The following is a 72,089-nucleotide window of genomic DNA, read 5'->3' on the forward strand; positions in this document are numbered from 1 at the left end:
AGCCCTGTGGCGTGAAATCTATCGTTAGCTAAATAATCATTTGGTTATGTTACTTTAGGCTTTGCCTTAACAGAAGCTATTGCCTTGTTTGCTTTGACGATGGCTTTTTCAATCTTATTTGTATCTTAAAAAAAGAAAACAAGATAAACATGAATAACCTCACTAAAAAAAGAAATCTTTTGAATTTGAATAACCTCACCAGAAATCTCTCCTTTCTTTTGAATAACCTCACCATATATCTCTCCTTTATTTCTAAGAACCTCAACATATATCTCTCCTTTCTTTTTAATAACCTCACCATATATCTCTCCTTTCTTTCGTTGAGAAAGGTATTCTTGTTTGTTGCTCTTTTTTTAATTTTATTAAATCTAATTGGGCTTGGGTTTGCTGAAACAGCATACTGTATGAATATGGGCGCTAGTAGTTCTTCAATAGTAACTCAAGCGTCTTCACATTCACAGTTTATGCAACTAAAGGAGGAGGATTGCCGTTCAATCTTATTTGAAACTTGGCAAGATTGTGATAAAATACTAAAAACCTGCCAACAAGGCAGATTGCCCAGCGCTGAGAACGGTTATGAATTCGTTTCACAACTGCAGCCTGCGCAAATAAACAATCTAGTAAACTCTATCTCTGCCAAGTTAAACCCCTCCATAGTCAGCGAAGCCACAATGCAGGAATGGGCTCAGATTTCGGTACAGTTTAAGGAGGCAAACTCCCGTCTGTTCACGTCGTTCCATAAGGACCTTATTCCTGGCTTGATGCTCATCTCTGGGGTATCTCTCCCTTTAAGCATGTCCCCGGAAGAGGGCATAGAACTCCTCTTGAAGGTCCCTTCTCCCAGGAAGTGATAGCGCATTATGCCGCGCAAATAGTCTCCCAGGCGCAACCTTTGATTGACATGTATAAAGCCCTGTTTGAGCTCTTGCCTTCGACTCCAGAAGTAGTTTTGTTGAGCAAGACATGCCGCCGCTGAATCCAGAAACAGAAATAACTGTTTCGCAGGAGGAGGCGGATAAAATCCAAGCCGTTCATAATAAAGCCAGGGACGCTGTCCAGATTTTCGTTAAGTTCCATAGGCTTAGAAGCCGGATTCGTAAAGGGACTGCCTTTAAACTTAAACGTAGACGTCGTGGTTAAAAAACCGTCTCACGGGCAGAGCGGACACCCTGGGAGGGTAAAAACCACAGCTGACGACTGAATCCGAATATTACGGATTACATATATCAAGTAATTACTTTCTTTTAGGGAAGGGATGGTTAAATTATTCGGTAACCAACCGAGAGATCATCAACGACAAAGATTGACTTTTTTGTCTTTTAATTGAGTTAATTTTCTTTAATTACGTAAACTCATTTTGAAATAACGCAAAAAACATTTCCAGGGTTGGGCTTTCCTTGACCCAACCCCCCGCACCGATAGCTCAATTGGATAGAGTCCCTGGCTTCGAACCAGGTAGTTAGGGGTTCGAGTCCTCTTCAGTGCAACATCGTTTCATTTCGGGCTTCGATAAAGCTATATACCACTAACTCTCACTCTTATTGAGAAGAAAGCTTTCACAACTTGCAAGGTAAAGCATGTATCTTCCACCCGGTATTATGTTCAGTCCTCTTTCTTTCAGTTCTTGTTTTATTTAAAGTAAGCGGTTCCCTACGCTTTTTCCTATAGCCCACCTTTTCGATGTTTTAAATCCTATGCCAAGACTAGGGAGCGAGGGCACAAAGTGTCAAGCAGGGTGGGTTAACCTTTCTCGCCGATCCAATTTATACTGGGATCAGAGGAATGAGTTGAGAACGCCACTACGTTCCTGTACCCTTTGCTCTTAAAAAGTATCGCTGGTTTTCCCTGCATAATGGGCGCATGGTCGAATACGTCCAGTCTAGCGTTGGTAATTCCGTAGAAATAAATGGATGCACGAAGTTCATTCTAACGCCGTAGACACCGAGAGTTTAATTGGTTGAGCCCTGAAGTGCCGAAGGGCAATCCCAACGCAAACCGTAGACATTGATAGTTCCTCATACACGCCTTGTTCTAAATTACCATGTTATCGCCATGACGGGTTTCGTAACCTCGTCGTGTACTCGAAGCGACAGTGAATTGATCTCTAATCACAATCACCCAGTCCTCTTAATGGTGTCGCTAGGGCAAAAAACAAGCCAACCACTAACTTTTTTAGGTTAGGGGGGTTTCATTACTGTTTATTACTCATCTGGTGCTTACAGTAGTGTGTTTCTGCTTCTTAGTAGATCTTTTTAAAGAACGCCTTTTTTATTCTATTATTATGCTTATAAACATAGAGATGTGCCTAACAAAGGCATAAAATCATTAGAAACTCTAAAAAAGGCAAAGGAATCTAAAAATGTTTAGGCAAAAGCTACTTTGGAAGCAGAGGCAAGGGAATCACCCTTTATAAACTTTCAAGGAGGCAAAGGAAGCAAGAGAATCCATTTTCGAAGAGAGATACGTCTCCGCCCCTTACATACGAGAAGGTGGTTGGCAAGTCCATGAGTTTTTCAGAAGCTTTCCTAAGTGCTTCGTGTGGTGTCGGACTACCATTAGTCCATATTTCAATGAATGAGATTTCCTGCGTCGCTCTACCACTTCCAAATAGATGGATGCTATAATTTACGTTTCGGACAGGCATAAATACAGCATCGATGGGAAATTGTCCCTTTCCGGATTTCGCTAGATTTTCTATACGATATCCGCAATCTTTTTCAATCTCTAATTCAATAGTTAGAGATATTGGTTGGGTAATGGTAGCTATATATTGCGAATTGTCAATTGCTTCGACGCCAGGTGGTAATGATGGATCGCCCGCAGTTACTTCTTTAGGACCTGTTACAGATGAAAACGCCTCTTGAATATCTTCTTTTGAATCGCCCCTAAGCACAATCTCTTTCGGATTAACTAAAGCATCATGTATTGTCTCTTGAAGACCCGTTATTGTGGAATACTCGTGCACGACTCCGCAAAATCTTGCACGTGTTATGCTTGTCCCTTCAATCTCTTGTGACAAAGCTCTACGCATGGCAATTCCTACAATACTGGCTTGACCCCTTTTAAAGGGAGATACAAGGAAACGACCATAATGAAGCCGCTTACTTTCTATTTTGGATTCAAGGCATTTCCACTGAATTGCCTGCTTAGAGGTCGACATCTCGTTTTTGCGTGCGCATACGTAATTTTTTTTTCTCTCCTTTTGATGTGACTAATCACTAGTTAGACGCGTCTCTTTCTGGGGGGTCTACAACCATTATACGGCATAGGAGTCACGTCACGTATGAAACTGAGGATTATGCCGCTTCTGCGAATAGCTCGCAAAGCGGTGTCTCTCCGGTCCGGGCCCGCTCATCATAACTTCTGCTTGTTTCATACCCCGATCCACTGATGCTTTAATTGCATTCTCAGCCGCAGCTTGCGCAGCAAATGGCGTGCTTTTGCGTGTTCCCTTAAATCCACAGGCACCGGCGGAAGACCAAATAATTACCTGCCCGGACGTCTGTGACGGTAATGATAGTGTTATTGAAACTCGCCTGTATATGAATGACTCCCTTTTGAACTCCGCGTTTTCCCCCACGTGAACGAATTTTTCTCGATTTATTTGACTTGACATAATTAATTAATTATTTTTATTGGGAAGCTCTGTTTAATTAATATTCTTTTTCAGATAGAAATATTTATTATCCTTGTTTCTGTTTATGTTTTGAGTTGCAACAAATTACCATGATTCGTCTACGTCGTAGAATCAATCGACATTTTTTACATATTTTCCGAATGGAAGCACGGATTTTCGTATCTATAACCTTGAATTAATTGGGTAAATCTACCTGTAGGTTTGCTACATGTTTCTTCGATCTAATCAAGATAGGAAATTTGGCAAGAGAAGTGGTTTGGTTAACTGCCGAAAATCTAAACTGATACCGAAATCTACTGACTATTGTTTGTATGCCTACTTCTAAGGCGGTAGATGATGCGTCCCTTGGTAAGATCATAGGGACTCAGTTCAGCTCTTACCCTATCTCCTGGTAGTATTCTTATATAACTGCGTCGCATCCTCCCCGATATATGAGTCAAAACTTGACATCCATTATCCGAACACGCTCAAAACGTGGCATTGGGTAAAGATTCTGTAACTGTACCTTCCATGTCAATGAGATTCTGTTTCTTCATCATTTGGAATAAGTAAACCTCCTATTTACATTACAGGTTTCTCCAAAAAAATTCTTTTCATTGAAGACGTAACTGGTGAAAATAAGTAACTTTTGTCCCTGTTTCTCCCTTTCAATTACCAAATATGGCGTAGAATTTCCCCCCCCAGTTTTTCTTCGCCTAGCTTCCCGATCTGTAATGAGTCCATAAGACGTTGATAAATTGCAATTCCCATGCCCCCTAAGATCTTAGGGATTCTTATATGATCGCAATAGATTCTGAGACCGGGTTTGCTAATGTACCTAATAGTTATAGTTTAGTTGCCACGTAAGGTAAGGCTTTTTTTCTTTGCCAAAATATCTTGACATCCATAAAAATTTTCCCCCCCTCTGTGTGTTCCGTGACGCTTTTTAAAAACCTTCTTCCAGTAAGATTTGCACGATACCTCTAGTCATTTTAGTAGCTGGTATCCTAGTCATAGCTTTTCTTTTCGTATTCGCATTTCTGATTGAAGTAACTGTGGTGGAGATGGCATCATTATTCGTGAAATATCAATCGGTAATTATTAGAATTGTTTTTACTTAAGTAATTCCTAAAATCTCCAGCCTTTCCTCTTGGCAAAATCTAAATGATATTCAAGGCGGAAAAAAGGTTCTTTCCTTTCTACTCATTTTCATTGGCTATCCATCTTCGTTTTATTGAGTTGTATCTATCTAAATAGATATAGATAGAATAGATATAGATAGATTTTTCTGTATATTTGTATATGTGTATGTATTGGACTATTCGACAACTAACTCTTCAAACCCAAATTTTTAAAGGAATTGAAGTTTCTTTGAGTTCTAATAAATGAAACGAGCTTTCTTTTTTTTTTCATTAGTTATCGCAACACTTCGGGAGCTAACGAGACTACTCTGGCAAAATTACATTCCCTCAATTCCCTTGCTACTGGACCAAAAATCCTAGTTCCTCTAGGATTTCCTTCCTGGTGATAATGACGGCCCAAGAGGCTTTCGACTTATTAACGTGGATGCCACGATTGAGAAACGGGGAACTTTGACTCTGTCAACGAATGCTTAGTTGTATTGTTGACATATATAAAACCAATGAACCTTAATGATAACATTACCAATCTACCACTTATTCTTCATTTGGGTCAGGGCTCTGCTTACTATGTTTTTTCTTTGGATTCATCCGGAAATAATCTTGTTATCCGTTAAATTGTTACAATTAAATGGGCTTGCTTGCAAAGAGACAACAAGACTGTTTACCAAATGTCTTGGTTTTCCGACGACATCCAACGTGTTTGGTAAGGTAGGCATGCAAACTCTATCTTTCTTCTTCAAAGGCGTAAGCTTTCTTTGCCAGCCAACCGCTCTACTTCGTTTAAAGTGTGCTAACTACACTTTTTTTATTATTATTACACAGACACTTAAGAATTAGTTACGCTAGAAGGTGCAAAATTAATTGGAGTAGGAGCGGCTACAATAGCCCTAGCAGGAGCAGCAGTAGGTATTGGAAACGTATTTAGTTCTTTGACAAGCCTGTGGCGTGAAATCTATCGTTAGCTAAATAATCATTTGGTTATGTTACTTTAGGCTTTGCCTTAACAGAAGCTATTGCCTTGTTTGCTTTGACGATGGCTTTTTCAATCTTATTTGTATCTTAAAAAAGAAAACAAGATAAACATGAATAACCTCACTAAAAAAGAAATCTTTTGAATTTGAATAACCTCACCAGAAATCTCTCCTTTCTTTTGAATAACCTCACCATATATCTCTCCTTTATTTCTAAGAACCTCAACATATATCTCTCCTTTCTTTTTAATAACCTCACCATATATCTCTCCTTTCTTTCGTTGAGAAAGGTATTCTTGTTTGTTGCTCTTTTTTTAATTTTATTAAATCTAATTGGGCTTGGGTTTGCTGAAACAGCATACTGTATGAATATGGGCGCTAGTAGTTCTTCAATAGTAACTCAAGCGTCTTCACATTCACAGTTTATGCAACTAAAGGAGGAGGATTGCCGTTCAATCTTATTTGAAACTTGGCAAGATTGTGATAAAATACTAAAAACCTGCCAACAAGGCAGATTGCCCAGCGCGCTGAGAACGGTTATGAATTCGTTTCACAACTGCAGCCTGCGCAAATAAACAATCTAGTAAACTCTATCTCTGCCAAGTTAAACCCCTCCATAGTCAGCGAAGCCACAATGCAGGAATGGGCTCAGATTTCGGTACAGTTTAAGGAGGCAAACTCCCGTCTGTTCACGTCGTTCCATAAGGACCTTATTCTGGCTTGATTGATGCTCATCTCTGGGGTATCTCTCCCTTTAAGCATGTCCCCGGAAGAGGGCATAGAACTCCTCTTGAAGGTCCCCTTCTCCCAGGAAGTGATAGCGCATTATGCCGCGCAAATAGTCTCCAGGCGCAACCTTTGATTGACATGTATAAAGCCCTGTTTGAGCTCTTGCCTTCGACTCCAGAAGTAGTTTTTGTTGAGCAAGACATGCCGCCGCTGAATCCAGAAACAGAAATAACTGTTTCGCAGGAGGAGGCGGATAAAAATCCAAGCCGTTCATAATAAAGCCAGGGACGCTGTCCAGATTTTCGTTAAGTTCCATAGGCTTAGAAGCCGGATTCGTAAAGGGACTGCCTTTAAACTTTAAACGTAGACGTCGTGGTTAAAAAACCGTCTCACGGGCAGAGCGGACCCTGGGGAGGGTAAAAACCACAGCTGACGACTGAATCCGAATATTACGGATTACATATATCAAGTAATTACTTTCTTTTAGGGAAGGGATGGTTAAATTATTCGGTAACCAACCGAGAGATCATCAACGACAAAGATTGACTTTTTGTCTTTTAATTGAGTTAATTTTCTTTAATTACGTAAACTCATTTTGAAATAACGCAAAAAACATTTCCAGGGTTGGGCTTCCTTGACCCAACCCCCCCGCACCGATAGCTCAATTGGATAGAGTCCCTGGCTTCGAACCAGGTAGTTAGGGGTTCGAGTCCTCTTCAGTGCAACATCGTTTCATTTCGGGCTTCGATAAAGCTATATACCACTAACTCTCACTCTTATTGAGAAGAAAGCTTTCACAACTTGCAAGGTAAAGCATGTATCTTCCACCCGGTATTATGTTCAGTCCTCTTTCTTTCAGTTCTTGTTTTATTTAAAGTAAGCGGTTCCCTACGCTTTTTCCTATAGCCCACCTTTTCGATGTTTTAAATCCTATGCCAAGACTAGGGAGCGAGGGGCACAAAGTGTCAAGCAGGGTTGGGTTAACCTTCTCGCCGATCCAATTTATACTGGGATCAGAGGAATGAGTTGAGAACGCCACTACGTTCCTGTACCCTTTGCTCTTAAAAAGTATCGCTGGTTTTCCCTGCATAATCTGGGCGCATGGTCGAATACGTCCAGTCTAGCGTTGGTAATTCCGTAGAAATAAATGGATGCACGAAGTTCATTCTAACGCCGTAGACACCGAGAGTTTAATTGGTTGAGCCCTGAAGTGCCGAAGGGCAATCCCAACGCAAACCGTAGACATTGATAGTTCCTCATACACGCCTTGTTTCTAAATTACCATGTTATCGCCATGACGGGTTTCGTAACCTCGTCGTGTACTCGAAGCGACAGTGAATTGATCTCTAATCACAATCACCCAGTCCTCTTAATGGTGTCGCTAGGGCAAACAAAACAAGCCAACCACGGGAAGGAAGGCAGAAAAATTGAGTAAATAGAAGCAGAGGATCAATAATGTCTGGGTTATTGCACTGGCCCACTTTCCCTTTGCCTGCTTTCGATACTTTCTGCCTACAACCTCTAGCCTTTCTTGCTATCAAAGCAGTGCTTGCTTGGTTGCGGGGAGGCTAACCTTTCTCAGTTCCACGAGGCCTACTTTGGCTGCCTTTGCAGGATATCGCCTATCTTTACTTTTTAGGGGTTACGGGGGCTATCTTTCTTTCTTGATCGTATCGGTTCCTTTTTTGCTTTGTACGTACCCTGCATTAGTCTTGATCCTAAGTGGCGAGGCAAGGAAAAGGTATTCTGTACAATGAAACAACGAGGGCCGCAGGCAACGGGCAGTTCATATCTATGGCAACGCCAATCTATCGGTTACACGAAAACGCGTTCGCGCCTTCGCTTCGGCTGCCCCCTTCGTCCCTTAGAGAGCAGTAAGACTTTAGCCATCGCAAATCAGTCAGTACTAACGTGTTCATCCCTTCGGGCCTCAATTTATTCATGTATTCAAAGCGGCAGCTAAAAGTTCAAGTGCTTCGCCGTGTTACACGTAAGTAGGGTCTAAGGTTGTATAACATAGTGACGAGGCTCTTGTCCTAAGCGTAGTAATGCGATTAGGCCATGCCAATACGATTTCAGCGGCTTCGCGCCTACGTATGCCCTGGTTACGTGTTATCGCTTCCTTCAAAAAGGCTTGTATTTTCTCTAGGTTTCGAAGCAACACAAAAACAAGCCAACCTATGTAAGATTCAGCTTGCCAAGTTTAAGTTTAAGTTCTTTGAGCTAACCTCGTTCCTTATTAAGCTACTGCAAGGCAGCTAATAAAGCAGCAAATTGCTAATCTATCAATCAATACATGGAAAGTGGCAGCTTGGACAGTCAGCTTCATGGCAGCAACATAAAACGGGATGGTCACGATGGGCAGCCTGTAGCCGCAATGGGGCTTAGTTGGGAGAGTTAGAAGCGGATAGCTTTCGGTATAGCGTTTCGCTATTCTTGCATAAGTGTTGTTTTCTCTACATCCTTCATTAGGGTTTTTTGCTCATTAGGCGAAGTGCTTCTAGACAACGCGCTGAGCTAGAGGCATACGTTTCTGACTTCGAGATGGCATGATTCACTTTTTTTGCCAAGCTTTTCACGCTACAGGGGCTGGGCCCAGACCAGTAGATCTGGGCCAAGACAGGATTTTTGGGGGAGAAGGCACTTAAAAAAATCCAATACATACAAGAACTTTAAAAAAGACCGAGGATATAATATCTTTAAGCCAATCTGCCAAAGTGGGAGGGTCCCTTCCCAGTCAGGCACTGAATCACTTGAACCTGAGCTACTGCCCGGAGCAGTTCTTGTGGAACTCCCTTCGAATTGTTAGTAAAGACTAGGGAATTAGAGGACTCTGCTGTGGCCTTTCCGTAGGCATCGCGCGGAGTTTTTGAGCGTTCTGCACGCGAAGCAAATAAACATGAGAATAAGGAAAAAAGCTAATCCATTAGAAAAAGGTTTCTATTTGATTTTTTTTACCGATATTTCTGGCATTTCAATTTAATTTTCATTGCCTCAGGCAGGATAGCGAATAATCTTACTTTACTAGCGGCCTTTAACTTGCTTGATAAACCAACGGAGCTTTAGATGTCAGCGTCCCAAGCAAGGACTACAACGAGCCATGCCCGTGTCATTAACGGCCAGACTCCTATACTAGTGACTCTACCGTTTAAGGTATAAAGTAAACTGTAGATAGCCCGACTTACAGCTTATAACATAAAACTTCCTAAATGCCAGCCAAAAACGAATAGGCAAAGCACTGTCAGACTATTTGAATTGCTTTAATATGCTAAAATAAAGCAGAAAATAAGGAAAAAAAAAGATTCCAATTCCTATCTTATTCGATCATAACGACTTTACCTGTCTCTGTCGAATCTAATCTTGCTGATAACTCAATAAGATGAAGCAATAGCCATAAAAGAAGAACTGCCATGAATACCGGAACAAAAAAGAAAGGATTCATTAAGTACGTACTTACTACAGTATCGTTGCCTCTGCTTGGTAGCTTCATAGCAGGTGCTTTTGGTCGTTTCTTAGGGTCAAAAGGAACCGCCATAGTAACTATTACGTGTGCTTTATTCTCTTTTACTTTCTCCCTGACTGTTTTTAACGAAGTTGCACTGGGAGCCAGTGCTTGCTATATAGAGATTGCTTCATGGATTTCCTGGAGATGTTTGATGCTTCCTGGGGCTTCTTTGGCGACTGTGAAGTCACCGGATGAATTGCCGGATAGATCGATTGTCTGGACGCTGCTGTTGCTTTGTGGCGAGACGGGCTCGACTCACTCTATGGAATAATTTTCTTTTTTAGAGCCCCATAGCATGTGAAAAAGGGCTGGCCTACTAGACTCAAAAACTGCCCTTGGCGGCTCCCGACCGTGTCTCCGAGACACGGGTAAGACTTACGGATCATGAAACTACAGATCGGTGGAGAAGGGATCCTGGCTAGCGTCAGACAGGGTCCCCCCACACAATACAGAAGGCTATGGATAAGGCATATCCCTCGCGCATGCGCAGCAAGAAGGCGCAGATGCCTAGACAAATAAAGGCCTAACTGAGTCTAATAAGGACAACACACACACCATTAGCAAGCGCACCCGTGCCTCAACATCAATAGAGTATTCGGTGGAACCGGCGAACCATGCATTCGGCCCGCTGCCGGTTAAATGCGTAAAACAGAGGGCCCACAGTACCCGCTTCTTTAATTAGCAAAAACCAACTCCCGGATCGCCAATAGGCAAGTTCTCCCTGGCCTAGTGAAATTGCCGTAGGGCTCAGCGACGCAAGGATATTGAATAAAGCGTAAAGCCTTTTCCTAGCTTCCAACTGCCCCCCAGAGCCTCAGGAAGGAAAGCGCTTGAATTAACAGAAGGAAAAGGGCCTAAGTCGGCTCGGCAGATGCCGTACACTTGAGTGTTTCCCGCGACACTGTACCCTTGAATGAGACACAGGTAAGTGAGATCTCCCTGCCTGGGTACACAGAAGTTATCCCTTTACTAACCGTAATCCTAAGTTGGTGAGCCGTGTGATGGGCGACCATCTTACACAGTTCAAAGAGCACCTGATTCTGTCACTTGGGTAAACGGCCGCGTCATGTCATGATACAAAAACTCGCTTGATTTGTAAAGGGAAAGGCCTGGTGAAGTCACTTTTGACTCGGTGTTCGATAGTCTGACCGTAGTTATGCTAATTGTAGTGATATTCGTCAGTAGCTTGGTTTATCTTTATCCCATTTCATATATGTCCGAGGATCCACATAGCCCCTGATTCATGTGTTACTTATCTATCCTTACCCCTCTTACGCTAATGTTGGTTACTGGGGATAACTCTATTTAATTATTTCCAGGACGGGAGGGAGTAGGTCTCGTTTTATATTTGTCGATTAATTCTCGGTTCGCACGACTTTAAGCCAATAAAGCAGCTATTAAAGCTATGCCTGTTAATTGAGTAGGTGATTTCGGATCAGCTCTCGGGATTATTGGTCGTTTTACTCTTTTTTAAGTAGTGGACTCTTCTACCACTTTTGCTCGTGTTAGTGTTTTTTCTAAATCTAATCATTATTTTCTTTTTTGTAATATGGGATTTTATGCCATAACTGTTATTCGTATTTTACCTCTTGTCGGCGCTATCGGGAAATCTGCATAAATGGGATTGCATACTCGGTTACCCGACGCAATGGAGGGTCTCACTCCAGTATCCGCTTTGATTTATGCAGCTATTATGGTAACAGCAGGCGTATTCATGATAGCAAGGTGCTCCCCTTTATTTGAATATTCACCCAATGCTTTGATTGTTATTACTTTTGTGGGAGCTATAACGTTATTCTTCGCGGCAACTACTGGAATGTTGTAAAACGATCTAAAGAGAGTCGTAGCTTATCCAATTTGTAGTTAATTAGGCTATATGATCCCTGCGCGGCATTCCTAATTATTCAGTTAGCGTATTTCATTTAATGAATCACGCTTTTTTTAAAGCATTACCTTTTTGAGCGCAGGTTCAGCAATTTATGCTATGTTAGATGAATAAGATATGCGTAGAATGGGAGGGCTTGTTTCTCTATTACCTTCCACTTATGTTATGATGCTTATAGGCAGCTTATTCTTAATTGGATTCCCTTTCTTGACCGGATTTCATTCTAAAGATGCGATTTTGGAGCCCGCCTATACCAAAGTGCGACTTGAGGGACATAAGACAATATGTATAGCCCTCCTATAAGAGAAGAGAAAAGGGCTATATTGCCATCTCAGCCCAGTGGGAGGCTCCTACCCACCATGCGTTCCTTTGGGGAGGGTGTGAAGCATGGAAAACAAAGCAAAGAATAGACATGCAACATAGAACCTGCTAAAAGAAGCAAGATTATTCCTTTTGATTAACCACAGTGAACTGTGCAACGACGCTTCGCTTCTACAAAGCGGCCTAGCACACACCTACGAGCTGTAATTAAATAGCCCTTGGCCTGTAGGAAGGGATGTGATTTAAGACACGACGTTTGGTTGCGTGCTCCGATCGGCAAATGATCACCGGAGTATAGCACAGGATCGCTTTTCCTTGTAATAAAGTCAACATGTCGACAAGGTAAACCCAATGGGCTCCCCTCAGGAGGTCTGGTCGTAAGATCAGATACCGTCCAGTGGGCAGAAGACGATATGAAAAGCCACCAGCTTGCTTTACTGGGTAGGGTAAAATAGGCAGCGGAGGTAGATAGAGACATATCTATTCAATGAATCGCCGACCTGACCTTTTGAGTTGGGGGCCCGGTGCTAACTCGTATCATGAATGACGAAGCGCGCGCGAAAAGACCATTTATACGCACTTCGTGCCTTAAATGAATAACTGCGAGCAGTAACGCCACAAAGGTTATGCAAGGGTCGCTGGGCTTCCCCCGCTAGGGTTCCCCTGGCTGAGCCAGCTGCCCTTTCTTCTGGTTTCATGCATACTGGAAACCAAGGAAACTGAGTTGCGCTTTGCTTCTAGCTTCTCTCTAAACGCTCCGAGCGGTTCCTGAAACGCAGGAACCAAAAGCTGCCGGGGCCTAGACTTCCCATTCGTCATTTGAGCCGTATGCAAGGAAACTTGCACGTGCGGTTCAAAGAGGGGGAAAGCTCTTCCGTTCCGGGCTTACCTATCTGAATAACCAAGATCGGATATAGCTGGTTTTCCGCGAAATCTATTGAAGTAGAGCGTATAACGTTTATGGCTTGAGGTAGAGCACTCAATGGGCTAGGGTAGCCCAAAGCTTGACCGACCCCAAGGAAACTCCGAATACAGGCCATGGGTTTGTACAGACAGACTTCGGGTGCTAAGATCCAAAGTCGAAAGGGAAACAGCCCAGATCGTACGCTAAGGTCCTTAAGCAATCACTTAGTGGAAAGGAAGTGATCAAGCGATGACAACCAGGGGGTGGGCTTGGAAGCAGCCATCTTTCAAAGAAAGCGTAATAGCTCACTGGTCTAGCTTCATGGCACTGAAAATGTCTCGGGGCTCAAGTGACTCACCGAAGCGACGAGACCTTGAAAGAAGCTTTTTCAAGTGTCAGTAGCGGAACGTTCTGTCAATCAAGGAAAGTTGTTGGTGACAACACCTGGAGGTACCAGAAGTGAGAATGCTGACATGAGTAACGAGAAATCATGTGAAAAACATGATCGCCTGCCAGTTCCAGGGTTTCTGCGTTCAGTCAATCTACGCAGAGTGAATCGGTCCCTAAGGAACCCCGAAAGGGCAACGTCCGATGGGTACACGAAAGCGACGAAGTTGCTTTAACTACTGAACCATGCGTGTTTGTTAAACTCGTGAATTGGATGATTGGGCAGGGGGCTACAAAGTCACTCCGGCTGCAGGGTTGAAACTCCCGGGAAAAAACTTCGTGGAATTGGGAGGGCGATTCAACATTTAAAATGCAAAACCAACCGTACCCCAAACTGACACGGGTGAACAAGTAGAATATACTAAGGCGCTTGAGAGAACCATGTTGAAGGAACTCGGCAAAATGGCCCCGTAACTTCGGAAGAAGGGGTGCTCTCCTATTGAAGGATTGGGAAAGCGGCACATATTGGGGGTAGCGACTGTTTATTAAAAACACAGGACTCCGCTAAGTGGTAACACGATGTATAGAGTCTGACACCTGCCCGGTGCCGGAAGGTAAAAAGGAGAAGTGTTATAAGCTTTGAATGGAAGCCCCGGTAAACGGCGGCAGTAACTCTAACTGTCCTAAGGTAGCGAAATTCCCCGACAAAGGGGTGGTTTGACAGAGATGTTCGACAACATAATCGGGCAATATGCTGGGACATCCGCCCGAATTTCAGTATCCAATACTCATACAGAACAGGATAAAATCAAAAAAATCTGGCTGTCGACAGCGCGAAGCGCTTTCAACCAACCTACGGCCTATCCACGGCTGAATGGAAAATGTAGTTGGTGGCGCGGACCATCAGCAGGATAGCAAGTTGGAAATACATCGTCTTTCGAGCCCGCGGCTGACCATTTTCGTAGCCTCGCGCCGTGCGCCCGCGAACGTAGTTCCAAGATCTAAACTCGATCCCCAACGACCACACGCCAGACATCCTTCGAGATGATGATATAGTCCGAACTTATAGGCGACTATAAGGCCATAGGCGAGGATGGCATGGAACTGAATACCATCCATTGCCGTTTGATTAACTTTATTGTGTCGCATAAGTAGCGACCTGCATGAATGGTGTACACAGTAAGTTACGCCAGCCTTCTAAGTAATTATTAGGTTTTAGGCCACATTACATGCGGGAACACTTTAAAGATCTAAGTGCACTTGTCTTCAAGGACTTAGATATGACACAATGGACGATCCGCAGGATTGGGGAATGGAAAAGCATGCACTTGCTCCAGAACATCCAGACTGGATAGCAGAGGTCCAATCCCCAGAGACTTTACATGAAGCGCCCAGGCTTACCGCTATGGCTTATTCTATTGGAACTGAGAAAAAGGCCTGGGTAAAGAGAAAGCCCAAGCTAAACCAAAAAGTTTAGCAAGACTTACAGGTAACGACTGCCCCGCTGTCTCCAACATGGACTCAGTGAAATTGAATTCTCCGTGAAGATGCGGAGTACTAACGGCTAGACGGTAAGACCCCGTGCACCTTTACTATACTTTTGCAGTGACATCCTTGATTTAATGTGTAGGATAGATGGGAGGTGATGGCAATGTCGCCACCAATCTTGAAATACCACTCTCTCGTCGTTGGATGCCTAACCGCCGCTGCTGTCAGAAGCGGGATATTGCAAGGTGGGTAGTTTATCTGGGGCGGATGCCTCCCAAAGAGTAACGGAGGTGTGCGAAGGTAGGCTCAAGCTAATATTATAACAGCTTATGAGCGTAATGGTAGAAGCCTGCCTGACTGTAAGACTTACTAGTCGGACAGAGACGAAGGTCGGCCATAGTGATCCGGGAGTCCCGTGTGGAAGGGCTCTCGCTCAACGGATCAAAGGTACGCCGGGGATAACAGGCTGATGACTCCCAAGAGCTCTTATCGACGGAGTCGTTTGGCACCTCGATGTCGACTCATCACATCCTGGGGTTGAATAAGGTCCCAAGGGTTCGGTTGTTCGCCGATGAAAGTGGTACGTGAGTTGGGTTTAGAACGTCGTGAGACAGTTCGGTTCCTATCTACCGTTGGTTTTAGAGAACTGCGAGAAGCTTGCCCTAGTACGAGAGGACTGGGTTAGGTCAACCTATGGTGTTCCGGTTGTTGTGCCAGTAACAGCGCCGGGTAGCTAAGTTGGTAGGGAAGAACCGCTGAAAGCATCTAAGCGGGAAATCCTTCTCTAGACAAGTTCTTCTACCGGGTGAAAGAACATCACTTTGATAGGCGAGAGGTAAAAGCGCCGCAAGGACAATGGGCTTCCTCGTACTAATCTCTTTTCAAGATTCCACTAACGATGTTGTATGGTTACCCCAGGTGGGGCAAGGGATGGCACGAAAGCGCGTACGACACACACCTTAGCATGAGCACGTATAGCCGGGTAAAAAAACGATCTAAAGAGATGGGTAGCTAAAGTAGTAACGAGTTGAAATCCTATACGGGTCGTAGTTATCAAGTATTTTGCTTGCGTAAGTCAGGAATGATATAATACGTAACGTGACGTATAGGATACGATATAGGCTTTGTTTTAAAGTGTTGTTATTAAACTAGATGAGAAGCCACGCTGCAAAATAACTCCTTTTCGCCATGCATAGACCAAGCCGACGATTAAGACAAATAGAAAAACAATTACTTCAACGAAAGCTAAAATAAGCCCAATTCCCGCTATAGCCCTAGAAAAATACGGTTTCGACTTTCGTGAAGAATTAAGAAAAGATGTAAACTCTTCGATCCTTGAGATACTCTTCGACAAGAAAACTTTTTCGTTTCTAAAACAGCAAGCAAACTGACCCTTATGAATGCCAGCGCTTGAGCTTTGGGTTTGGGCAGTCGAAATGTCTAGCCCATCAAAGGAATATGTACTCACATAGGGAAGGGACCCTGATATGTAGGCTTCCTATGTCTCGGGTGCTTTAGAGGGCCCGGCGTATATGCCAGTGTGGCAAGCCACCATGTCTACCTTGCTCAGGGAGAGTTCCTCTAAGAGGATTAAACGGTCAATTGCCGCCCTTAGAACCCCCTCAAGGTCGCGCCTTAGATTGGCTATGGTAGCAGCCCCCGCCTGTTCTTCGGCTACAGCCTAAAGCGGGTAACCCACCGATTCTGTATAGGTGGTAGCGAACAGGTGCCGTACTGAGCTCTTTTGGTTAAAGTAGGTGCTTTCCCTTGGCCAGAAGAGCCTATAGAGCATGTAGCATGCATTAACTGCCGCTGTGCACTCGTCGTTGAGTCGCTTGACCAGGCCCCGGCAGCGACTCGGGGTGGCGGTTAGCCGGGTTTTCCCTAGCTTAAGGTGCCGTGCCAAGGGGTAAGGCGTCCCGGCCAATGTAGTGCTGGGCTCCAGGCAACAGGGAAGTTTTCATTACAATTTGAATTTCCTAGCCTAGTTATAAATTTAATGTGCTAATCTGTATACGAATGGAGACGATCGGACTTGAACCAATAACTTCATGCTTGCAAAACATGCGTTCTACCGATTAAACTACGCCCCGCCCTCGTTTCATGTGCAACACGTATCATATAGGCAAACAAAACTTTTCTTTTAAAGCAAAGAATTTGTGTGGCTAGCGCCATGTAGTCCTTATTCCACTGATGCTCAGGCGGAAGAACCGAAGCTCTAAAAAAAGGTCGGCACGCGTAAATCGACTAACTGCTTCTCTCCGGACGAATCCAAAAAAACAAATTAAACGACTATTCTTTCGAAAGCTCTTTTAAGACGCTACGAATAGATAGGCATGGTCAAATGCTAAAAGGGTAATCCGTGATAGATAGATAGAAAAGGACGCGGTAAAGGGAGGAATCCTTGGGCCTGACCTAATCTCGTAGTCATAGTGCTATCGTTGGCTTCTGCATTTAAACGATTAATTTCACAACCCAGCATTCACGCATGCCAGGAAGGCATTGGCTAGATGCCCTTGCCAGCACCTGAGGTCAAATGGCATTTCATCTTAACATGATCCGGCCCCATAGCTTGTTAAGAGTCTATGTGCTTACTGAACCTGGGATGCTACGTAGCGGTTGCCAAGGCGGGACTTCAAGTTGCAACGAATTATCATGATTCGTTTACGTCGTAGAATCAATCGACATTCTTCTAGCAATTTCTTTGTTTTCAACGTTTATGGCATTTCTTTATGCACGGTTGACATAGCGAAGACAGCAGCTCTTGCCAAGGCAGTAGCTCTATGTCAATAAGGGCTAGCAACAGAGCCTCCTCCTCGCGTGTCCAAATCCCTAGCAAAAGGAGTAGGTAGCTGGGGGGAACCCACATACATCCATTGCATTCTAAGCTAGGGTCCCTTGTCATGTACCGTCATGCCACAGTGGGTTTACTTAAAAAAAACTGGGGATGGAGTCGAACCATCATTCTAGGACTGTAAGTCCAACGCATTACCATTATGTTACCTAGTTGGGGGGTGACCAAAGCAAAGGCCACCCCGAAGTAACCGTTATTTATCTAGACTTATCTTCAGGGTTGTTTATTGATTTCCTTAAAATACGAAGAATATCGAAAAGGCCATCATCAAAGCAAACAGGGCAATAGCTTTTGTTAAGGCAAAGCCTGGAGACCGAATAATTGTTTGGCTAATGATAGATTTCACGCCACAGGGCTTGTCAAAGGACTAAATACGTTTCCAATACCTACTGCTGCTCCTTTTCTCATTCTCGGGTTCATCCTTGCCATTCTCTTTTTCGGGAAGCAGGAAGGGGCAAAGCCAGGAAATTCCCCCCAGTGCTTCCTATTCTCCGGGGTCATTATCGCCCGACCCAGTATCCTGACCGTTCCCTTCATTTCCGGAAGGAGTGTCTTCCTCCGGTTTTGGTCCCCTACAGAAACACAAAACCCGGTTCCACCAAGAACGTTTAGGCACTTGTGATTGTGCAAGGTGATCCAGCTTGGAAAGCAGCTCCTCTTCTTGTTGTCAAGAAAAGGGGCTCTGGCTCTTTGCCTCGCTAGTCTCGGGAGCCTCGCTAGTACCCTCCTCCTTCCTGTTCTTCGATGACGAAGGGCTTCCCTCAACTTCGCTTGACGGCCCTGAGCTCAATTCGTGTCCGGCCTTGTCTCCTTCTGGAGTGGAGTTGTCATCCTTGATTTCACGAGTATCCCCTCCAAACTCCTCTTCCCATAACGGCGCCCCCGAAGATGATGGAGGAGGAGGAAACGATAAATTCTCTGTCGGCGTCGAGCCTTGTTCGGCGGGCTGCTGGCTTGTTTCCGCTTCCGGCCTGTCTTCTGAACTGTCGGAATTGGAAGAATAGAAGTAACAAGTTAAAAAATTGCCCCGCTTATTCCTTCCAAATTCGTACATTGAAATGGCGACCACTAAGAAAACACATTCGATATGAACTCCCGAGTCACTCTAGAGTGACACCGTACGGGTAACTCTTAACGAACAAACGAAAAGGGATTTTTCTTTTTGGTAGTTCACTGGAAACCCCCCGACGGCTAATCATCGAAAGAGTTAGACTTTTTGAAGTTTCGAATAGGTTATTTTTCATCATTTTTTGTTGATGATCTCTTAGTTAGTTACTGGCAAAGCCAATAACCGTAAGCGGAATGGCCACGGCAAGGCGGATCATCTTACATTCCGGAAAAGGGTTGCCCCAATAATCTCCAGTCACCATACCAGTGCTCAACTTAATGACAGAGTAGTAGATGATCCTTCCGATCCAGTTTGGCTCATGACCGGGCTTGAACCGGTGCCGTTTCACAGACTCTCTCCTTTAAGTTACATGAGCTGCGAAAAACTAAACTACTGCCAAGCGAGGAAAGCAAAGCTCTTTTGAGATAGAATGTGGGCAGATTGATTCTTATTTGTAGGCAACTATGGCTCCTCGAAGCGAAGAACTGTACGAACTATAACGTAGGCTACCGCTCTACCCTTCGAAACTCAACCAACTAAACTCTCGGTGTCTACGGCGTTAGAGTGAACTTCGTGCCCAAACGAGCACGCAGACACGGGGATTTCAAAATACCTTGATCAAATAGGGTGTCGTTTGCTTAATTTCCTCGTCCGAGCAATGAAACAACTCTCTATATTACGTAATTAATGGGAGGCAGGGAAACGTAATTAATTGTCCGTCCGAGCGGCAGGGAAAAGGTATTTTGAAATCCCTGCAACCAAGCAAGCACTGCCTGCGGCACTGCTTTAGTAGCAAGAAAGGCGGTCGACTGGTAAGCCTATCTGTCCATACGGTGGTCTACTTACTCGATTCTGCAGCTACCGCGGCTCTAGCCGGGGCCAATTATGCCACTTTTTGCAAGGTGGAATGAAGTCTAATCATGAACCGTGATAGATTTCTATGACTGCTCGACCGAACTACGAATTAGTGAGGGATAGCTATACCGAAATACGTAATAGCTACTCGCTTATTCGGTCATGCAAAAGGGAAGGGCCAGTATGAAAAAATTGAAGCCCGTAGACGTTAGTCAACACTTTGCCCTTCAACCACCGAAGATACGTATTTTATAACTGTTTGTCCAGTCAATGAACGTAGAGGCTTTGCTTTGTATTCTCGAAGCTGCTGCTTAGCGCTGATTGCTTCGTATCCCTGAACTGAAGAAGCTGCAACTGTTTGGCGTTGTCTATGGCTATGATTGCATCGCGGCGGTTCATGCACGGCACGGAGACCCTTCTCACAGTTGTCCTGACGTTAACTAACCGGGGCTAGGGAACTGAACTGTTGGTAGTGTAGTGTTTGTTAAATGTAAAGACGTATCCTTTAGCAGTAAAGGCCTGACACTGCCGCTGGGTGATCTAAGCGAGTCGCCCGTCTCGCCTCAACGTACCAAGCATTGCTAGACAATAAGGTGATGGACCAGGGCTTATACGACTTTACTTTAATAGTGAACTATTAAAGGCCATTAAAATTAACGATTTAACCCTTAAACAAAGAATCTATTATGGTTAATAATTAACCCTATTTACCCTTAGAAAACAAGTTGTTATTAACAAGTTGCACTAGCTCTTCCTTTGCTTTAGTAGCACCTTTGTTCCTACGACATAAAGCTAGCCCCTGTAATGGCAAGCGAAGGGCGGGGGAAAGCCCAAGCGGTCAAGCCAATACAAGAGAAGCATTTGTGGGCCCCATATCAATAAAGGATTTAAAGAACAATAATTGCTCAGATGCATCCACATTCAACGTAATGGTAGGATAGATCGTGACTCAAGTTCAGTCACGCACTAAGGTTAAGGAGACGCCTCCTCAGCTCAGAGGCGCTCCCCGCCGAAGTCAGTAGCTTCGGCAACGGATGCGGCAAGATACGACTCATACGATCATACAGTCGGAAGCTCCGAGACCACTTACGGAGCGCCTCACTTGAAGCCCACAAGGGGGCAGGCGTTCCAGGTCATTCTTCACTTCAACTGCATCCAGCAGAGGATCTATCGGTTCACCTTGTATCAACCTCAAAGAGGTATCACGGAGTTGGTTGAGGTAAATCTCTACCCAAGGGGCTCGAGTAGCCTCCTCCCACCAAACCGTGTCGTCAAACTGAGAATCCTTCGTATACCATCCCTCACCGGAAAGTGACGAAAACCAAGCTTCCAATAATTGATGGTGAAGGACCCCAATTGCCTCTGACGAAACGAGGCGCCGTCGAGCGGCTGACAACCATCACATCCAGGGGATGGGATGGTGACCTCTAGGATAGTAATAGACCAACCAAATGGAAAGCCATCGGCGTGGTAAGCGCCATAGTGACCCATAGGGCAGACCCGCCAATGGCGCAACCCGATAACCTGCTCCACACACACAAAAAGCTCGACCAAGCCGGTAGGTCGAAACTCCTCCACGCGTATGAAGAAGGCAGGGAGCTGCGCCAGGCACTGGCGACCTGCTGCATGAACATCCCGTTATTGATCTGATGTGGGGGCAAGGTATGTTTGCCATTCCAGGCAATTTACAAAGCAAAGTATCAATGACAAGACCAAACAATTGCAAAGTCCGGTGGCAAACCTAATTTCAATCGCCAGGTCCATCGACACTGAGTTTGTAAACTGAATGTTCGGGGTCTATCAATCTGAAACTGTAACTTAGACCTTTTAGCTTTGCATGAGTTAGTTTGACTTAAGGAACAGCCCTATCGCTACGCTCTGGCTTCCCCCGGGAATCCAGAGCTACGCTTGCCGTAACCTACGTTTTATGAATGGAATGAATTATTTAATCAAATTAAATTGAAAAAACTACAATTACTGCTTGGAGGAAATGGGATTCGAACCCATGATACAATGTATTGTATGTTGATTTAGCAAACCAATGCCTTAAGCCGCTCAGCCATACCTCCGGGAGGAGAATAATTCCCTCAGTGTTCGTTCTATGTTATACTTTTTTTACAAAAAGTAAGCAAATTTACATTTTAATAAAACACCGCCAGCCTGGACACAAACATCCAGACCCTGCCACGCTAACCAACACCAAGCAAGCTCTGGAACCATACCAGTAGTCCTTTCTTTCGAAAAGGGGCCGGTTTAAGGTGAGTATTTTTGACCCTAAAGGGAAAGCCATACTATCCAGGCATTAAGACGGCGTTGGCATAGCGTATAGCCATGAAAAACGAAAAGCAAAATGAAGTTTCAAAAAGTAGAGTAATGGGTAGGCGGAGCCCTGACCCGTATATTGTAAAAATAAGGGATTAAAGGCATTTTAGATTATCAGGGTGTTTCAACAATCTCTCGACACAGTCGAAAATACGCTTATGGAGCCTAGTTTCTCCCCCTTTTAATTTAGTTAGGAATCCCAATAAATTTAGCAGCTCTTCTGCATTTGACATTAGAGCCCCTAAATGTTCATTTTCTTTAACTATTTCACGGGCATCTTGCCGCGTAAGAATTTGATCTAGGCTAGTTTTACCTTTATTACTTCGACTTTCGATAAATAAAGAATATATTCGCACGATCTGAAGTAATAAAGTTAAATATGGATCCCCCGCAATATCAGCTATTGCGGTAAGAGACATACCCAAGGGTATTCCCTCAACTAACTGATCTGTGAAAGAACGTAAAAAGTGCCCCCAACCTTCCGGTAATCGGAAGGCGTCTAAGGCTGCTTTAGATTCTGCGATAGGGGTTAAAAACCCTTTATTGTGTAACAATCTGGTCCGACTGGTTCCCAGATTTGTTGTCATAAAAACCAACGATAGATAGAAAACGTTGGTCTTCCATCTCGTTTGAACGCGGATACTGGCTTTTAAAAACAGATAAAGCGTTTACCATAAACTTTTTTAGTTTATCTCTTTTTTTCGTATTGGGTTTTTCATCTTTTGTATTCATAACCTTTTTTTGTTTCGTCTTACTTCAAGACCATAGCGAACATACAACTCAGCACTGGACACTTGGCGCGGTGCGGTCGGATCCAGTCTTTGCCCGCCTGCTGGGCTGGCTTTAGTCAATACCCGCTGAGTCGCAGAGACAGGCAATACAACGCGTTCCGGAACGCTAAACAAGGTAAAGCAGCACAAGAAAAGAAAAAACAAGCAGGAATGCAATTAGATTAAGACAATAAGCAAAGCAATTAATCCACAGCTAAACAAAACAAAGGCAGCGTTAAATCTACAACGAAAAGTAAGCTTTAGATGCGGATCTGAACAAATTGAAAAGATCTAAAGCCAAGGAATAAACCGAATCTCCGTCGCCCACATGCAGACGATTCCCAATACGTGGATTAGAGGCATGATTACACGATTCCTCGGTCACGGAGTTTTTGGGTTAACATTTTTGCGTCGACTAACGGATCTAAACCAATTGATAGCTCCACGAATCACAGTAATTAGTCCTTTCAAGCCATAACCTGTATTAACTATTCGACCACTATACATGTCTGACCACTAACTTTGCCCACTCTTTATGCGCTCTTTGTCCTTTGCCTCTTGCTTTATTGATATGGGGTTTCGCTTTTTTTAACTTTTACATGCCAATATTTTCTTAGACTGCGTGCACATACTACTAGAAATAGGGAAAGAATCAAAAGCAGCTCACTTGCTAAGTACCATAGATAGCTAGCAGTTATTTTAGGCACGCAAAGACTGTAAAAATTATCCGTTGCTAAATGCTTCTCTAAATTAGTTTTAGTTAACATAAATGGAGCCCCGAAACTTACACTTGAAGTAGTTTCAGAGTCTTGATTTTTATCCTCCTTTGCCTTTGAAGCTTTTAAATACTCATTAAGGAGTTCTTTAGTTTAGTTAAAAAAACTCTTTTGCTTATAAAGTCTTTGCTTGGTAAATCATTCATTTGATGTTTACCTTTAGGTGGGCTTGATAAATCATCCTTTTCCCAAGGTTTTTCATCCTTTAGCCTTGTGGGATGTTTGCTATAAATACTTAACTCCAAGGCTTTAAATCTTTCCTTAAGGTCATTGTATTTAATTTGCAATTTTTTAAAGAGTTGTTTATTGTATTCATTTGAATTTTGTTGTTCTTTAGTTATTTCAGCTCTATGTTTACGCTCAATTTGTAGTTCTTTAAAGAGTTGTTTATTATATGTTAGTAAATCAAAGAGTTCTTTCTCTCTTTTAGCCCTATGTTCACGCTCAATTTGTAGTTCTTTAAAGAGCTTCATTGCTTCACTGCGTGCGTGCCTCTTTACTTTGTAATGAATCGTTATGCGTAGAATCAATTGGCTTTTGGTTATAAAGTGGTACACTGCGTGTCTCTTTGCTTTGTAGTGAATCAATTGGCTTTTGGTTATAAAGTGGTAATTTTCGAGGTACCAACCCATTTATTGTTTTCGTCTATTATAAGGTCTCTTTTGCTTGCTTGATGGATTAATACCCATATTTAACATTATGGTTGTTTTATAAATATTTAACTTTTTCCAATCTATGCAGAAGTTTGCTTGAACAGTGCGGTTCGTTATAAAGCTTATATCTTTCTATTGATCAATGAACCATTGAAGGTTAACTTCGTTTTTAGCCAATCCTTTGTTACGAATTATTACATCTTCGCTTTCTAAGACTAATGTATAGCATTTAGGTACTAAAAAGTATCCCTCTTTAACTTTATGCTCTAATTTAAGTTTACCTAATTCCACTGAGGATACCTCCAAGTCAGGAAGTGGTTTGTCCAACACTACTGAATCAGTATCTGTGTAGTAGCAACCTGGTAAAGAAATATAGGGATACATGTGTATCCTAGCATAAGATGTAATTGCAGCTGACATTTGCACTGCAGCTGAACTGTTATTGTTAATTGAATCCCGCCAATGGGCTTTTGCATCTATAAAAGTCTCATCAGACAATCTTTGTAGGGTTCCCGTATAGCTTAATACGTAGTGGGTATTGTTTAATTGTTCTACCATGTGAAATTGATAAAGATTAGTTTATTAACTCTTTCTTGATTGCAGATTTCTGTTATATTACAATCAGGTTTGATGCCGAACCTCCCGTATAGGGAATTCATGGTTAATTTATGTAAAGATGAGATAACTTGATCTCCTTTCTTTTTAGCTTCCTTTCTTTCATCATAAATTTCCCTTACAAATGATGTAAAGGGACTTTCCTTTTTCTCAAATAGAAAGCCTATCTACCCTACCAAACACGTTGGATGTCGTCAGATAACCAAAACATAACGTATAGTTTAATAACTACTAACGTATTAAATGAAAATGTTAGCGGCAGGAGGTGGCTGCAAAGATTACGTTGTTGAACGCTAATGCCGGGTGTTTGTTTATCCGTTACTGTAGCCACTTTCATTTCAATACTGGATTTACCCTAAGGATATCATTAAACATTTGACTTAATGCATATATGACTAAAACTTCTACGGTGTACACGTCTATACTATTATTTACCGAATTAATCTTCGTAAAGAACAGGGCATAAGGCCGTAGGACAGATAGCATGGAGACGAAAGCAGGCACGAGTCAAATACCGAACTCGTAGGCTGTCACTACTGATGCTTCAGACTTGCTCTTTCTTTCTGGGCTCTCATGGCTCGTCTGAATCAGACTCTCTGTCCAACTATCTTCTTTCCTTCTACAGGAATAGCAATGGATCGGGCAAGGGATTAAGTTCTCAAGGACAGGCGCAAGGCTACGAGGAATCTAACACGTGGGCAGCAGATCAAATCGCAGTGGTAGTGGCTTGCCGCTGCTGAAACGCTAGCCCCGGCACCTGATCGTAACCTGTGGACTGAAGGGAACACACACTGACTGGCATTCCAAGGTACGAAAGTTTGCGTATCTTTCGCTAAGGTCGACCAGCCAAAATCCACTAAGGTAAGGGAAGGAGGACCCTCCTCCTGAAGCGCTGCAAACTTAAGCCAGCATGCACCTATCACTAAACAACAAAGAAAGTTAATTGAAAATAAGAGTTAAGTGGATCATGGGTTTTAGCCATGGAATCTGCCTTAAGGATAGGAAATCCACAAGTCATCGATACCTAAGTCTGTCGGAAGCATGCACAGATTTGTCAAGGGCAAGCAAGAGTTAAGGCAAATAGCTTTTGTCTATTCGATTTCTTACTAGAAGCCTAATGATTGTATAACTTCAAGGAATACGGATAGAGGGATTTGAACCCCCACGACTGAGTAAGGTCACCAGAACCTAAACCTGGCATGTCTGCCAATTCCATCATATCCGCACATTGATTCTTACTTCGAAATGTTCTTATTGAGTTGGAAAACCAACCCTTTTTCACAGTTGACCAAATAAAGCCAAGCCAATGGCAGAGCAAAGCTTAGATAGCGTAGCAATTAGGCTGCCACTGTACATTTTAATTCTCCCAGGAAAGCAGCGTGACTTACTGCCCGCATCACAAATTATGACGATCCCTTAGGCTTAGCTCTTAAAAAGCGAAGCGCTGCGCCGCTAATGTCCGAGGACATTATCTATTCGGCGTAGTTTCACTAACAGGAACACTAAAAAGGGCTCTTGTATCAACTCAACAGCGCCCATACCTCTCATTGAACCATCTGTGGCACTCATAGCTACGGCTCTTACTTTATTGTTGCCCAATTATTGACTTCACAAACAAACAAGTAACATTAATTTTTTGCTGGGTTTGTTTTTTCCTTCGACTACTCTAATAGTGAATTGTAGATGTTAGGCCTTTTCCCCGCATTGACATTGACTTAATGAAAGAAGAGAAACTGTCATTCACTTCCTAACCTTATGGCAATAAGTGCAGAAAGAAAAAAAGCATAAAATATCAAATAGCAGGTATAACCTACGCTATGACCACTAGGAAACTGCGAGGCCTATCCTATAGTAATCAAAATAACCTTTCTAAAGTAAAAGGAAAATGCCATAAATATATGTAAAAGAAAAGAAGATAACCTTTATCATGAACGGATATGAATTGAACTAATATAGTTCTTCTAGGAATTACTTTCGCCATAGCGTGTTCTTTAAGTTTTAACAAAATCTGCTTGAAAAAGGCTAAATGCAAGCTAGTGTCCCTTTTTTCACCTTCTCTGCTTGGCAAGCTCTTAGGGATGGTGCCCTTCAATTCATTGCAAAGAGATCTACTCACACTGGATGCTTACAGTTTCTCAGTGCAAAAAGAATTGTGTTAGACAGTGAATTGTTATTGAGATGCAGATAGTTAATTTCGGCCATGAGACCCAGCTCGAAAGGAATGCTGCCTGTGAGGCGGTTATTTGAAGACGCGAGCCATTCCAAGCTGCTGCAGTTCGCAAGGGTAAGCGGGATACTTTAATGAGGTTCACATTAAGCGTAAAGTAAGGTTTTATTTAGCTGGAGTTAAGTTGAATCGAACTGCTACTTTGTTTATTGCTTAGGGGGCAGAGAGTATTTTAAAGCCCAATGCCCCTTTCTGAGAGTTACCTCTAATATTTTATTATAACTCCGGTCGAGGGCAGGTAACCTCTCCCTCTACCCAGTTTCCCGGACAGAACTATTCCTTTATAGTCTCCCCTACTTCTCTCTTTAACGGCGGACAAATACTTTGATACATGGAAGTTATCGTTTCAGGAGATTAAAGCCGCATGTTAAAGAAGGGAAGAGGCAACGTCGAAGATTTAGTTGTGGTTCTAAACTCGATTCTAAGCCGCACTAAGTCAATCAGTGCAAAAAGCGGCAGCCATTCTACGTATTCCCTTTCATCTAAAGGCCAAATCTGCCACTATAGCTAACCATTAGGATAGGAACTGCCATGAATGCAGGAGACTGCCCTAGCTAAGCGAGTTATTATTAACACCAAGGCAAGGTTTGAGATTTGACGGAAAAAAGAGGAAATGAGTAAAGCTAGAGCAACAGAACAATTCTCTACTATCTTAGAAGAAAGAATTACCAATTATTACACTAAATTGCCAGTGGATGAGATCGGTTGAGTGGTAGCGGTTGGAGATGGAATTGCACGTGTTTATGGATTAAACAAGATTTAAGCAGGGGAAATGGTAGAATTCGCCAGCGGCGTGAAAGGAATGGCTTTGAATCTTGAAAATGAAAATGTAGGAATTGTTATATTCGGTAGTGATACCGCCATTAAAGAAGGAGATATGGTTAAGCGCACTGGATCTATTGTGGATGTTCCTGTAGGAAAGGCCATGTTAGGTCGCGTAGTTGATGCGTTAGGAGTACCTATTGATGGAAAAGGTGCTTTAAGCGCGATAGAACGAAGACGTGTAGAAGTCAAAGCTCCTGGGATTATTGCACGTAAATCTGTTCACGAACCTATGTAAATAGGGTTAAAAGCGGTAGATAGCCTAGTCCCTATAGGTCGTGGTTAATGAGAACTGATAATCGGCGACTGATAAACCGAAAGAAAGACTGCTATAGCTATTGATACCATTTTGAACCAGAAACTAATCAACGCACAGGGCACTTCCGATAGTGAAAAAGTGTTTTGCGTGTACGTAGCGATTGGATAAAAACGTTTAACCGTGGCATAATTGGTTAAGATTCTCGCAGAAGCTGGTGCTTTAGAATATATTATTATTGTTGCAGCTACGGCTTTAGATCCTGCTCCCTTGTAATTTCTGGCACTATATTTGGCTTGTGCTATGGGAGAGTTTTTTAGAGATCATGGAATGCACGCATTAATTATCTATGACGATCTCAGTAAGCAATCAGTGGCATATTGATAAATGCCATTATTGCTACGTTGACTACTAGGTCGTGAGGCTTTTTCTGGAGATGTCTTCTATTTACATTTCTGTTTATTGGAAAGAGCCGCCAAAAGGTCAGATTAAACTGGTGCAGGTAGCTTAACCGCTTTACTTGTCATTGAAACATAAGCTGGAGACGTTTTTGCTTATATTCCTACTAATGTCATTTCCATTATAGATGGATAAATCTTCCTGGAAACTGAACTTTTCTATCGCGGAATTCGGCCTGCTATTAACGTAGGATTATTCGTTAGTCGCGTTGGGTCTGCTGCTTAGCTGAAAGCTATGAAAGCCCTTTGTGGCACCTTGAAATTGGAGCTAGCATAATATCGTGAAGTTGCCGCTTTTGCGCAATTTGGGTCAGACCTCGATCCTGCTACTCGGTATTTGCCACATCGCGGCGCTAGACCTACTGAGGTACTTAAACAAGCATAATATTCCCTAATTCCTATCGAATAATAAATTGTAATTATTTATGTAGCGGTCAATGGGTTCCTGGACTAAATCCCTTTAACGCAGATCACAACATATGAAAAAAAACTTCTTGACAACCCATACATATTTTCAAAGATTTGAGAAGAAAAGCTCTTAAGTAAAGAAATAACAAAAGAAATTCATTTACTTTGTTTAAAAGAAGCTGCAAGCTTGAACCTGAACAGAAAACTTGACATAAATGAGTAACTCTACTAAAAAAAGAAATCTTTTGAATAACCTCACCAGAAATCTTTTGAATTTGAATAACCTCACCAGAAATCTCTCCTTTCTTTTGAATAACCTCACCATATATCTCTCCTTTATTTCTAAGAACCTCAACATATATCTCTCCTTTCTTTTTAATAACCTCACCATATATCTCTCCTTTCTTTCGTTGAGAAAGGTATTCTTGTTTGTTGCTCTTTTTTTAATTTTATTAAATCTAATTGGGCTTGGGTTTGCTGAAACAGCATACTGTATGAATATGGGCGCTAGTAGTTCTTCAATAGTAACTCAAGCGTCTTCACATTCACAGTTTATGCAACTAAAGGAGGAGGATTGCCGTTCAATCTTATTTGAAACTTGGCAAGATTGTGATAAAATACTAAAAACCTGCCAACAAGGCAGATTGCCCAGCGCTGAGAACGGTTATGAATTCGTTTCACAACTGCAGCCTGCGCAAATAAACAATCTAGTAAACTCTATCTCTGCCAAGTTAAACCCCTCCATAGTCAGCGAAGCCACAATGCAGGAATGGGCTCAGATTTCGGTACAGTTTAAGGAGGCAAACTCCCGTCTGTTCACGTCGTTCCATAAGGACCTTATTCCTGGCTTGATGCTCATCTCTGGGGTATCTCTCCCTTTAAGCATGTCCCCGGAAGAGGGCATAGAACTCCTCTTGAAGGTCCCCTTCTCCCAGGAAGTGATAGCGCATTATGCCGCGCAAATAGTCTCCCAGGCGCAACCTTTGATTGACATGTATAAAGCCCTGTTTGAGCTCTTGCCTTCGACTCCAGAAGTAGTTTTTGTTGAGCAAGACATGCCGCCGCTGAATCCAGAAACAGAAATAACTGTTTCGCAGGAGGAGGCGGATAAAATCCAAGCCGTTCATAATAAAGCCAGGGACGCTGTCCAGATTTTCGTTAAGTTCCATAGGCTTAGAAGCCGGATTCGTAAAGGGACTGCTGCTTTAAACTTAAACGTAGACGTCGTGGTTAAAAAACCGTCTCACGGGCAGAGCGGACACCCTGGGGAGGGTAAAAACCACAGCTGACGACTGAATCCGAATATTACGGATTACATATATCAAGTAATTACTTTCTTTTAGGGAAGGGATGGTTAAATTATTCGGTAACCAACCGAGAGATCATCAACGACAAAGATTGACTTTTTTGTCTTTTAATTGAGTTAATTTTCTTTAATTACGTAAACTCATTTTGAAATAACGCAAAAAACATTTCCAGGGTTGGGCTTTCCTTGACCCAACCCCCCCGCACCGATAGCTCAATTGGATAGAGTCCCTGGCTTCGAACCAGGTAGTTAGGGGTTCGAGTCCTCTTCAGTGCAACATCGTTTCATTTCGGGCTTCGATAAAGCTATATACCACTAACTCTCACTCTTATTGAGAAGAAAGCTTTCACAACTTGCAAGGTAAAGCATGTATCTTCCACCCGGTATTATGTTCAGTCCTCTTTCTTTCAGTTCTTGTTTTATTTAAAGTAAGCGGTTCCCTACGCTTTTTCCTATAGCCCACCTTTTCGATGTTTTAAATCCTATGCCAAGACTAGGGAGCGAGGGGCACAAAGTGTCAAGCAGGGTTGGGTTAACCTTTCTCGCCGATCCAATTTATACTGGGATCAGAGGAATGAGTTGAGAACGCCACTACGTTCCTGTACCCTTTGCTCTTAAAAAGTATCGCTGGTTTTCCCTGCATAATCTGGGCGCATGGTCGAATACGTCCAGTCTAGCGTTGGTAATTCCGTAGAAATAAATGGATGCACGAAGTTCATTCTAACGCCGTAGACACCGAGAGTTTAATTGGTTGAGCCCTGAAGTGCCGAAGGGCAATCCCAACGCAAACCGTAGACATTGATAGTTCCTCATACACGCCTTGTTTCTAAATTACCATGTTATCGCCATGACGGGTTTCGTAACCTCGTCGTGTACTCGAAGCGACAGTGAATTGATCTCTAATCACAATCACCCAGTCCTCTTAATGGTGTCGCTAGGGCAAACAAAACAAGCCAACCACTAACTTTTTTAGGTTAGGGGGGTTTCATTACTGTTTATTACTCATCTGGTGCTTACAGTAGTGTGTTTCTGCTTCTTAGTAGATCTTTTTAAAGAACGCCTTTTTTATTCTATTATTATGCTTATAAACATAGAGATGTGCCTAACAAAGGCATAAAATCATTAGAAACTCTAAAAAAGGCAAAGGAATCTAAAAATGTTTAGGCAAAAGCTACTTTGGAAGCAGAGGCAAGGGAATCACCCTTTATAAACTTTCAAGGAGGCAAAGGAAGCAAGAGAATCCATTTTCGAAGAGAGATACGTCTCCGCCCCTTACATACGAGAAGGTGGTTGGCAAGTCCATGAGTTTTTCAGAAGCTTTCCTAAGTGCTTCGTGTGGTGTCGGACTACCATTAGTCCATATTTCAATGAATGAGATTTCCTGCGTCGCTCTACCACTTCCAAATAGATGGATGCTATAATTTACGTTTCGGACAGGCATAAATACAGCATCGATGGGAAATTGTCCCTTTCCGGATTTCGCTAGATTTTCTATACGATATCCGCAATCTTTTTCAATCTCTAATTCAATAGTTAGAGATATTGGTTGGGTAATGGTAGCTATATATTGCGAATTGTCAATTGCTTCGACGCCAGGTGGTAATGATGGATCGCCCGCAGTTACTTCTTTAGGACCTGTTACAGATGAAAACGCCTCTTGAATATCTTCTTTTGAATCGCCCCTAAGCACAATCTCTTTCGGATTAACTAAAGCATCATGTATTGTCTCTTGAAGACCCGTTATTGTGGAATACTCGTGCACGACTCCGCAAAATCTTGCACGTGTTATGCTTGTCCCTTCAATCTCTTGTGACAAAGCTCTACGCATGGCAATTCCTACAATACTGGCTTGACCCCTTTTAAAGGGAGATACAAGGAAACGACCATAATGAAGCCGCTTACTTTCTATTTTGGATTCAAGGCATTTCCACTGAATTGCCTGCTTAGAGGTCGACATCTCGTTTTTGCGTGCGCATACGTAATTTTTTTTCTCTCCTTTTGATGTGACTAATCACTAGTTAGACGCGTCTCTTTCTGGGGGGTCTACAACCATTATACGGCATAGGAGTCACGTCACGTATGAAACTGAGGATTATGCCGCTTCTGCGAATAGCTCGCAAAGCGGTGTCTCTCCCCGGTCCGGGCCCGCTCATCATAACTTCTGCTTGTTTCATACCCCGATCCACTGATGCTTTAATTGCATTCTCAGCCGCAGCTTGCGCAGCAAATGGCGTGCTTTTGCGTGTTCCCTTAAATCCACAGGCACCGGCGGAAGACCAAATAATTACCTGTCCCCGGACGTCTGTGACGGTAATGATAGTGTTATTGAAACTCGCCTGTATATGAATGACTCCCTTTTGAACTCCGCGTTTTCCCCCACGTGAACGAATTTTTCTCGATTTATTTGACTTGACATAATTAATTAATTATTTTTATTGGGAAGCTCTGTTTAATTAATATTCTTTTTCAGATAGAAATATTTATTATCCTTGTTTCTGTTTATGTTTTGAGTTGCAACAAATTACCATGATTCGTCTACGTCGTAGAATCAATCGACATTTTTTACATATTTTCCGAATGGAAGCACGGATTTTCGTATCTATAACCTTGAATTAATTGGGTAAATCTACCTGTAGGTTTGCTACATGTTTCTTCGATCTAATCAAGATAGGAAATTTGGCAAGAGAAGTGGTTTGGTTAACTGCCGAAAATCTAAACTGATACCGAAATCTACTGACTATTGTTTGTATGCCTACTTCTAAGGCGGTAGATGATGCGTCCCTTGGTAAGATCATAGGGACTCAGTTCAGCTCTTACCCTATCTCCTGGTAGTATTCTTATATAACTGCGTCGCATCCTCCCCGATATATGAGTCAAAACTTGACATCCATTATCCGAACACGCTCAAAACGTGGCATTGGGTAAAGATTCTGTAACTGTACCTTCCATGTCAATGAGATTCTGTTTCTTCATCATTTGGAATAAGTAAACCTCCTATTTACATTACAGGTTTCTCCAAAAAAATTCTTTTCATTGAAGACGTAACTGGTGAAAATAAGTAACTTTTGTCCCTGTTTCTCCCTTTCAATTACCAAATATGGCGTAGAATTTCCCCCCCCAGTTTTTCTTCTTCGCCTAGCTTCCCGATCTGTAAATGAGTCCATAAGACGTTGATAAAATTGCAATTCCCATGCCCCCTAAGATCTTAGGGATTCTTATATGATCGCAATAGATTCTGAGACCGGGTTTGCTAATGTACCTAATAGTTATAGTTTAGTTGCCACGTAAGGTAAGGCTTTTTTTTCTTTGCCAAAAATATCTGACATCCATAAAAATTTTCCCCCCCCCTGTGTGTTCCGTGACGCTTTTTAAAAAACCTTCTTCCAGTAAGATTTGCACGATACCTCTAGTCATTTTAGTAGCTGGTATCCTAGTCATAGCTTTTCTTTTCGTATTCGCATTTCTGATTGAAGTAACTGTGGTGGAGATGGCATCATTATTCGTGAAATATCAATCGGTAATTATTAGAATTGTTTTTACTTAAGTAATTCCAAAATCTCCAGCCTTTCCTCTTGGCAAAATCTAAATGATATTCAAGGCGGAAAAAAGGTTTCTTTCCTTTCTACTCATTTTTTCATTGGCTATCCATCTTCGTTTTTATTGAGTTGTAACTATCTAAATAGATATAGATAGAATAGATATAGATAGATTTTCTGTATATTTGTATATGTGTATGTATTGGACTATTCGACAACTAACTCTTCAAACCCAAATTTTTAAAGGATTGAAGTTTCTTTGAGTTCTAAATAAATGAAACGAGCTTTCTTTTTTTTTTCATTAGTTATCGCAACACTTCGGGAGCTAACGAGACTACCTGGCAAAATTACATTCCCTCAATCCCTTGCTACTGGACCAAAAATCCCTAGTTCCTCTAGATTTCCTTCCTGTGATAATGGCGGCCCAAGAGGCTTTCGACTTATTAACGTGGATGCCACGATTGAAAACGGGGAACTTTGACTCTGTCAACGAATGCTTAGTTGTATTGTTGACATTATATAAAACCAATGAACCTTAATGATAACATTACCAATCTACCACTTATTCTTCATTTGGGTCAGGGCTCTGCTTACTATGTTTTTTCTTTGGATTCATCCGGAAATAATCTTGTTATCCGTTAAATTGTTACAATTAAATGGGCTTGCTTGCAAAGAGACAACAAGACTGTTTACCAAATGTCTTGGTTTTCCGACGACATCCAACGTGTTTGGTAAGGTAGGCATGCAAACTCTATCTTTCTTCTTCAAAGGCGTAAGCTTTCTTTGCCAGCCAACCGCTCTACTTCGTTTAAAGTGTGCTAACTACACTTTTTTATTATTATTACACAGACACTTAAGAATTAGTTACGCTAGAAGGTGCAAAATTAATTGGAGTAGGAGCGGCTACAATAGCCCTAGCAGGAGCAGCAGTAGGTATTGGAAACGTATTTAGTTCTTTGACAAGCCCTGTGGCGTGAAATCTATCGTTAGCTAAATAATCATTTGGTTATGTTACTTTAGGCTTTGCCTTAACAGAAGCTATTGCCTTGTTTGCTTTGACGATGGCTTTTTCAATCTTATTTGTATCTTAAAAAAAGAAAACAAGATAAACATGAATAACCTCACTAAAAAAAGAAATCTTTTGAATTTGAATAACCTCACCAGAAATCTCTCCTTTCTTTTGAATAACCTCACCATATATCTCTCCTTTATTTCTAAGAACCTCAACATATATCTCTCCTTTCTTTTTAATAACCTCACCATATATCTCTCCTTTCTTTCGTTGAGAAAGGTATTCTTGTTTGTTGCTCTTTTTTTAATTTTATTAAATCTAATTGGGCTTGGGTTTGCTGAAACAGCATACTGTATGAATATGGGCGCTAGTAGTTCTTCAATAGTAACTCAAGCGTCTTCACATTCACAGTTTATGCAACTAAAGGAGGAGGATTGCCGTTCAATCTTATTTGAAACTTGGCAAGATTGTGATAAAATACTAAAAACCTGCCAACAAGGCAGATTGCCCAGCGCTGAGAACGGTTATGAATTCGTTTCACAACTGCAGCCTGCGCAAATAAACAATCTAGTAAACTCTATCTCTGCCAAGTTAAACCCCTCCATAGTCAGCGAAGCCACAATGCAGGAATGGGCTCAGATTTCGGTACAGTTTAAGGAGGCAAACTCCCGTCTGTTCACGTCGTTCCATAAGGACCTTATTCCTGGCTTGATGCTCATCTCTGGGGTATCTCTCCCTTTAAGCATGTCCCCGGAAGAGGGCATAGAACTCCTCTTGAAGGTCCCCTTCTCCCAGGAAGTGATAGCGCATTATGCCGCGCAAATAGTCTCCCAGGCGCAACCTTTGATTGACATGTATAAAGCCCTGTTTGAGCTCTTGCCTTCGACTCCAGAAGTAGTTTTTGTTGAGCAAGACATGCCGCCGCTGAATCCAGAAACAGAAATAACTGTTTCGCAGGAGGAGGCGGATAAAATCCAAGCCGTTCATAATAAAGCCAGGGACGCTGTCCAGATTTTCGTTAAGTTCCATAGGCTTAGAAGCCGGATTCGTAAAGGGACTGCCTTTAAACTTAAACGTAGACGTCGTGGTTAAAAAACCGTCTCACGGGCAGAGCGGACACCCTGGGGAGGGTAAAAACCACAGCTGACGACTGAATCCGAATATTACGGATTACATATATCAAGTAATTACTTTCTTTTAGGGAAGGGATGGTTAAATTATTCGGTAACCAACCGAGAGATCATCAACGACAAAGATTGACTTTTTTGTCTTTTAATTGAGTTAATTTTCTTTAATTACGTAAACTCATTTTGAAGAAATAACGCAAAAAACATTTCCAGGGTTGGGCTTTCCTTGACCCAACCCCCCGCACCGATAGCTCAATTGGATAGAGTCCCTGGCTTCGAACCAGGTAGTTAGGGGTTCGAGTCCTCTTCAGTGCAACATCGTTTCATTTCGGGCTTCGATAAAGCTATATACCACTAACTCTCACTCTTATTGAGAAGAAAGCTTTCACAACTTGCAAGGTAAAGCATGTATCTTCCACCCGGTATTATGTTCAGTCCTCTTTCTTTCAGTTCTTGTTTTATTTAAAGTAAGCGGTTCCCTACGCTTTTTCCTATAGCCCACCTTTTCGATGTTTTAAATCCTATGCCAAGACTAGGGAGCGAGGGGCACAAAGTGTCAAGCAGGGTTGGTTAACCTTTCTCGCCGATCCAATTTATACTGGGATCAGAGGAATGAGTTGAGAACGCCACTACGTCCTGTACCCTTTGCTCTTAAAAAGTATCGCTGGTTTTCCCTGCATAATCTGGCGCATGGTCGAATACGTCCAGTCTAGCGTTGGTAATTCCGTAGAAATAAATGGATGCACGAAGTTCATTCTAACGCCGTAGACACCGAGAGTTTAATTGGTTGAGCCCTGAAGTGCCGAAGGGCAATCCCAACGCAAACCGTAGACATTGATAGTTCCTCATACACGCCTTGTTTCTAAATTACCATGTTATCGCCATGACGGGTTTCGTAACCTCGTCGTGTACTCGAAGCGACAGTGAATTGATCTCTAATCACAATCACCCAGTCCTCTTAATGGTGTCGCTAGGGCAAACAAAACAAGCCAACCACGGGAAGGAAGGCAGAAAATTGAGTAAATAGAAGCAGAGGATCAATAATGTCTGGGTTATTGCACTGGCCCACTTTCCCTTCTTGCCTGCTTTCGATACTTTCTGCCTACAACCTCTAGCCTTTCTTGCTATCAAAGCAGTGCTTGCTTGGTTGCGGGGAGGCTAACCTTTCTCAGTTCCACGAGGCCTACTTTGGCTGCCTTTGCAGGATATCGCCTATCTTTACTTTTTAGGGGTTACGGGGGCTATCTTTCTTTCTTGATCGTATCGGTTCCTTTTTTGCTTTGTACGTACCCTGCATTAGTCTTGATCCTAAGTGGCGAGGCAAGGAAAAGGTATTCTGTACAATGAAACAACGAGGGCCGCAGGCAACGGGCAGTTCATATCTATGGCAACGCCAATCTATCGGTTACACGAAACCGCGTCGCGCCTTCGCTTCGGCTGCCCCCTTCGTCCCTTAGAGAGCAGTAAGACTTTAGCCATCGCAAATCAGTCAGTACTAACGTGTTCATCCCTTCGGGCCTCAATTTATTCATGTATTCAAAGCGGCAGCTAAAAGTTCAAGTGCTTCGCCGTGTTACACGTAAGTAGGGTCTAAGGTTGTATAACATAGTGACGAGGCTCTTGTCCTAAGCGTAGTAATGCGATTAGGCCATGCCAATACGATTTCAGCGGCTTCGCGCCTACGTATGCCCTGGTTACGTGTTATCGCTTCCCTTCAAAAAGGCTTGTATTTTCTCTAGGTTTCGAAGCAACACAAAAACAAGCCAACCTATGTAAGATTCAGCTTGCCAAGTTTAAGTTTAAGTTCTTTGAGCTAACCTCGTTCCCTTATTAAGCTACTGCAAGGCAGCTAATAAAGCAGCAAATTGCTAATCTATCAATCAATACATGGAAAGTGGCAGCTTGGACAGTCAGCTTCATGGCAGCAACATAAAACGGGATGGTCACGATGGGCAGCCTGTAGCCGCAATGGGGCTTAGTTGGGAGAGTTAGAAGCGGATAGCTTTCGGTATAGCGTTTCGCTATTCTTGCATAAGTGTTGTTTTCTCTACATCCTTCATTAGGGTTTTTTGCTCATTAGGCGAATGTGCTTCTAGACAACGCGCTGAGCTAGAGGCATACGTTTCTGACTTCGAGATGGCATGATTCACTTTTTTTGCCAAGCTTTTCACGCTACAGGGGCTGGGCCCCAGACCAGTAGATCTGGGCCAAGACAGGATTTTTGGGGGAGAAGGCACTTAAAAAAATCCAATACATACAAGAACTTTAAAAAAGACCGAGGATATAATATCTTTAAGCCAATCTGCCAAAGTGGGAGGGTCCCTTCCCAGTCAGGCACTGAATCACTTGAACCTGAGCTACTGCCCGGAGCAGGTTCTTGTGGAACTCCCTTCGAATTGTTAGTAAAGACTAGGGAATTAGAGGACTCTGCCTGTGGCCTTTCCGTAGGCATCGGCGGAGTTTTTGAGCGTTCTGCACGCGAAGCAAATAAACATGAGAATAAGGAAAAAAGCTAATCCATTAGAAAAAGGTTTCTATTTGATTTGTTTTACCGATATTTCTGGCATTTCAATTTAATTTTCATTGCCTCAGGCAGGATAGCGAATAATCTTACTTTACTAGCGGCCTTTAACTTGCTTGATAAACCAACGGAGCTTTAGATGTCAGCGTCCCAAGCAAGGACTACAACGAGCCATGCCCGTGTCATTAACGGCCAGACTCCTATACATAGTGACTCTACACCGTTTAAGGTATAAAGTTAACTGTAGATAGCCCGACTTACAGCTTATAACATAAAACTTCCTAAATGCCAGCCAAAAACGAATAGGCAAAGCACTGTCAGACTATTTGAATTGCTTTAATATGCTAAAATAAAGCAGAAAATAAGGAAAAAAAAAGTAAATAGGGACGAAAAAGTTTTACACACAGCGCTTACTAATCCATCGCACCTACTAACGATTAATTATTAGTTAATGCGTTTACTTTGGTAAGTATTTGTATTAAACATTCACAAATTAAAATGGTTGAAGCATTACTATCTGGAATCGTGTTAGGCTTAATTCCGATAACCCTAGCTAGATTTTTTGTAACTGCATACTTGTAATACCGACAGAGTAACCAATTAAATATTCGATGAAATTTAGTTAAGAATCGTCCTACCTAAGATAAGATTTTGATATTGGGAAGGGGGAAGGATTTAAAAGATATCTGTCGAATCCTCCCCCTACCTCCTCGCCTCTTCTCTGTCCAAAAAAGTATTTCAGGAAACAAATAGCAGATGTGCCGCTTTTCTAACGACGAAAATTAATTCTATTCCTATTTCAATTTTAATGTGTACCGCTTAAGCAATCCTTGGGTAGGTAAGAAAAAACACGCCCTGTAGGATTCGAACCTACGACATCGGGTTTTGGAGACCCACGTTCTACCAAACTAAACTAAAGGCGCCCCCTCCTAACCTAAAAGGAGTCACTTCAATCTCCGAAGTAAAAGTTACAGCCAAGGAAGTAGCGACAATATATTTGTATTCGTTGCAGTTTTTTTTACAACCCATTTGATCAATGGGGAATAAAGGTCTGTGGCAAAATCCAGCCATAGCATCAAAGTATAATTAATAAAATATTCCTCAGTTGGGCTCATGATCCGAAGCGGCTCACTGACACTAAGATTGCTGTCTTTACTAGCGCCCCCTAGATCAGATCTAGAGGAGTGATTTCTGTCTCCTGTCGTACTCTGCGGTTGTCCTTTGAATTTCACTGTCTTTGCACGTAACTGCCCCTGCTCTTCCACTGAATTGCCTTTTTGTGTCAATTGTATAAACCCATATTTACGCCTAACTTGATCAGAATACAAGTCAAACATAAACTTTTCCGACCGTTTCAAGTGAATAACCCGTTCATTTAACAGATTCACTTGTTCCCTTAAATGAGCGCTTTCGTTCTTCAATCCTTAGTCGAAATGATGGCAAAGAAGTTATAAAAAATGCCACTGTTAGTGGTAGTAACTACGAAGGGCAAGGTAATAATGCCACTGCCACTATTAGTGGTTAGGACTACAAAGCGAGGTTACCGGCAAGGACTGCGAACACTACCTTATGAAACCTTCCCTAACCATCTTACGGACCTACCCTCTGGAAAGGGAGTAGCCGGCGATCAGTTCAAGCCTACACGAGTGTAGGTTGCCTTGTTTCCTTCCCTCGATGTCGCTTTCTGTTCCGCAAAAAAAAACAAACTAAATAGAATGCAAGAATTCGATCTCCATGTTGCACCAAGTTACTCACGGCCCAGACCCCTACCGTTGAATGAAGCGACAAACAACTCGTTCAATCGTCGGCGCCGGGTTCCGGTTCTCTAACCAAACTAAAGGTAGTTTGCGTGCGTGGTAATGGATGGCAAAACTTATTCTCTCTCAACAAGAATCTCTTGTGCTTCGGTCTTGGATTTGAATATAGCAAGTTAACGTTAACTAACGGTCTTTGATAGCTTAGCGAGTGTGTTTTTGGCCTGCAAACTACCTATAGGTTAGATAATTTCTTTTGAAAGATGGATAAAGTAGTTCCAGTTTTGCCCTGAGCATTCCACGATAACTGATATGGTAGCTCCGCTTCCGCAGAGTGGGTTCGATGATTCATCATCAGATTGAAAAATCGACAATCAACGTTAAGAGGTCAAGTATCCCACCTGGCCAGTTATGACCAAAGGCGTTGAACCTTCCAATAACATACAATGGCAACAGATAAGTAGCGAATAGGATCAAAGAACCGCATCTGCCTTGCAAAACAAATAAAACCAAAATGTGGCCTTGAATTGACGAGCATAAATGCATGCCAAAAAGAGTCTTTTGAGCCTTTTAGTTGCCCTTACTGTGGCAGCCACGGGCTTTAGCAAGGGATAGCAACAAAAGGGGTACAAACAAAAGTGACGAAAGTAAGAGTGCAAGTAAAGTCCCTATCCCTATGGTTAGTTCTATTCTGAAAAAACTACGACTCGGAAAAAAAGGAGATAGCTAATCCACAACCTTAGCTGATTTAGCCTCAAGTAACTTTAGTTAACGAATTAGTAACTGAAGTAACCACCAACCCTATCAGTCGAATGGGATGATTGCAGGATTGCTGATATTTATTGCAGTCTGTGCTATCGCAAATGATACAATCTATCGGCTTTACAGTGTGATAGACGAAGCCGTTAAGTCCACTGTGTTTTCGATCTCAATAGCCTCGACTTGCCAGATCTAGCCGATGCGGCGACGTCAACCTGGTGGTCCTAAGCTGATGGGCGATCCTAACGGTTCCCTTTTCCATTCCCTTTCACGCAAGCACGGTTGTAATTTATGTGTTTTTTTAATTTCTTTTTCTATCTTGATTTTTCTCTTTTCTTATCATATTTTCTTTCATTTTATTTATTAAAATTTAAATTATCATGCCGAAGCAAATGGGACAGGAAGTCGATCTAGGAAAGTTCAACCTCCCGATGATGATGAAAGTGACACTATTTTCGATGAAAATGACACTACTTTTGTTTTGGATCCCTTTCATTTTCATTTTCATGTTTTCATCTTTTTACAAGCTCCCATGGATATTAAGATAAGAACAGACCTTATAACGAAAAACAAAACAAAAATAAAAGAAAGCAAAACGAGCTTTGGTTAATCATTCCCCAGTGTGATCTGTTAGTCCCAAGCAATATCCGCGGAATGACCCGCACTACTAATGACGCGAACTCTAACCAGAAACAGACAAAAAAACAGAGATCGTTAGTTGCCACGTCAATAGCTGGGATGTTCAGCCAACTCTCAGGCCTTGATTTAATAGAAAGGTAGCTACCCTCGAAGCCACAAAAGCAAAAGGCCTAGAGCACACATAGGACGAACAATGAATGAGTGTAAGCCTCGTTGCCCGACAATCGACGGTGCTGACTGCACCGAGGGACTCATTATCGTAATAGCGGAAAAAGTAAGGCAGTGACAACTTGGGGATTGTCATTGAGCGTCCCTAGACGCCCAAGAAAAGTAAGTTATTGATGGCTCTTTCATTCTAGGTCTAGGACGAACCATTTACGCTTGCGGCATCTTCTACGAAGTGTAGCTCACGTCTAAGCATCCGGTTAGGGAACGGGGCAACGCCCATGAAGCTCCAGAAACGGAAGGCCTGCCTGGCTGTATGCTCTTAGAAAGAGGATTCTCCACCAAGCTCCAGGGCTAACATGGAGACCCATTGACTTTATTGATTATTAATTGTAAATAACAGCAAATCATATGTAAGGTAAAGGTATTTAAACTCGTGTTAAATCACTGTCTTAACTGTCTTTGTTTACAATTATAAGTAAAATCGTACTATAGTTTAAAACGCCCGCCTTTCGCCATAGCTTAAAGAGAAGACGCTAACATGACGGGAAGAGCCGTATGAGATCATCAGTCTCATGTACGGTTCAGGAGCCAAGCTTATGCAGCAATGTCAGAGCTTAGGTTAACTACATAATTCCAGTTCCACTTTACTACGTGAAGGCGCTCTATAATATTTAGTAAAGCTATTGCGATATGGAAATAAAAGGCATGATAGGGACAAGGGTTTAATCAAACTGTTACGCTCATCAAATATGATCTTGGTGAATACAGGACTGAAAACTCCTGTAATCCTTTTAAAACATGAAGTGACAGCAGAGGTGTCAATTACTGAATAAGCAAGGTATAATTTTGTTGGAATCGAAGATTCGAATCTAGAAAAAGTAGAAGTAAAGGAGCTTCATTTTTATGAACCAAGACTTCTTTTGCCAAAGCCGCGTAAACCGGGAATTATTTTGTCAAAACCATTGAACAAGAAAATAGTTTGGATTGAACCAACTAAGATTTGGCGTGACTGTAACAAGGTCAAAGGGTTGATTTTCAATTTAATTAAGGGTGGGTATGCTGTAGTTATCGCAGGGCTCGTAGCTTTCCTTTTCAGAAGTCCCTCTTACAAACGCAACCGCAAGAAGAATAAAAAAAAGTTTCACCTCTCAAAAAAAAATCAATTTTCTAGAGGTAGATTCCATGAAAACAAAAGCAAAAGCATAAAATCCAGGAACAAGGATCTAAAGTTTCGCAAAAACAGAAATAAGACATCCCGCAGGAGTAGGACATCCAAAATTCCAAACACGAATATAATAAGACGTAATACTGTGGTAAAAAATATTCGTGCTACGCTAGTTTTAAAAGGGAAAAAGCACCAAAAAAGCCGCCAGCAGGCATTTAGGCGCCGTCGCGTTTATTTACATAAGTATGTATGGAGCTTTTATGGAGTGGCTTCAAAAAGATGCATGCAGAGTAAAATAGAATGACTAGGGCTATATTGGACAACACAGCACATATTACTTCGTAAATTGCACGTAACATCTTCAAAGAACAAATAACAGGGATGGGGGCTTAATGAATCCTCCACCTCCGGCCGGGGCAGGGGAAATAGCTTAGTCGGTTAGAGTGCTGGTCTGTCACGCCAGAAGCCGCGGGTTCGAATCCCGTTTTCCCCGTTAGCATTATGCTAGTTAGGTTTGTTTTAAAAGTCAGAGTTGATGATATCGATGGAAAGGAAGCCTGACTACCTTTGCCCTTCGAGTAGAGCATGTAGCGAAAAAACCTTGTCAGTCTCTACCTGTTTCGTTTGACCAGGCAAAGCAGTCAAGTGCTGCACCCGGCAATGATGATAGTCTAGTAGCCGGAAATACAGCTAGCCCACGTTTTAACTCAAGCAGCATAGGACACGTAAACTCCCATGCGTGTAAATCAGCGAGGACCACTAAATGTTCCTGCAAGTTGTAGTCAATACCTAGTATGTAAGCCGTTACCTCAAACTTGGAGGTTAATTAAATAAAGGCAAAGTTGGGTTTTTTCGGTGTAGTTGTGAAATAGTCGACAGCTATAACGTTGCTATACAAAACTGTATGTAAGATTCCCACTTCATACAAGTGAACTCTTCGTCATTTAATTATTGTTGAGAAGATAACTATTCTCAGTCATAACATAGAGTACAAAAAAAAAGAAAAGTGCGGGGAAAATAAAAAGACATCATGGACACCTTAGGCATTACTTCACTATTGCCCTTTTCTTCAGCTAAACGGGCATATCCCTAATTGCGGATGTTTCCGATAGTCGTCTTATTTCTATGTTTGATAATATCAAAAAGGGAAAATCCCAATAAAAAACGGATTTTGTTCCAAGAAAGTAAAGGCTTAGACAAAGAAGCATTCGGGGGCAAAGAAGCTGGGGATATATTTAACCTTGAAGTATCTTCTAAAACCGTACTGTTAGAAGACAAAGAAGGTAAGGATGAAAAATGCTTATTTATTGTTAATAAAGAAGCTAAGGACTTATCTTTCGATTGATCCTCAGCATGTTTTTGTTTTTGTTTGTTTAAAGGTGATAATCATCTTGTATTCATAACATTTACAGTGGCGTGGTTGTTTGTTTCCACAAGCCCGCCTAAGGGGCTGCGTTAGCATGCCAGGAAGGGACTCAAAGAACAAAAAACCACGTAACGAAAAGAAGCAGTAAACAGCCAAAGCTAGCAACACCGAGATAACAATGAACAACAAGCAGGTTACTCTAAATGCTTGCTTGTACAGGTAATCTATACCAGTATGGTTTATCCACCATCTGCAACGCGTCGATAAGTCTGCGAGAAGCCAGGGCCGAGAAGTAGTTCCAAACCCCGATAAGCAGTTAGTTACGATTATGTTTCGTCGTCGCACTAATTGAATTGTTCCTGGTTACGCATGGATTATTATACAAGAATCTTATTTAAATTCGTATTGATGATAAAAAAAATGTTGTTTTTGCTTTCGCTTTTCGGGCCTGGGGGTAGAGGTCCCTGTTAAACGCGCTACCCAAGTCAACCCAACCACTTGTGGTTCCGGTTCTCTAACCAAACTAAAGGTAGTTTGCGTGGCCTGGGCAATGAACCCCAAGGTGCCTAAACGGCAACTATGAGTTGATAGGTCGATTTAGCAAAGTGTAGAACCGTAAAGGCTGTTTATTTCCTTTACTCAAACTCGGTCCCTACGGCCAGATTGCGATTAAGCTTTTTTTTAGCTCTTAAAAAGTGAAATAGTAATGGGGCAAAGAGCGGGGATAGGCACAAAACATAAAGCAAGAGGCTCATCTATTACAAACATGCCGGCATGGGTATTGCACACGGCAGCCATTGCGCTTTTATTATATAAAAAGGGTAGCGAATGGTGGGTTCAAATTGTAGCCACATGCTTTGACATATACAAGCTGGTACTTGTTACATCAGCAGAGCAGTTGTTGACTAATGATCCATAATCCTTCCTGTGCTAGGGTCGGGTCTTTCGGTCGCTAATCTGTGCAGTGCAGGAGACCAGACATATGCAACAGTCTTCGACTAGCACGGTTCGGTTATAAAGATCGATGTGTCCGCAGCAATGTTTACTACGTTAATGCCGGGCCCAGGTAAACAGAAGAGATCTCCCGGTCTATAAGCCCAGCCCAGTGATAAAGTATAGTTATCCTTACGTAACCCTGAGATTCTACAGAACCATGTCTAAGTACAGATAGTACAAAATCTAACTTGCTTGCTCTATTTTTAGTATTGAGGATAGCCCTGTACGACAATCTATAGTGCAGACCATAGCAATTCTGCAAGCGGAAAAAGGGACTCGAACCCTCAACTCCAGCCTTGGCAAGGCTATACTCTACCATTAAGCTATTTCCGCCATGTAACCTTTATCTAGTAAGTGCCAGTAAATGTTGTGCTAGGGGCTTTAGCCACTCAACCGAAGGGAAGAGGGATAATGGTTGTTCATTCTTGTAGCAGGCGCTGGCTATGAATTAAAGAAGCAAAGCACGCATAGTAGACGACGCAAACCCTCAGCAATCGAAAGGATAAGGGCTTAATCAAGCAAGATCCCGACAAGAAAAGCAAAATAAACAAGCGATTGAAAAAAGAAAAAGAGAGTCCTGGCTCTCAAAGAAGCGAATCCGACCCCCTATAGCCTGAAACGGCACCTTATCAATCAACGATAGCATGAGCGAGGCGTTAAGTGATGATTCTCGGAAAAGAAAATTCAATGCCAATGCAATAAAAATAACCGTTACTACGAAATAGCTCAGAAAAGACAATATTCAAATGGGACCTTAACAGTGAAGAAGCCATGTGACTCGCACGCTCAGGGAGCACTTATTCAGCCAAACTATTCACATAAGTCGGATAGCGCAAATAGGATCCATTTTTATAAAATCCAAAGTCACCTAGGTTGTACATCAATACGCCTGTCCCCTATCGCTAAGCGTAGGTAACGTTGGATTAGGAACCAAGGGGATTCGAGTGATTCGAGACACCTTCAATAGCCTTCTCAATCCTACCTTTAGACATTACTGTACAATTGATCCTCGCGTTCTATGAATTTTCTCTTTAATAGAAACAGCAGAAAAGATGTAAAAAATGTTGATTAATTCGACTTTTGCTTTTGCTATTGCTAGATGCAACGAAGAAAAGGCTGCTTTAGCAAAAGCAAGATTGAAACGTTACTGAGTGCAATAACTTAGTAAAAGACAAGGTAGCTAACATTATAAGACTAACTACTAGGTACAACGCTCTAAAGCCAGGGCAACAAAACTTAAAATCTGCTATTAGCGTTTGCAATTACGGGAAGGAGTTTCTTTCAGTCCACCTTTGCAGCCTACGGGGCCTTGTAATAGGGATGCCAACTTGCCACAAGACAGAGAAGCCAGGTAAACGTTACAATAGGAATGACGGCAAAAAAGCATGTCTTTGGGAAATCTTTTCCCATTCTATCACAGGATATGATAAAATGCTATCCCGCGAATCCCTGCATTTCATACGATTCGAGATGCAGAAGAGCGCCACACAGAAGCGACTGAAAAACAACCTTCGAAGGGCAATTGCAACAAGCGGAAATGAAAGCTTAGAGATTCGCATTATTGGACTTACGCAGATGGATAGGGAACGACGAGATCTCGTCGATGCAACTGACAACGACTGCACGGAAACGGAACTTGAAGAAAGTAAAAATTATGCAATTCGTTTCGAGAAGCAACGAGCAATTAAGCAGGTTTGACAGTTTCTCGACTAGCATCCGAAATTTCAAAAAAACGGTCGTCTAACGCTGCGAATGATTAATTACTATATCGGCTTGCAACGAGCTATGGCTAACAAATCCACGTAATCGCGACTTTCAGCCCCCATTTCATCATGAAGAAGGTTTCATTTTTACCTCTCCTTTTCGCCAGGTAATAAACATTCAACCTGACGTAGCATCATTTGCAAATCAAAGGGCAGAAAGAAAAGTTGTTAACATCGTTTAAGTGGGAGACAAAATCACCCGTATTCACGGACTTAATAAAGTAATGGCTGGCGAATTGGTGGAATCCGAAGACGGTACAGTTGGCATTGCTTCGAATTCAGAATCTGATAATGTTGAGGCTGTGTTGACGGGTGATGGTCTAACTATATAAAAAGGGGGCTCCGTACAGGCAACGGGTAAGATTGCTTAAATACCAGTCAATGACTCGTTTCTAGGCCGCTAAGTAAATGCGTTGGCGCGACGGAAAAGGTCAAATCCCAGCTTCCGAGTTCAGATCGAGAGAATCTCCCGCGACGAGCAACGCTTTTGCAAACATTCTCGTAGAATAATGAATTTTCTTCAGGTGAAAGGCTGCATTCCATTCGTAGCGGGCTCGAGCGCATCGGATTCTGTGCGACCCTTGTTTGTTTGTAACAGATGTGCCTATCCTATCCTTGCCCTCGCATAAGAGGACTTAAACCCCTTGTAGCCCTGTGATATATGCGACTAGACCGTTTTCAAATCGATGCAGAGAAAACCGGGAAAAGGTATCGAATGACAAATTGTAGTTTAGTTATCTTCGCGGAGCGGAGGGGTTCCTGTGTTTTGTTTGCCGGTCGGGGATGCCTTGTGTAATGTCGTAACGTAACTAAACGTCGCCTGAGCCAAGGGAAGGGAGTTAGCTCGCTCCCTTCACGAAAAAAGGAATCGGATAAGTGTTGGAAGGGCTGAGAGGGCAGCACGAAATAACATCGGGATTCCAGAAGTATGTACTTAAGATAGATCTAAAACAATACCCAAATCCCACCATAAGTAGCAAACCCCATTATTCATATAATGAGACAAAGCTAGGAAAAGAAAATTTACTAAGCCCAAAACGAACCAATAGAAAGAGTTTACAACAAAGAAAACGTATTAATAACAATTATCGAAAGTAAGGCTAAGATAACCAACCTTCAAAAGGAAAATACCAACAAGCAACACAGTGGCTAGGAAAGCTCCAGAGATTCTATAAAAAATAGGAAGGGTCGAAGTAAGCTACGGCTTATAAATAGTAAGATGAAGCGGTAACGGTCAATCAATTTACATTCTGTTGACTTTATTTGATTCGAGAGGCAAGAATGCCTTAGCATGCATCCAAAGGACTTGCGTTGGCTCCGCTTTGCTAACACCAACACAAGGTTTGTTCTTGATATTTATGGCTTTGCTTATTAAATAAATAAAAAAACAAAAACAAAAAAAAAATTAAAAACACCATGTTTAACTTAAACACAAACACAAGTAGAAGTGGAGCCTAATGTAGCGAAAGACAGAGATATGGGACATTCTGGGGGTTCGTATCCACTAAAGCAGCCTATCTATGCCGCTGTATTCATAGATTTGTCAATGCTGCAACTATAGAAACTTTCATGAATATTAATACCCAATGCAAAACAAAAAACACAACTTAGGTTTCTTTTCAGTGTTAGTGTAAGAAGTAAACTTTGTGTTTAAGGTCGCAAAGCCAAATAGTAAAGTAGACCCTGTGGTTAAGGTTTACAACGCGTTGTAAACGAGTTGGGGAAGGGCAAGGCCCATACCTTGTCATGAACCTCCCCACCAATAGATAGAGACAAATAGAAATAACCAAACCACGTCCACAAAATACCAGTACCGAGCAGCTGCTTCGAAGCCAAAGTGATGTAAAGGACTGAAATGGCCCATATATTAACGAATACCGCGTATCATCAAGAGAATAGTTCCTATAATGACATAGAACCCATAAAACCCAGTAGCTAAAAAAGAAGTAAACCCATAAATACCGTCAGAGATGATAAAAAGTGCTTCATAATATTCCATTCCTTAAAACCCAGTGAAAACTAAAGCCAGCCAAACGATAGCTACTAAAGCATGAACTGCTTATTATTTTAAACCTGCGAGTATGGCATAATGAGCCCAAGTCACAGCAGCTCCAGAGAGAAGGAGAATAAGGGTATTTAGAAAAGGGATTCCCTAAGGATTTAAAACTTCAATTCCTTTAGGGGGCCAAATAGCTCCAATCTCTACTGCAGGTGCCGAAGAGGAATGAAAAAAGGCCCAAAAAAAGGCTAAAGAAAACATAACCTCCGAGACGATAAACAAAAGAAAACCGTAACGAAGCCCTAATTATACCACTTTAGTGTAATGTCCTTCGTAAGTAGATTCACATGTAACATCACGCCACCATACGAACAGTATATAAGATTAATCCTAAGCCCAAGGCAAAAAGTGCTCTATCTCCTGTAAATGAATGCATACACATAACAGCACCAATAGTGCTTGCTAGGGCTCCAAGTGACCCTAAGAAAGGCCATGGACTTGGATCCACTAAATGATAGGGATGCTCTTAAGCAGAGGAAGTGATCCCGGCTTCCAATCCTTTTCTTTTGACTATATCATAAAGAGCGTTTTGTTTTTACCATCTTTACACTAAAAAGTTTATACGTTTTCTGTAAATGACTGCTAGAATGATCAAGGCCAAGGCGATCATGTAAATTACAGTAAAGTTTAAGAATTCGAAAGGTGAAGCAAGGTTGACTATCTCTGCTGTCTCTGCAGCCTGCGGCGGCACCGCTTGACGGCGCCGTCTCTTTAACCCAGTGTGATAAAGTAAGTTCGGTTTCAAATGGGCGAATTTCTGCTGGCGGTAGGTTAATGGGGGGAACCTCATTAATTGGGCCAGGGGTTGGAGCCTGCGGGGAGTTTGTTGGGGGCTTTTTAAAATTAAAACAACAACCTAAATTCATTGTTACTTTAAAACTTTGTTTTGCGGTTATTAATACTAATATTCATGGCTGTTCTTTGTGTTTTATGATTAAACAACGGCGAAAACAAAAATGCCAACACCCTCCGTCAACACTACTCCTGTACTTCCGTCTACACTTTCCGTAGAGTTCTATGGGTCGATAGGACCCTACGTAAACCACCGCGAAATCATATATTATAATGCAAAAAAAAGAGGGAAAACAAAAAAAAACAAATAAAATCACTATCACTAAAAAGTGAAAGAAAGCTAGGATGGTGAAAACCAGTGAAAGGGCATGAAAGGTAATTGAGCTCTCCGGTGCTATCGCTTCTGCGGCTGTCTTACGAACCAATCGGATAGATTGGTTATCCACCTCAACTCAAAAAACCCGTACATCTTAAATATGCCAATTATGCTACTTTTTTGTGAGTTAGGATAAGGTTAAATCTTTAACCGTTCCATTCCAAGGATTAGTTAAAACGTTGATTTTGCTTACCTTTTCTTACAAGCGTCATTTTGTAATTAATAATAATTATTAAAAAACAAAAAAAAAGACCGGTTCGTAAAAAAGAGCCATCTTTACACCTTCCAGTTTGTATGTCTAAAGGAAATGACTGTGAAAATGACAATAACCAAAACTATTATCACAACAGAAATGTAAGTAAACAATAATTCAAAGAAAAAAAAGAATGGGAGGGAAGCAATTTGAAATCCTCCATTACCTGCGACAGCAACGGGGACGGGTTGATCGGCAACAATCTTGCTTGCGACCTGTAAATTAGCGTTATAACAACGATAACAGCAACGGCCTATTATGGCTTCGACTCTTTTTATTGTCATTTTTCTTCTTAAGGCTTTGAGCATGGTTGTTTGGCTTAGTTTTTGTATGTTTTGTTTTGTTTATTACAAACATGGGTTACATAGAATAGAATGCAGGGTAGTTTGGGAACCACATCTATAGTATAAAAAACTTATCTTTTGTCTTGACCCAGATCTACTGGTCTGGGGCTAAGGCCCTAAATTGGTTAAGAAACTCTACCAAATGTTTTGGTTATCCAACGACACCCAACGTAAATGGTAGGGTAGGTAGGCTTTTGTTGTCTTTGCCTACAGCTTGCTTTTTTTGCTAGCTAACCGCTTTACTTAGGCATGAGCTTTTTTGCGTGCTAGCATAACTATGCTATAGAAACACCCTTATAAAAATGCGCTAAAAAAAAGGAAAAACTTCATTTGTAAGAGACAAGACGCGTCATCTCCTGGGTAGGTAAGATAACAGCCTTTTTAGTTAGGTGCTGCGTTAGCTCTTGCCTAAAAGATCTTAAAAAGGTGCTTATTCTACCATGTCTCAGTTGGTTGGGATATATGGTTTCAGCTCTGGGCATTAGTGCTTATTGATCTATCCTATTCCACCTTATAACACACGCCTATTTTAAAGCTTTGTTGTTTGTTTTGTTTTTAAGTTTCTTTTTTTAATAAAATGTATTTTTAAACAATTATAAGGTTTAAAAACACTTAAATTGGGGTTAAAAGTATAGTTAGAGTAATACGTTTTAGTAAGATGCAAGGAATAGCTATGGTTAGAGTAATACGTTTTAGTAAGATGCAGGGAATAGCTATAGATTTGTGTTGGAGGGTAAATGGGCCGTAAATCAATACGACGTAATAGTCGTATAGTAATTGCAGCGTTTAAACTGCATAATATAAGAAGCTTTTGGGATAAAAGAAGAGTAAATCATGGTTAATAGTAATTATTTTATAAGTTTCCACTGTTTATTCTCTAGTAGAAAGAGCAACAAGCCATTTATTCTCTAGCTGAATGAGATATCTGGCAATTTATTCTCTAACCGAATGAGATATCTGGCAATTTATTCTCTAACCGAATGAGATATCAGGCAATAAAGTCTCTAGCCGAATGAGATATCAGGCAATAAAGTCTCTAGCCGAATGAGATACGACCATGTTTCACATTTAAATTAAGTAGCCGTAAAAAGTTAAATTAAGAGTGATGTGGTTGTCAAGCTAGAAAATCTCTAGCCGAATGAGATGTCATGCCACAGAAAGCCCAGGCAGAAAGGGTGAAGCCGTCAAAACATGAAAATGTTTTATTCCCATTAAGAGGAACATAAGTGCTATAGTGCTTTTAAACGAAGAACTTGAAGCAAAACTCCATTGCCTTGCGTCTTCTCGAGCCAAAAACAATCCAACCTCCTGATGTGATGAAACAGCTGCTTTTGCTTCTTTTTCAGGAATAGAAGAGAAAGAGAAGGAAAGAAAGGCAAAAAACAAAGGCAAGATGGTAGAGGAGATCCAGAATTGGCCTAAAGCCGAACCCCAGAGGGGAAGCAATACTGTCCGGTCCTTACAGACGGTGTTGGCATAGAGCAGTTAAGTTAAAGCTTTAGTTCCTAGGTGCATAAGTATATAAATAAACGTATGAGTTATTATACTTGCATAACCTCCGGGTCTGCAACAAATACTCCAATCATAATAGATATAATTTGGCTTATAGAGGGATAAGCTAGCATACGTTTCATGTTTGCTTATTTGAGTAACGGCAATTTTGTTTTTTAATATTATGTTAGAAGTGGCCAATAATCCTACTACCATATGCCACTTGTTAGGGAAATGTAGGAAAATTAAGCCAAAGAATCACTTAAGGAGCTGCTACTTTAGAAGTAACAAAAAAAAAAGCAACGACTGGTGTAGGAGAGTCAGAGTCGAAAAGGAGATTTTCGATCTTTCCGCTCATTTAGAACCGTGCATGAAATTAAAACTTTACACGGTGTTTTAGTTATTTTCTCCGGATGCAAGACTCGAACTTGCGACCCATGGATTAACAGTCCACTGCTCTACCGACTGAGCTAATCCGAAACAAGAATGGGGACCCCGCTACGTAGTTATTATAAAACATTACTAAGCCATTGTTGAAATTTTGGCTATTGTATTGGCAAAATTGTTGTTTCAGTATTAATGGTTGACATGAAGCAAATGAGGCTAAGGAATCTTGGCGATAGTTACCTAGATAACATTCATTTATGTATACTACTATAATGCCATCGTGATATGCTCAAGCCAGAGTTGTTCTTTTTTGTTTAATTACTACATAGAAATCTATTTCATTGCTAATTAATAGCAATAATAATGCAATAACATTTGGGTGCATAGCTCAGTTGGTAGAGCATTGGGCTTTTAATCTAATGGTCGCAGGTTCAAGTCCTGCTACACCCAGACTTGAGACTTATAGTAATGTAATGATTATGTTTGTTTGTGTGCAAAAAAGATCACTCCGCTTCGGCCTGGTTGTGTTAAAGGGGCCATCTATAGTGGCTAGGTTGTGCAGTTAAATTGCCCCTTGCATCCACTTGTAGCCTTAACATCATCCATTTGAAAGCGCGCTTGCTAAACTGCCGCCGACCGGAGGGGAAAGCTGGCTTGCTTGCTTTCCTTAGTGATAGATAGAGAAATCATTGGGCCTGACCTCGTAGTCGTAGTGCTATTGTTGGTTCCCCTTCTGCGCCATACCGAGCCAATCACAACGCGTTGTAATGGTATAGTGGAATAATCTTTAAAATGCAAGGCAAAATCATAAACTTTGAAAAACGACAGAAAAGAAGAAAAAACACCCAATCCTTGGGCTGTGCTTGAGGGTTCGAAAAGGAAGTATTTCCCTCTGGAACTGGCGTATCGTAAACTGGAGGGACTTTTTGTAAAGGGAACTGCACTAGTTTTTATGCCATCATACTTGTCTTTACCTGGTTCTTTAGATTTAAGCAAGTCACCTATTCTTAGTTGTGCGGGCATCCGGGTTTTTAATTGCAGTTTTATATGAAATTCACTTTTTATGCCCAAACTATACCATTCTTTCTCTAAGGCGTGACCCTTCGAGCTTGAATGGACCCAATTGGCCTCTAGATCCTTATTGATTCAATCTACGACCCTTTCTTTTTTTGATTTGGGATTATTGTCTTTATTTCATAGTAAAGACTTAAATTATAAGTTTATGGTTAAACTTTTCACGCAAGCGAAGCAAAATGAACTTTAAAGCGAATAGATTAAATAAAGGATGGCGTTGTCGAAAGGTAAGACAAAGATTCTTGCCGTTCTTTTTTGACAATTTCTTTTCGCTACTTCGAAATTAACCGAAAGGGCAAAGCCCTTCTCTACCTGGCTACAATGACTCGCTTTTCCCTGAGTGCATTGCTGGCTTGTTCAAAGGTAAGCTAGAGCAGAGCGATCTTGAAGGCCCACAGTCCTTGCCTATTAGCGTAATATGGGTAAGGTTACCGGATCATTGATTGTCTAGCCTTTGCATCGTTTCATTTCGTAGCCAAAGCGGCCTAGGATTATTGATTGCAGGGCCTGGCGCGAATGGGCAAAAAAGCGGGCTCTATCCGCGAGTCGGCGCTCACTAACGAGGCCTTGTGCTCAACAGGGCCACTGGGCTGTGGGGCAAGGGACGACCCAACCAAGCGTAAGGTTACGGACCGAAGTAAACTTGTTAGCCGGCTCCCGTTGTGCCTGGCCCTGTACTACACATCCTTTTCGTTTCTGCATACATTGTCACCTATCCTGTTCGCGGCTTCGATGAACCGCAGATTCAATCCACAGCAGCCATTCCATCTACGCAGAGTTTCAAGCCCGTAGACGTTAGCCAACGCTCATTTTTCGGATCAAAAAGGCTGAATCTCGGCTTAATCACCACCTTTCGGGATTCTTTGAAGTGAGTTCAAAGGCTTGGATAGGCCATTTGGTTTATGTAGCTATTCCCGAAGCGAAGGGCGGACATGTTAGATGGAACGACTTATTAACTACCGCTTCGCATCCCCAGGGATTAGGACCGTTTTTTTCGGGTCAGTGGAGCGTTTATGCACAAAATCCCGACTCCAACACTCATTTGTTCAATAGCACTGTGCGGGGTGGAAACAGCTATTCTAACTTTTTTAAGTTAGCATTTGCAGACTCAAAGTTTGTGGTTAACTGATATTGCTTATCACTACTTGGCAATAGCCGTTGTGTTTGTAATTGCTGGCCAGTAGTACAGGACTAACAAAGGTATTGGATATAGCATGAAGGAAATTTTAGATGCTTCTATTTCCCCAGGAGGCAGGTTGGGACGTGGACACAAGGGACTTTACGATACGATGAAGAATTCCCTTCACTTTCAATTGGGACTCGCTTTAGCTGTTTTGAAGGTCATCACTTCCCTCGTCGCGCAATATATGTATTTCCTACCCGCTTATGCTTTCATAGCACAGGATTTTACAACCCAAGCCGCGCGCGCTATATACACATCACTAATACATTGCCGGGTTTATTATGGCAAAAGCTAAAACGGAGCCATCTGTTTTTTCAGAGATTACGATTTTAAGCAAAATAGAGATAATGTCTTAGCAAGAATGCTAGAGCACAAAGAAGCAATAATATCTTACTTAAGTTAGGCTAGCTTCTTTTTGGGGTTTCATACGTTAGGTCTTTCTGTTTACAACGACGTCATATTGGCCTTTTCTTTAGGACTCCGGAAAAACAGATTCTAATTGAACCTGTATTTGCTCAGTGGATCCAATTGGCTCATAGTAAAGCTTCGTATGGTTTTGACGTGCTTTTATCTTCTAAGATAGTCCGGCAAGTAATGTAATGCCAGTCGGAGCTTGTGGTTACCTGGTTGGTTAGATGCTGTTAACAGCAACAGCAATTCATTATTTTTAACGATTGGTCTTGGGGATTTTTTAGTGAACTATGCCATTGCTTCAGGCTTATACACAACTACGTTAATTTTGATAAAAGGACGGATAAAAAAGAATTTGATTACAGCTTTCCGTTACTGTGTCTTTAAAATTCCTCGTATTCTAGGCACTCTCTATAACCCTTCCCTACTACGATTGCACAATACGATAACTTTTAGGATTGTTAGGTGCCTGCCTTTCAAGAGCTGCAGCAACCTAGTTGCAATTGATGCGGTGAGCTCGACTAGTGCTTTTCTAACGCTATTGCCGGCCCTACTGTTAATGCGCGAGATAATTACTTTGGGGTTCATTGAGCTGGAAATCCCCACCGACATATGCAGTGCAACGAGTCAATTTAATCGAAGCAGAGCTTCACTCAGTTTAAGAGCAGCTCCCTTCAGTCCAAAGCAAGGCTTAATAAATGCATTGCAAATGGGCGGTTTTATTCAATTTAATCGAAGCAGAGCTTCCTTCAATCTAATAGCAGCTCCCTTCGGTCCAAAGTAAGGCTTTAAGTCTCCTTTGGGGTCCTATAAAGCAGTATACTATTACCCCTACTATGCAGTATTTACTACTTAGGGCTATTCAAGGATTGTCAACATGGGAGGCTAAGGCAGGGTGTCCCATCCCACGTAGAGCCATGTATCACACTGGTAAGATTAGTATCGTCTATTATCGGATTAAGACCCTCCATAATGGCAGGGTAATGTAAGAAAGCCTCTTTATCTTTGGCAGCCTGTAGAGATTTTTCTATATATTCCATGCTTTCATTTGCCTGCAAGCCACATAATACAAATGCAGAGCCAGTGGCTTAGTTAATCTCACTAGAATTGCACTTAGTGATGAGTCATCAATAATGTGGCCATTGTCTGCAGTGGTGTGTACATTGCACGGTCTACTGCTGGTCTGTAAGTTGGTGACAGGGCCGCTGTACGCCTGGCCCAGGCTTAAAGCATTTATGCTTGCTGATACCACATTTAAAAGGGATAGCATCTGACACATAAGCAAAATTGAGGCTTTGGCTTTTTAACAGAAAATCGATTTAATGGCAAAGACTTTCAAGGCTCGATAGAACAGGCTGCTATAAGACTGGAAGCCCAACCTACTTAACTCAGGGTTAGAGTATCGTTTTCATACGGCGAGAGTCATTGGTTCAAATCCAATAGTAGGTAACACTTCTTAGATACCGCGATTACTAGACTAAATCGGTATTAAATCGGTACCTAATATAATAAGAGAAGTTTCACTGTATACAAGACATGTTGCACGCATAGCACCGTAATATGTACGTAGAATATAGGATTTTTGCGTGCGCTAGATCGAAAAGGGCTAAACGGTGGTTGAAGCTTATAATTTGGCTTTAGCTTTGTTGTTGTTGTTTCTAATGTAGCTGTTGTTGTATAGGGTGTCTTAACAGTATCCCTGTCATCGTAAAGTTCTATTTGCTACAAAACGAATCACTCTCTTCTTCTTGGGGAGTGTTCACCTGGTCCAGCAAGCGCATGCCATGGATGGGCATAGTGATTAGTTTTCCTCTAAGCGATCTTAGGCGATGACCTTGTCATAGCCGATAGTAGGGTCGCTTAGCCATATGCTTAAGCGTCTAGCATTGGCTCGGCGAAGTATCTTATGTTTTGGAAGAGATCGTTTGAGTTTGCCTTGCAGTGGGGTGGGGTGTGTGCCGCTAAAGTGTCTAACAGCTCTCGACTCCAGCTCATTACATGTTCACTTTACCTTTTTTTTGAACCGCCACCTATAATGCATGAAACTACTCTTAGCCTCTGCCGCCGCCACAGAAGCATCCTTTGATCTGCTTAGCGAGTGCCTTCACAAATCGACAAAGGCGGCATTTGTTGTTGTTGTTATTTCCATTTCCACCAGCCGGCGATCTGCTCGGCGACTCAAGGATAGGAGGAAGGGGGCCATTTTAGAGATGAGAAAGAAAAGAAATACTATAATTATAAAGAATAGGAATACTAATTTTAGAACGGCCACCGGCTCAAAGGATATGAAAAAGTGCGGGAGGCCGGGACAACTGAAGAAAGGCAAAAAAGAGCAGTGTTACTTAATTCTGTTTTCTTCTCTTCCAAAACATCTCCTTCAGTCGAAATCCCTCCTTCTAAAAAAACCATGCTTGGTTAAATCAGTGTAGACTGATGTTTCGTTTCATTAAAAAAGCTGTTAAATTCGTCACTGACTAGAAAGCGAAAACGACTCGCTGTCTTGTCTTATTCTCAGAGACAGGAATGCTCCCAAATGGCTAACGGTGCTTTCAACTCAAGTTCCATTTCTTAACACAACAAAGCTTATACCGTTTGTTCGTATAAAAAGGCATAATGCTCCACTATCCCATTGAAAAAAGATTCCGCAATCATTTACGTACTCAGACGCAAACTAAGTAATAGTAATTCATGTTATTCCTTAGACTCGAACCACAGAGCTTCTTAGGAACTAAGGAAATGCTATAAATCTGTTTAAATAGCTTCGCTTCTTGCCCTAAAAGTCGCTTTGAAAATGTCATTTAGGTATTTTTAACTAAAGGAAACAAAAACCCACTAAACGAACAACTACTAATATTTCCTCACTATATATTAATATTCGTTCTGAACTCGGAACGCTCAAAATTAAAGTAGCAAATAAAATTAATTCGTGCGTAAATTGTACTTTTATTTTGTTGCTTCCTTTTGTTTGTTCCCGACATTCATGGCAGTTTCTTAGCAAGCAAAAGGGAGTGAAAAGAAAAGTTAGGTTAAAAGGTAGTGTGCGCTTGCTGGTCCTGAAAAAGGTCTTGTCTTGTCTTATTAGTTTGCTTTTTGAAACTAGTAATATCGATAGAGCTTTTGGATGGTAGTTTGGTGTTTAAGGCTAATTCGCCATAAATTCGTAGGTTACATTTACTTGCTTAACACTCTATTTTGATTTTGCCTGTCCAAATGGTACATCAGCTCTTACGACACCTTCTCCATCTAATCTACCAAGACGACCGGAAATGTTTCAAAGAAGGTCGGCATACGGCGGGCGGGTGTACAAACAGTTTATGTCTTTCCTTATCCTTGAAAACAGCATAGCTTAATTGGCCAATAGCTATGCCATCTCCGTTGTCCATTGCACTTGCTCTAAACAACCCACCCTTTGTTATTCTACAAAGACAAACGCTAACGGTTTAATTAAACCCCCCAAACTTTATTGCTCTACGCTACGGGTGTGAACAGTCAATTTGCACTCTGTCGCTCCACGAGTATGAACATCCAATCCGCGATATTCTTATTAAATTATTCCACTCTTGCTACTGCCATCGCCGTCTAACGTTTGTAGCATTTTGTTTTTATGCATTGCGTCACCAATTTGTTTACAAATTACGGGCTGGCGGAATTAAGTTAACCAGTTTACGCCTTTGGCCTTCTTTTTGGTCCCTGAGAATAAGTAGTGCGTGGTAATCTCCAGTTCCTTCACATTACGTATTGCGCTACCGGCAGGTTTCTTTACTTTCTGACTTACCTTGTTCTCAGGGATGGCTGCACGGACGGCATCCCAGGCTGCCGGGGTACGGAATCTCGTAACCGGCCTTGACGTTGGCGGTTCCGCTTATGGAGAAGAGACCAAGGCCTTCTCTAATCAAGAGTCACACCTTCATAAATTGCACCGGCACTTATGCCCTAACGCAGACAGACTTAATTTTGGCGATGGCCAGCTACTTATTTCTTTTGCTAGGGATTTGGACTCGTTGTACTACTTTTAGACTCGTTGGTTTCTTCCTTTTTTCTTGTTGTTGTTTCTTCTTTAAAAAGAAAAAACTGTACCAAAATACATAATAGCTACTCGTTTAGTTTGGTGTAGTAAAAGAGCATAGCCTTTTCCGCTCATTCAAGAAAGGTAAATCTTACGCGGTTTTAAGGCTTCAGGCCGACAACCCGAGTCCCTAAATGAGCGCAAAACAAATCTAACCCTAGCCGAACATATTGCAATGGCATTTTAGTAGTGTACATTTGCTATAGGGTAAGCTACTGTCTTTTAGGCCTACCTGCTTCAGACGGGTAGCTTAAGAAGGGAATAGCGCAAAACCAAAAGTGTCCCGTTTTTGCCCTATGACTCAAAATACCCTAGCATTCCCATTCTCGTCTTTGATAGTAAAAGAAAAGAATTGCTCGAAAGGCAAAAGGGGTTTGGTTTATTAAACTGAAAAATGCCAAGACAAAAACAACCCCTTTCATTTATGTCGAAATAAACTCCTTCAACTTACCACGGCTTATAGTCCACCGGAACAATTTGCCATCATTCCATTGATTCCCATCCATATAGGAAATCCGTATCTTTTATTTATCAATTCCTCTTTATCTATGCTATCTACTATTGGATTAATCCTGCTTTTAGTTCACTTGGTGACCTCGGATGGAGGACATTTAATACTGAATGCTTGGTAATCTTTAGTAGAGATGACTTATGATTTTGTGCCTAACCTAGTGAACGAATAAATTAGTGGCGTTTTGAAATAATAGTTCTTTCCTCTAATCTTTGTTACTTTTACTTTTTTATTATTTTGCAATTTATAAGGTATGATACCCTATAGTTTTACGGTAACAAGTTATTTTATTATTATTTTGGGTCCTTTATTTTCCCTTTTCTTTGGAACTACCGTGGTAGGGTCTTAAATACATGGGCTTCATCCTTTCAGTCCTTTATTACTGCTAGGGGTCCTTTTGCTGTTAGCGCTTTTTTTAGTACTTTTGGAGTTAATCTTCTATCGTTTTCGTGCACTAAGCTTAGGAATATGCTTATTTGCTAATATGATGGCTGGTCATAGTTTAGTCAAGATTTTGAGTGGCTTTGCTTGGACCATGCTATCCATGAGGGGTATTTTGCTATTAGCACATCTTGTTCCCCTTTTGATCGTATTTGCATTAACTGGTTTAGAATCAGGTGTAGCTATCCCATAAGCCTATGTTTCTATAATCTTGACTTGTATTCACTTAAATGATGCAATAAACCTTCATTAACATAACCCTGGTGGTCACTATCATCAGTACTTAATGGTGTAGTGTAATAACCCCTTTGGCAGCTCTCAGCTAAGGTAACGCAGAGAACATTTCCAGGGTTGGGCTTTTCCCAACCCAACCCCCCCATGATTTTGTTACCTTGATATGAGTTATAAACGGAATGAAATGACAAACATACCCTGCCTCGCTTTATTTTGCCGTAACGTAACCTTTGCCCTAAGCTGCCCAAGGTTTATTGCAAGGCATGCAAACCCCAAGCTAAGCTACCCAAGGTATATAGTAAGGCATGCACCTAATTGAATATTTTTGAGTGCTTCAGTGGACCGCCTTATCTTGGTCTGAAATCTGTACCCTGAAGTTAACAAAATATACAAAAACAAAAGTTATTAACACTTGAAGTAAAATTTTTAATAGTAACTTCTTATTTGCCATTGTTTTATAATTTAATATGTATGATACTATTAATGCTATTACTATACTATAAATAATAGGTATATTAATTGTAATTAAATCACTATTAAAATTGTTAATTAAACTAAGTTCATTTATTGAACTTAAATAACTATTATTTATTATATGAAATATTAATGAAAATAAACTTACTACTTTTAATAACAATAGTTTTAGGCTTGATAAATTAGTACTTATTACTGAATTTACTATAGGAGGAGTACTTTGTATACTCAACGAAGAAGCTGTAGAAGAAAAACAAGAAGCAATTGGCAAAGAAGCAATTGGTTTCGATGCTTGGGGTAAAGATGAAGAAAATTGAAATGTATTTGTTTTTAGGGCTGAGGATTTCTCTTTTGATTGATCCTCAGCTGCAAATAAAGAATTGTCCGATGATAATGGTTTAGGTACAGGCAATAAACTATCTGACGTAGACGATATAGGATCGGATACGTTAGATATAGGAATGGAAACGTTAGATACAGAATCCGGCACAGGTGATACAGGATTAGGGTTACCACGGGATTTGATCATGCCGTGTCGACCGACACCGCGTCGATCGACAGTAATTGGTTTGACTACACCCTGTAAATGGAACTAATAGATAACTTCACATATCACCGTGTCTGGTTCAGGAACCAGTTCCTTCAAACCCGTACTTACCATAATACTACTACTACCTGCACTGGAGCCTCCGTCACCTTCATCTTTGTCTTTTTTTCTTCTTTTTTGTGTGTATTGTATTATCTATCTGCCTCTCCGGACACAGTATCTTGAGTACCGATGATGATGACCACATCTGCTGGCATGTGATTTTTGAACATAAAATCGAGTCCTTGTAAATGAGCAAAGCCAGGTGCTCTTATTTTACAACGATAGGGACGATTGGTTCCATTACTGACTAAGAACACACCAAATTCTCCTTTAGGTGCTTCAGCTGCAGTATAAATAGAAAAAGCTGGTACAAAAACCCCTTCTGTATAAGGTTTAAAATGGTGAATTAGAGATTCCATGGATTTTTTCATTTAAGGTCATGATAAAGGACATAGCTTACGATCATCAGCTTTAATTGTGCCGCTGGGCATTTCATTGAGACGTTGTACGATGATTCAAATACTTTCTCACATCTCTTCAATACAGATACAATAACGATCGTAGCAATCTCCCCTAGTACCCACTAGTATGTCGGAATCCGATTAGTCATGAACATCGTAAGGTGCTGCTTTTCATAAATCCCAGCATACTCCCGGTTAGGATAGATAGGCCCCTTTGTCGAGCTTTCCCCCCAACGGAGCCGTACGTGAAAGTTTCCCTTCATACGGCTCGAATGCGTTTCCGGAGGCCCGCCCCTGTAACGCGTCTGCAGGCGCTTAGGGATGAGGGGCATTTATAGTCTATGCGTAAGCGTCCATAGCACCAGATTTTGGATTGAGAGTTCGGTTCATTTTCCTAAGCTTTTTGCTTGCCTCAGGCCACTTACCGCGTGGCCCACGTTACGGCAAAAAGCAGGCAACCGTAACCAGTAAAGTCAAAACGCTACATCCGCTTCGCAGCAAAAAAGAGATAGCTCCGATGCACGCATAGATTAAGGGCTTATGCTAAGCTGGCCAAGACTAGTTACCAGTCCACAGAGCCTGGCTTGTAGGAATTTATTTCCAGATCTCCATACTTCCATACCGCCACAATTTTACGAAAGACAGGCTGTTTACCCTTTATCCGACCCAATTAAACTCTGTGCTTAAAGCCGCCTCCTTCTTTAATCGATTTGTGTTTCTTTAATTTAATTCGATTTAAAGCGGGTCACGTACTTGCAGACTCAGCCTTTGCTTCTCAGGTCTTTCTTTACCCATACTCTGTTACATGCTTAGCCCTTACGGACGCACAGATAAATACAGGCTTATCATGTTCCATCAATGGCATCTAACCTATGCCGATTTCAGCGAACCGTGCTCTACTCCAGTGAACTCATGCAGTTTCAATATACCTAGAGGCCAAGGGTAAATCCGTTCACGGCTGGCCCATCAGACTAACCAGTCAAAGATGGCCCTAGCCTTGCCTTGGTTATGCTTTACTGGGCTTATACACATTTGCTTACGCTGCCCTTTCCTCAGCTCACCTTAGCCTCTATTTTGGATTAAGAGACGTCGTCTTCAAGGCTTCATACCAAGTCTTTACAGTCAAAGCGTGCTTGAGCAAGGTCGGGCAGAACCGTTGCCTGATGGGAACCTTCCCCATATTGCTATCGATGTCTTCATGTCGCACGACCTCTTAACATTACACCACTGAATCCCCGATCCAAAGCTTACTATGCAGTGACGGTACCGATATCCACTAATCATTATTTCCAGATACGGTTGTTGGTTGGCGTTTCCTCCGATTCGTCAATACGAGAAGCAAATTATTATGTAAATGAAAAGGTGTCTCCACTCAAGCCCAAAGGCAGATCTTATGCCACTCCACCTGATCATATATAACTGGCATACATCCTAGCTCCCGAGACCCTTTCATAGAATTCCAAAGGTTTTTCTCACTCTTCAAAAGCCCACGGAAACAAAGTTAATGCTCCCACATCCATGGCATAAGTAGTTAAAGCAGGTAAATGATTTGGGATTCAAGTTATTTCGCAGAATAACACTCATATGTATTAAGCTCATAACGGTACCTCGCAATTACAAGGTCTCTCTACAGCCAAGGGATAAGCGTGTTCTTAAGCCATCATGAAAACGTAAATAGGGTTAAAAGTTACTTGATGCTAGCTGCTGCTGTATTGTATACGTTTACTTGCGTTACATACACAGGTGCTCTCCGAACCGTGCAAGATGGTTACCCATCACACGGCTCTCCAACTTAAGTTACCTTAGGGAAAAGGGTTAAAATTCGTTATCATGGTTTGGTTTTCTTTTGCCTCGCCAAATAACTATCATCCATGAGCATTTAGGTGACCTCAGGACTAGAGCCTTTATTTATTTTATTTTCTAAAGTCAACAAAGCATGTGGATCGAGGGTTTGTTTGTTTCTTAATAGGGAAAGGATTCTTTTCTCCTTTACCTCGCAAACATAATTAGAGGATAAGGCATCGAGTCGTGCTCTGGCCAAGGCAAAAGGACCCTGGCCCTGGAAGTCGTGCATTCTAGCAACATCTTTGGTGTGGGATTGCCAATTCCCTATCTGGGTGTTCTGACTGGCACAAACCCTGCCCGGCACTGCTTAAGTGTGCGGCGTTGGTCTGTCCGCTGATTTAGGCCCCTTTCCTTCTGCGACACTAACAGCACCCTATGCTTACATGGTTCTTGAAGCGAAAGGTAGGCAGGTATTACGAGTCCTCTGTCCCACACATCTATCTAGAAGTGTGGTTTACCGGTTTCACTGAATGCTCCTATCTCTTGCCCCGCCCAGCAAAGGTCGTGTGAGTGTACGGTTACGCTTCAGATATTTGCTATACCCATATCGAATCCTAGTTTCCCTTATCTCCAGTGCACTCGCTTTGGATCCTCAACACACAGGGAAAGACGCGGTAAGGAAAAAGCCTTAGCTGCCCAACACGTCTGGCTGATCGTTCCGCTAGCATCTCGCATTCACGAAACCGTTCAACTGAACTGCCACTTAGGGGCGTAGTTAGAGATACGCCAAGAGTTGGCTATTTCTGGTTATCTCTTTTTATGACATGCTGTTGTTGTCGTCATATCTTACACATCGATTAGTAATACTTGTTTTGCCGTGGGTGTTTTTTTGCAGTATCCCTTTCTGTCTCTAAGGAGGGCTTCACTCGGTGACTTCACGGTCGCCCTCCAAACGATCAGAATGAGGTAAAGCTTAAAGATACGTTTTATACTCGATTAATTTTTCTGTGCCTCTAGTTGGGTAGGCGCCGGTTCTTTGTTTTTGTTGGCCGGATCCCCCTCTTTGAACCGTACGTGCAAGTCTCCCTGCATACGGCTCGCGTCATTTTTGACAAGTAGAGGCGCCTTTATTCGCTGCGCTAATAAAACGTATCTTATTTAGTAGCTTATGTGTGTATGGTTGCTGTCTCTTTGTTTTGTAATTCCCTTCCAAGGTCCCCCTGAGGATACAGAAGAGGAAAGCAAATTTGCTGTAGGCAGCGCCGTCTATTGCACTGTAAACTTGCTAAGGCCCTGGCCTCGGGCCCGGCGCATAGGTCTAGCCTAAGCGGCAAGGCTGGCTTCTTATTCTCACTCCTCTCTCCAGCTTGAACAAAAGAAATCGGCCTTTCCATTCCTGTCAAATGACCCGGCCTTCCTGGCTTAACTGTTTGCCTAGTTACGCTTTTGTAGTTTTGTTGGTTTTTGTTTGCTTTTATTGTATGCTTTCGGTTTAGCTAGCGGGCCTACCACGCTTTGCGCCTATGTCTTTGCCAGACAGTATTTGCTAGTAGTGCCATCCTATCTGACCTGAGGATTTGGTTTGTCCCTTACGGTTAGCCTGCCCATCCCAACATGAAACAAGTGTAGGTTGAAACGGAACTCCAGGCTGGTTACACGTTCCACTGTGCCGAAATGCAAAGGGTGCTGGTCGTAATAGTTACCTCGCGGAGTATGTGCGTGTGCTTTTGACGGGCACTCCAGGACCCGCCAACGCGTTCTCATTTCCGAGAAACCCCGATGGTTGGCCCGTGAGATAACTAAAATAGAGGACTAAGTTTCTTTCCATCATTTATTCTGACTTCTGATATAGGTAACGAGGCCATCTTTACGACCTTCTCTTTTCCTTTCCGCGCGCAGTTCGCCTTACCTGCTTGACAAACCGACTCGGTGCTTATGATGCGGAAGTTGCCTTCGCGTACCACCCGGCCAAGAAACAAGCGAAGCATCGCTAACGGCTAAGTGGGATATGCCGACTCGGCTAAGCAGCTTCATGCCGCACTAGAGTAATCCAATATGCGGTTCCGCACGTTCTATTGCTTCTCCATCCGTTTCCGATACTAATCAAAAACACCATAAGCAGCAAGGTGTTAAGGTCCAGAATTCGAAGTGAAATTCTTGATTTACCTGTTAGACGCCGTATTGAACCATTCTTGCTTGTTCCTTCCACCAGCCCACACCCGGACTTGAACCGGTGCCGTTTCCTTTCCTGGTACATAGGAATGCTCTATCCTTTAAGCTACGTGAGCCAAAAGAACCGCTGCCGTTTCCATTACTAAAAAACTCAATTGGAGAAAGGAAAGGTTCCTAGGGCCCAATAGGCAAACAAGTGCAGTGCTTCATGACATCATGTCGCGAGTAACTCCATAGTGGCTCAAGCGGTAAGCTACTAAAGGGCCTTCTTGCTGTAACGATCCTAACAGTTAGCAAAGCCAATTTTACATGTGATAACTGCTTGCTGCCTTGATACGTTTTCACACTAGCTCCTTTATTTTCTCAAACCTGCAAGCAAAGCGAATCTCCCTCGACACCACAAACGCACACACCTAAGATAACTTACCTCTACGCAACCACAACTTTATTTACTAGACAGCCTTGTAAGCCTGCTCAAAGCATGCACGCTTGCAACACACGACAAGGATTTTTATACTTAAAAAAAGGTTCTTTTGTGTTTGCGTCTGTCCTTATGCGATTAAGCAATGTGGTACCAGCTGTAGATGTAGAGCTTGATAAGTCAGGAATTAAGCTAGAGGCGGCTGAAGAAGTGGGATTATTGGCTAGATTCCTTATCTCAGCGCGCGCCTATTGTAACCACTTCATGAGTGGGTGTTTGACGTGTTGAGATTAGAGGATAGAACCTTTAATCAATTGGCTCCTTTTCTGCGCATAAGTGCAAAAGGAAACAAGACATTGTTTTTGACGAGATGGGAAACGTAAATCAAGTGGCTATAATATTCCTTGTCTTTACGACTGTATGATCTAGCAACTGTGATTCTAGCTAAACCGCTTCCGCAACGGTAGGGAAAAGTACAGCCAACAAGCCACTTATATGTATGCGTGACCGTAAGTGAAACACACTATAAGCGGCATGGCCGAGTCCATAAATGCACATACAACATATCTAAGCACACGCACACAGCCCTTTAGCTGACCAGTAACCCACAAGCCTCAATACATCGAGTCAGCCACATAGATTCATACATTACAGGCCTTTCCTTCCCTCAACTATCCACAAATGCTGCATACATTGCAGGTTCCTCAGCTAAGTACACCTGTGAACTCAATGCACAGCGTTCTCTCATAGTTCAGCTCTCATCTGTACATGCTGAGTGCCCTACTGGCATACATAAGCCCCCAGTGCTGCCTACTTTTCTTTTGATTTTTGCTATCTGCACTGATTCCCCTAATCGGGTCTGTTCTGCTTTCTCTTTTTCCCCACGCTATTTTTGCCTTTGGTTATTTATAAAGTATCTTTATTGTGTGCAAAAGGTGCTTTTGTTATGCTTGCATAACATCACGCTCCAATCAAGAGGCATCATTTTATCATATCCCGTGTTCATCATTTGGTGGTCGAATCGTTTCCGCCCCGTGGTCTTGGGCTGGGCGCCCACTTCCTTCGCTTCGCGAAGCGGGCAGTTATTTTTTTCTTTACATTGCAAGCAATTACAACCATTAAACAAACTTAGTCAACATACATAGTCTATGCGCTGCTAATGTCGCAGCCTCTCAAGCATTTAACAAACTCACACCATCCATTTCAAATGAGATCTATCCTGTCACCACACGAGCCATCCAACCTGTAGGATTTCCCTTTCCTTTTCCCATTCTTACTTCCGTGGGTTTACGGGTAATGGGAATATCTGCGAAGATTCTTACCCATATTCAACCATTTCTCTAGAAATGTCTGCTTATAGCGCGACGCGCTGCCTCAATGGTTTAATATAGAATACGACCCGCTGAACAGCTTTTAATGCCATATTCTCCGAAACTAAGTCATGTACCGTCCGTTCTGCAACCTCTACATTTGCCCTTTTAGCATTTCCAAAACTTTGTACGTTTTGGATACAGCATCCGAATTGAGTCTCTTTTTGTTCTTTGAAACATGTTTGGAATACGGAATCCACACTTTGACACCCAGAATCCCATAACGAGTGAATGTTTCTGTCCTCGCGTAACTGATATAATCAGAAAAGACATGTAAGGATGTTGAACCAGATTTCATACATTCAGTTTAAGCTATTAAAGCGCCATTCAATCAACCTAGACGACAAATACAGATTCCCTTCACACATTCGCAGTTTTCAATCCATCAAGATATAGATGTACAAATTTATACAAATGATTTCTTTTTTTTTGGTCCCCAAAGTATCTCCTAAGCTATTGGAAAAGCACTTTAATAGGAAAAATCAGCTTTTACTGGCTTGATCAAGATATTAGTGCTTGTTTCACTAGATGAAAAAATTTACATTTCAGGCCACCAGGGTTTAATCCTCTTCCGGCAACGATAACTGCAGACTTTCTTAGTTTCCCTGAATCAGGCATTCGCTATGTACAAGCGTCAACGGGCATCTTTCCTAAAGAAGAATAACTGTAACTATTGCATGTATCTTTTTTTTTAGGTTTCGTACATTCGCATTAGGCATCCCTATTAAACTTAGACTTAGACTTAGACTTAGACTAACAACGCGGATTCTTAGCTTTCTTACGTAAAGCATTCCCTATATACCTACGCAGTTTTCTCTTTGCAAACTTACCCCAGGCAGAGCGTCAGGCGACGTCTTTACCATAAAAAAAAGATAATAGAGAAGAAGAAAAAAACAAAAGATTGTTATCAGTTATGTTAACCGTAGTGGGGTCAGAATAAATTTAGTTCTTCATACGAGGAAAGTATTACACGGCCAGAGGCGTAATAAGTGCCCGACGGAAGTTTTCGGTTTCGGAGGCCTTTTCGTAATTTTCCTTCAGTAATCCTTTCGTTTTTTCTTTTTCTTATTGCCTTGCGGTCTGTGAGATAGGGTTAAAAGTCCGCCTGCGCCTAATGAGAAAAGGCAAGCAGAGCCCCGTTTCATCGGCTTGACGAGGGCAAAGCATAGGAAAGGCGGCAAATTTGTTGCATTTTCTATGTATCATTTCCCTCCCGTAACTAGTGCAGGCTACATAAATGCTCTCTGAACCGGGCTAGATAGTCACCTATCACACGGCTCTCTAACTTGACGGATGAGAGGCCAGGTATAGGAAATTACCCCTCTTCCCTCCGGCACTCAAAGCGTAACAAATACATAGCTCCTTCCCTTTACTTGGCATTCGCTAAATGTGTGCTTCCCGGTTCCGGCAAAGGTAGGCAGGTAGTATGGGCCCTCTGACCTCTCTTCGGGGCTTTCCTCCCAGAAGATCTCACCGTTGTTTCCTACATGGCTTGTCCAATTGTTGATCGAATGCCCTGTGTTGGGATGTCATTTAGTGTCTTGTCCCCAGTAACATAGGTAACCTGCTTTATCCTTTCCTTTTTGTGCAATGGGTGGGTTAAGGGAAGATTATTTAGCCCAATTGATCAAAACCCTCAGTAGGCATAAAGCAAGTAGCGTGTGTTTGCGTTCCCCATTCGCAAAGCGTGTCAATGATTAACTATCGCTAGGTAGCCAGCCCCGAAAAACTTCGATTCGCAGCTTTGCCCTCATCTCAATACAAAACAGGGACCTTTAGGGCTCTAGTACGTAGGCGATACATTTGCGTAAAGTACCAATCAAGCTAAGACATTCTCTTCAAGCTTATCGATTTTACAATGTGGCACTTTGATTTTTCGTATTGTTCATTTTCAGCAATTAATTTTGTAACTTTGGGGGTCGTGTAACACTGATACACCTCCCCAGGCTCATCACACAATTAAACTCCTTTTATAATACTTAAGCTAAGGTCAATAGGGTCAAGCCCACTAGAAAGCCCTAGTTACATTTCACACAATGCTGCCTAAATCGGATTAAGAACCTAAGTAACCATTGATATTAAGAAGGCATTCCCCATGGTATTAAGAGAAGATTCTAATACCTAACTTGGTCAAATTAGCTTAGTCGGACTGCTTGATTTTAAATTTAAGACAAGTGATTATGACAAAAAATTCATTGAATTTAATGTTTGGTACTAAGCAAATGCGCTAAATATTATGCTACCAATCACAATCAAAGCAGACAAACATGGATGCAAAAAGATAAGGGGCAATGCTTAATGGACAAGAAGAAACAACTGTTTGTGTCGATGGTCGCGCTTGATTTGAAGTGTGAATGAGAGAAAGATCCCAATGAAGGTCCAAATCCTAACAACGGCACACGTTCCTGTACACACTAAGGAAACACAAAGAATACCTTTAGGAGGCCCATCAGTGGGAAAAGGTACCAACACTTATTGAACACAAACAAAAAAAACATAGGAATCCTCCTAACCTAAATTATTTGCACTCCCCTAGAGAGTCAAGGAATAGGATTGTAGATTGTTAGAGATTGGGGGGAAACCTAAGGGCTAAACCCCTATCCTCGTCGTCGAGATAAACAAAGTCATCATCCATGAGACCATATGTGTCATCCGTGTAGTCATTGTTAATCTCTTCTTCATCATAGGTACCCATGTTTACTAAGAAGGTCACTAGACGCCTATAGTCATCTTGGTCAAAGGATAGGCATGTGCAATGGGAGAAACGCTCTCTACTAAGTATGGATCAGTCGTGGTCAAGAGACGTATCAGCCACTCTAAACTCCTCAAAATTCCTTCACATGCTAGTGTACTTACCAAATCCCATTCACATGCAAGCACTGGAAAGACCATGTAAAACATTGTTGAAAAGTAACGAGGGTACCTCTCACCCAAGGCAGGAGTGGATGACTCTAGCGTACTAGCCATATCTGATACACGCAAATAGATGATGGTTAGAGTGCAAATATTTACAAGGGTCGTGTTCTTGTGCATAATGTGTTTTTTATGATTTGTGTTATGGCCTTGCTCTTTTAATTTTTTATCTTGTTTTTGTGAGTATAAGGCTTTATATATACATTCCCTAAGATTGGAGATTAAGAGGTCAGGGAGAAAGGTTGAGAGGGAGGCAAGTGAATGATGGATGTCAACAAACACTCCCCCCTTCCTTGGGTAGATCATACGTTTGAAATGATGTCGTCACCCTTTGAAACCAGTTGTTCCAAGTTGTTATAGGTGAAGGCTTTTAATCCAATAGTTTTCAACCGCTCTATGCGTTTCATCTAGTTGCAAGGGTGGTAAGGTACTCTCCCATGATTTTATTGCAACATCGTTGTAGGTGGTGAACTTACACGGGAGGTGTAAACTCTTTCTTGCTTGTATGGATATGTACAATGGTAGGTGGAGGTTGTGTCGAAGCTTCTATTTCGTATAGGAACTACATGAAGAGCAAGAAGTTTCATTTGCTTTCCCTGTTCCTGAGCTAGGTGGAACAAATCGTTCTTTCTTTGGTACCCAAACTAGCTCTAGAGCGGGTGTGTAGCATTCTGTGATTTTTTTCTTTCCACGATTGTTAATTTGTTTTGGAGCTACAGGATTGAGCTCACATGAGTCAGGTGACAGGTAAGAACACAATCTACGTTTTGGCACCCAGATTTGATCATTTCCTTGATAGTAGCCTTGGGCTTCCAATAGTCGTTTAGGAATCCAAGCCACATTTTCTTACTTTTCTTGGAGCGAGTGGTACGTTTCTTACAAGGCGTCTGTTTTTTAGCATTAGCTATGGTCGCTAAAGAAGCTTTAGGGACCCACTTGTATGTTTTTCTTTGTTACATTAGGATGAGGCTTGTCAGAAGCTATATGCATTGCTTCTAGCATATTTAAGGGTACGGGTATTTCATCCCCCTCAGGTGTTACCCATGTCGTCCCCCTATTTCCCCAGTGTCTATGGTTGCCACTAGGTGGACCCAATCC

At 42.0% G+C, this 72,089-nt stretch overlaps 1 protein-coding gene, 1 long non-coding RNA gene, 3 other non-coding genes and 3 pseudogenes across 5 annotated transcripts; 5 read left to right on the plus strand and 3 right to left on the minus strand.

The window, feature by feature from the left end:
- The window catches only part of LOC147416779 (uncharacterized), a 1,959-nt pseudogene extending 781 nt beyond the window's left edge, over window positions 1-1,178 (minus strand).
- Window positions 1,179-13,210: 12,032 nt separating this feature from the next.
- On the plus strand, window positions 13,211-16,407 carry LOC147416780 (uncharacterized). The gene is made up of 2 exons (XR_015187483.1): window positions 13,211-14,632; window positions 14,950-16,407. It is a non-coding gene; the product is annotated as an uncharacterized LOC147416780 (long non-coding RNA).
- A 13,310-nt stretch (window positions 16,408-29,717) lies between these two features.
- On the minus strand, window positions 29,718-30,244 carry LOC147416781 (uncharacterized; annotated as a pseudogene).
- Window positions 30,245-34,391: 4,147 nt separating this feature from the next.
- LOC147416782 (uncharacterized) lies at window positions 34,392-36,233 on the plus strand. Its single transcript, XM_086508050.1, has one exon. The coding sequence runs from the start codon at window positions 35,026-35,028 to the stop codon at window positions 36,016-36,018; it is 993 nt and encodes a 330-aa protein (XP_086364176.1). The 5' UTR covers window positions 34,392-35,025; the 3' UTR covers window positions 36,019-36,233.
- Window positions 36,234-39,423: 3,190 nt separating this feature from the next.
- On the minus strand, window positions 39,424-39,497 carry TRNAW-CCA (transfer RNA tryptophan (anticodon CCA)). Its single transcript has one exon. It is a non-coding gene; the product is annotated as a tRNA-Trp (tRNA).
- Window positions 39,498-41,514: 2,017 nt separating this feature from the next.
- On the plus strand, window positions 41,515-43,499 carry LOC147416784 (uncharacterized; annotated as a pseudogene).
- TRNAD-GUC (transfer RNA aspartic acid (anticodon GUC)) lies at window positions 43,479-43,552 on the plus strand. The gene has a single exon. It is a non-coding gene; the product is annotated as a tRNA-Asp (tRNA).
- Window positions 43,553-53,263: 9,711 nt separating this feature from the next.
- Window positions 53,264-53,336, plus strand: TRNAK-UUU (transfer RNA lysine (anticodon UUU)). Its single transcript has one exon. It is a non-coding gene; the product is annotated as a tRNA-Lys (tRNA).
- Window positions 53,337-72,089: the final 18,753 nt, after the last annotated feature.

Source organism: Adiantum capillus-veneris, unplaced genomic scaffold (assembly GCF_014529385.1).
Source record: "Adiantum capillus-veneris isolate H3 unplaced genomic scaffold, ASM1452938v2 Hic_scaffold_461, whole genome shotgun sequence".
NCBI lineage: Eukaryota > Viridiplantae > Streptophyta > Polypodiopsida > Polypodiales > Pteridaceae > Adiantum > Adiantum capillus-veneris.

Coding starts and splice junctions, on each gene's coding strand:
- LOC147416782 (XM_086508050.1), top strand. CDS start 35,026: ATGAATAACCTCACTAAAAAAAGAAATCTTTTGAATTTGAATAACCTC.